The sequence below is a fragment of the Semicossyphus pulcher genome, unplaced genomic scaffold, assembly GCF_022749685.1.
Source record: "Semicossyphus pulcher isolate SPU_LCO1_2020_fin unplaced genomic scaffold, fSemPul1.0.p SCAF_7, whole genome shotgun sequence".
NCBI lineage: Eukaryota > Metazoa > Chordata > Actinopteri > Labriformes > Labridae > Semicossyphus > Semicossyphus pulcher.
This window is the reverse complement of record NW_027211748.1, coordinates 1,184,633-1,256,721: the sequence shown is the minus strand read 5'-3', so window position 1 is coordinate 1,256,721 and position 72,089 is coordinate 1,184,633. Positions and strand designations below refer to the sequence as shown.

Here is a 72,089-nt window from a genome sequence, read left to right as displayed (position 1 = left end):
ATTCAGCTCACCTGGTTTCCATCTCTCACCTGCAGCTCATTGCCTCATCAGTCCCTCAGCAGACCAGTCCTCTGAGCCTGTTTTGACCTGACTGATTCATGATTTTGGATAACTGCCTGCTCCTTTTTGCATTTGTTTCCCTGTTGGACTGATCTCCTGGTTTTTACTTGACTTTTAAGCAAACTCTTTTATAAGTGCTCCTCAAACTGTCTTATTGTCATGCTGTTGGGTTCAAATCTTCAGCAGTGAGCTTTACAGTAACCACGTTCTTGTCTACATTGAGTGAAGTGAAGAACTTCTTATGACTGCCACTGTTTTAATGACGATTAAATGGCACGAAATGCAAGGAACAGTGCCAATGCTGATCATTTAAAGTTATATTAAAATAGAAATTATTATCTTGAAGGTGAATAAACTGCACTGCACTGTATTTCCACTAGAACAATTTAAGGTACAGTGAAGTAACATTTTTGGAATCACTGGTCAAATCAGACGTCATAGTTTTAGGCTTAAAATTGTTTCTTGAATTTAAAATAATAATACTAAAAAACAATATAAAACCACTTTGATACCTCTGACCCACGTGACTGGCCTGTGTGGTTACTACATTTACGCCTGGTATAGACGACCTTTAGTTCTCAATGGTGGAACTGTAACGTGGATTTTTGTTCTAAAGTTGTCAATGTAATATTCCTATTATATTTTCATGAACATTAATTGTCTGTCTAAAGTTTAACAGCTAGTTTGATACCATAGACACAACATCTTAATTCAATGTTAAAAAGTATATTTTCAAATGGGAGTCTCAATGGTCACCGCTCATTTATACCCAAACACGCTTCAGAGCATCATTTACTCCAGGTATAATGTAAATTGGCCTATAAATGTGACATGGGTCAACAATGAATCATTAATCATTATAAAGCATTAACTATTATAAAACAATCACAGTTTCATGTGTATGTCAACTTACCTGTAATTAACTCCGACGCACACTGTTCATATTCCTCTGCCATTTGGCTCAGTGTGATCCCTGTATTTGTTTTTTTTAAAGATCGCCCCTAACTCCAACCCTAAATAAAGTCACAACTCTTTTACAGGCTCACGGTTGGGCTACAGTGGCATGTTCACAGCGATAAGACGATCCACGCGCGTAAGAAGTCTCCAAAGTCAGAAAAAACCCTGTAATGGGCCTCTTCACCATCAAATTCCTGCCGTCTCTGTTAGAATTGATTAGTTTCCCAGACATGATTCAGTCCCTCCATATCTAGATTAAAACGTTTCCCGGAATGTTCCAGCAAACACACAGCGGACGCGCACCAGGTCGAGCAGAGCGAAGGAGGGCGTTAATCCCTCTGCCCTGCACATGCTCGGTCAGCGGCCACGCACTACGCAAGTTGCTAAAGCCTGAAAGAGGCGGACCCATTGATGGATGACAATAAATCCTTGAATCAGTGATTTTCTGTCATATAAAAGTGCATAATATATTGTTATACTTAAGTAGAAGAATATAAGGCTACCTCCATATTTCCAGTGTGACTGTATGAGTCATTGTGATAATAAAAATGATAGTCTTAAAGAAGCTTACAATCTTTCTCTTTCTTTCTCAATGTAGATTAACTAAAAAAAAGAACAGTCCTACAGTGCAGCATAAGGTTACACCACAGCTACACCTTTAAGATGTCTTCCACATGGCTTTATCTGGCCTGAGGAATTTAGTGTGCTTGTGTCACCAACTAGCCAAAGCCTAGGTGCCAAATGTCTGAGCTCCCTAATTGCCAGGCTGAGCTGCGATTTTTCCCAGGATGCCGACTAAATCTGCATTAACATCACAAGGTTGTAAAGGTGTTTGGTCGCTTATTAAACCAAAGCCCTTCATTTGTAGTATCACTAATCCTGCTAAAATTTCCCTTTAGAGATGTGAAGTCAGTCTCTGGGATATTGCCAGTGTAGTGATTTTTACTGTGGCTGGATGTCTATAGTCAGCTGAAGTCTCCCAATACACACTGCTCACCAACAGTGCACTATAAGACAACTTTACTCTTCATTCCTTGGAAATTGACAATTTGCCCGGAAAAAGGAGACCAGGAATCATGGAAGACGCAGTGATTACAAATGACTTTAAAAAGATATCTATTAGCATACCAATGACCCACAGAGGCTTATGTTTCCAGCTCCTTCCACCAGTCAGTTTAGAACTGAAGAAGCCTTTCGGGTGAGAGGTGAAACGTCTTCAAGAACTTCAACCAAGTCCAGTTGACCTTGATGACTGAGAACCTTCACAGACAACATACATTTCATTCATTAGATGTGTTCTTAACTCATCATCATAAGGAGGCATGTAGGTGTGTCCCAGTGTGCCTCTGTGCATTCTCCTTCTTTTCTGTTCAGGTAAAATGTGCATGGAAAATCTTTTTATTACGTAAATATAGGAGGCCCTCCTGCTTCTGTTTCCTTCTGCCTGCCTGACTAGAGCAGGTACACAGTGCATGGCAGTAAATGTTCCGCTGATGCTTGGAGATTCTTTGTTCATTTAATTATTGCATACATATGTTTTGCTCTATGTATCTCTGGCATCAGGTTGTAACTGTACATTGCTCTCCACATAAAGGAGGCTTGAGTAGTTAGACAAGTTATTTCTAGCATTAACCCTGATAACTGGTCAGGTTAGTTGATGGTTTAGTGGTTCTAGGGAATGCACACTGTGCTGCAACATGTCTGGGACAAAATCACAACATTAATCAAATCATGAAGATTGGAATCTGATTTCTATTTGCTGTTTAATGTCATTTAGTCAGTGTCCTACTAGCAAGAGATGAACTGTCCAAGGCCAGAGTCAGGTAGGTTGCTTCTCACAGTCCCACCACAACTTTAAGTAGTCAGTTGAAGGCGGTCCTCCCTGAGCCATCAGCAAACACCAGCTGGATGTGTTTGACTAAAATACTTCCTTTCTTCAGTCAGTAGTTATAGTAAAGTGTCTACACATTTAGAGGTCTTGCAATAAAAAACAATAAACCACCTGAATACAGCTTCTATCCGTCTTTCATTAAATACAAGATGACAGTTAAATGGAATTTAATTTATTGACATTTTAACTGACACTGTTTAAAATTAAAAAGTCACTATTTGATCGCCGTCAGGCTGTTGTAACCTAACACACTGTCTTACTTCTAATGTGGACGCCCCACACACAGATCTGCGTATGAGACCTATTCCTGGCCTTTGCTTCATCTGTTCTAGTTAGCCAATTAGAGACCAGATTAACAGAAGGAAGGAAGTGTGTAGGGTCAAAGCTGAGTACACCTGAATCTGAACATGACCTAATACATACTGAAACAGAACACTTGATGACCCTTAAGTCTGTTTATCAGCTGCACTAAAGCTGTTCTACATAAAGAAACAATGTAAAGACAATGCCATGATTTGATTCAAATTGATTTATTGTGATGTTATGATGAACTAATTTCCTTGTGATATTTATTCATTATAGATTTAAGAAGCAGAAGTGAACTGTAACACTTTTGATGCTCAGACTACTTCAGAAGAGATGATACGAGGATATGAAGGCCGATGCTTCCCATTCTTCCAACAAGAGGCTGCCCTCTAATGTTCATACACGTTATAACATCTGGTGCAGCTGCTAGATGTTGTTTGCAAATAAGATATGAAGTCCAGCACTCTTTACATGTACGTTTTTGTAGTAATGAAATATTAATGCTTTAATATTGTTTATAAATAATCAAAATGTCCCAAATTGCAGTTAAGAAGAACTTTGTCAGGGCCGGACCCCTGAGTGTCCAGGTGTTACAGTTACAACCTCAAGGTCTCTGTTTTGCTCACCGATGGCAAGATCGGTGATTACATTTATGTTGCTGAGCCAAACTCTAACAGAGACCCAAACAGCATACCTGCTGACAGTTTGGAGTTTTTGTATTCATCTGAACACTGTTTTTGTTTTGGGGGGGTGGGACCAACAGCTGCTGATAGATGCAATTTTTTCCCCCACGGAATGAAGACTTGACACCCAGTTTGTAAGACCAAAGAATATCATAAATGCAAGGGGGCCAAAGTCAAATCAGTGGGCCAAAGTACCATTGTGTTACCTCATTCAGCAAAAGATGGTGACATAACAGACATTTATTCAACTGAAAGGATTATAACTCAGTAAGTACAGTACTCAAGTAAATGTCTGAGGTACAGCAGAGAGGATGCAGAAAGAGGAGAGGAAGAGCGTGATTACACAAGAGCAGAAAGATGAAAAGACAGGACATGTAGAAGGAAAGATGGACGCATGTGCTCTGAATGAAACTACTGGGGTGAATTGTAACACTAGCTGGGGAAAGATGTAAAAATGACAGGAAATTTGTTGAAATAAGATCCAGACTTCCAATTTCCAATTTATGTAAGAATTTTGTTGAAGGATATAGACTTTTGTTCAGTTAAAACTATTTAAACTGACAGAAAACATTTTAATTTTAAATTTAGCATGAAACAATTGCTGTGTGTGTGTGTGTGTGTGTGTGTGTATAATAAGGTGAATCATTGAATATAATGATCAATTTAAATTGACAAAAACACTAAGTCCTGCCTTTGGACGTATGCACCTGTGGACGTGTGGACGTGTGGACGTATGGACGTATGGACGTGTTGACGTATGGACCTGTGGACGTATGGACCTGTGGACGTGTGGACCTGTGGACGTGTGGACGTATGGATGTATGGACGTGTTGACGTATGGACCTGTGGACGTATGGACGTGTGGACGTGTGGACGTGTTGACGTGTGGACCTGTGGACGTATGGACCTGTGGACGTGTGGACCTGTGGACGTGTGGACGTGTTGACGTATGGACCTGTGGACATGTTGACGTATGGACCTGTGGACCTGTGGACGTGTGAACGTATGGACCTGTGGACGTGTGAACGTATGGACCTGTTGACGTATGGACCTGTGAACCTGTGGACATATGGACCTGTGGACGTGGGGACCTGTGGACGTGTGGACCTGTGGACCTGTGGAGGTATGGACCTGTGGACGTATGGACCTGTGGACGTGTGGACCTGTGGACGTGTGGACCTGTGGACCTGTGTACTGTATTCTTGGATGTGTATGTTTCATATGAGTTTAATGACTGTCACAGTTGTGACAAATGGACTGTTAAAACTATTCCCACCCAAGCAGCTAACTGTTTTAGCATGTGGGTTTGAAGTTAGCATGAATACTATGCATAAAATTATACTCGAGAAATTGCTACTTCAGTTTATGTAAGTCAACCCATTGTATCTACAACACAAGGAATGCTATGCAAAAAATAATCTTGATAAAACAATTTACTTACTTACCTGAAAATCAGTTTTTTGGTCGCAAAACCCACAATTTTGCTCCCAGACACATGCCACTATCCCTGTCAGTTAAAAATGGAAGTTGTACGATATTGAGGTCATCACTGCAGCTCTATTCTGGTTGGTCAAACTGGCAGTGTTACAACTGACCCAGTGTTACAACACTCCCCAGTCTCCCCTACATGGCAAATAAATGTCATAAGGAAACACAAACTTTTTTGTCATCAATCAATCAATAAACGATCCAAATCATCTTATTCAAATGTTCTTTGACTGTGATTCTTTAAACGTGACATGTGATCATGTAACGCTGCTATGTTTGGCTCGTGACTGAATAACTGCTGAATAATCAACAGCTCAAACAGAGCAAAATGACAGACCCAAATGGCAGCATCAGCTGTATAGGAAGCCTATCCCGGTCTCAAGGGCAAAGAGGGGGAGGGGTGGTAGTGGTGGTAAGGTGGGGGTGAGGGTGTGCATCTATCTGCATGGTGACGTCACCCCGCCCTAGCCGCTTGAAGCCTTCTCCTGTACGTTATCGACCGCCCGTCCGCACTGTCCGGGAGGATGAATCCAAACACTGTGATTTCATTTAACAAATCCGTCCTGAATATTAAACCAATCAACCAATTTCATTTGCACCTGCCACTGAGTGGGAAGAGGACACTGAAAAGAAACGGCGCCTCAACAAAAATATTTTTGTCTTTAGAAAAGTGTTTTTTTTAGTCCCGCGTGAAAGGATTGGGAGAGACGAGGAGAGGTGAGGAGAGGAGAGGAGGAGAAGTGGGATGTGAGGGCTTCAGGATGGATCCTGGAGGAGATCATGCGACAAGGAGGAGAGCGGCTCCGTATTTCAGTGCAGATATCGACGCTCTTCTGATTTAGGCAATTCATTCTTGTTACTATCAACGATATTTTATTATAAGATGCAGCCTTTGTGCGGAAAATAGGCTGATGCTAATGTAAGATGCACCAAATGTCTTATACTGAAAACTGTTAAATGTTAGCTCCTTTTTCTTTACATGCATGAATGTGTCGTTATTGTTTGGCAGAATGTGGTCGCTCAGGCTTTGCTAGAGCAGAAAGGCTAATGCTGCATGGTCCGGCCTACATACTGTAATCATCTGCTCCACTTCATGTCGGGAGGGGTGATATGATAGTCACTCTTATATAACATTCCTAAAGGGACGTCGTGCTTGTCAATATTGAGTGTATTGTAGTAATATTGTCGGTTTATGATATATATTTGATCATTACAATTATAGTCCTGCAGAGAATGTGTGTACTCTGAAGTACTATGTGTTTACAGTACTGCGGTACCTATATGATGCTTATGCTATCTGATATGTTTTTTGATCTACCAGTATGTCATTTTTATTCCTTCATGTAGAGCATATTCCCATTGTAATATCATTATGAATAGATCATGCATGATCATAAATATTTGTATTCTGTATGATTAAGATTGAAATGTACTATTTGGAACAAGAACAGAAGAGTGTGTTCCTATAAAAAAAACATCTTTCTCGCCATGTTAAACTGATTCAGACGCTTTTAGTTTTCCTCTGTTTACATTGTGATGAGGCTCCATCAAATCTGGTCTTAGCCTCATTTAGATCCTGGTCGCCTGGGCTCCTCTCTGTAATGGCTGCCTGCTTGATGTGTCCTTGACATGTCACGAAAAAGGGAATATGAGGGAAGGGAATATGAATGAAAATAGAATATGATGTGTGTTTATGCATGATTTGTACTTTTGTATAGTGTCTATCAGGGAAGGCAGTTGAGAAACAGTAGGCTAGATGGTTGCCAAAAATATCAGAGCAAAAGGAAGAGGAGCAGTAGGTATATATATGTGACCTTTGAACAATGTCAGCAGGAAATCTATCTTAAAATATTTCCGTAAAAAAGTCATTATTGGGAATTTCTTTAATGATGAAACAGATGCAGCTTTGAAAGTAGGCTACTTAAAAATTACAGAAATATATAGTTGCTGCTTGCTTGAAGAGGAAAACAGACAATAGACTGTACTCTCATTTTGCCACTGGGATTTGAAGTTGACAGTGTATTGTTCAGAGCAATATTCACATTTTGCAGGAAAACAAGAGATACATAGGTGTAACCTCAGCACTTGCTTTATCTCAAGGTTATGTTCCCTGCCCCTCTCTTGCTCTTTGGGCTGCCTCTCTCAGTGTTCACAGTGGACCTTGATTTAAAATCAGTCAATTAAGGCACGCGGTGAATGCCAAGAGAGGAGCCTCGCCGCTCCAGAATGGCTGCTCACATACTGTATGTACATACATATATATATATATATATATATATATACACATATATAAATCATCCTGTATTTCTTATTAAAACCCATTATATACTGTACTGAATTGCAAATTTTCTTTACCTCAATTCATGACAATTCATATCATATATGTCAAATGAGCTACACATAAGCACGTATACAAGAAGAAAAGAAATGTAATCAGAAATAACAGTTGTAATACAAGTACAACACAGAATAATATCCAGTAATAATAGACGCATTGAAACCAGTACTGGATATGTAAAAGAACTAATGCCATTGTTATATCAGTATTGTTTAATTGGATAACTGATGTGTTGAAATCTACGCAGGGATTTTATGATGTAGTTGTAGGTAGTAGAGGTAAGATACGGGCCTATACAGCTGAGAATACTGAACAGAGTGTTAATCAACCCCTGCATATAGATGGATCAAAGCTTCTTGGGCTTGTGCTGGCATGCTTTTGGGGATGTGGGCACCCTCTCACACACTGTGGCTCTGTCCAGCTGTTAGGGCCCTCTGGGATGTAAGTAGAGATACACATTCAAATATCTTGAGCATGGATGTAGCTCTAGATTCTGTCACGTTTGCTGGGCATCCCACCCAAGGGCGTCTCTTGTAAAACTGTTAGCTTGCCATACAACAAAACATAATTCAAATGACTTGGTAAGTAAACTGTTTTGAATAGTTTGTTCGGAACAATAAAGTCATTTTTTGAATCTCAATATCTTCACCTCTCCTTCATGCATACATTTAAGTACGTCTATGTACCTATACTGTATATAGACACATTATGTGTTAAATACTCACACATGCCCCCCAACCTACACCGGTTTGTCTTGCAATAACTATCCCTGTGTTTTCACACTGTCTTTCCCCCGTGTGTCTTTGTCATGGAATTATATATAAATGGGGGATGGGGGGACTATAGGTTCCTCAGAATATTAGTGCAATATTTCAGTAAATGCTATCAGTGGCACTCAGCAACTGAGTGTAAAGGACTACAATGTCCGCCTGATGTAACACAGTCTAACATGCTCTCGTGAGGTTTCTGTTGCTTAAGATCTGTTAAAAAAGATGTTATGTATACACATATTTATTTGCTATTACTAAAGCACCTACATGTCAATCAATACATTTTTATTTAAATTGTGCAAAAGACACTGTAAATATCAAGCAGGCCTTGCCCGTACTCTTTATTCTTTATAAAGACCAACACATTATTCCAATAGACTGATTTGTGAACAACCATCTGCCCCAACCGTCCAGTCCCAGCCACTACAATGCGTGTGGTGGTGTAGTGGCTGTAGTGCAGAGAGCTCACCCAGGCAGAGTCATTAGCTACTCAACACCTTAAGGGATCTATCTGCAGTCCTGCACTGACCAAGTTCTCAGTGCAAGGCTATTGAACTAATTTATCTAATCCACGAAGCCTCTTAAAGAGCCGTGGCATGCCAGCTTTACTCAGTATACTGTTTACTATAACTTGATAATTGTGATAGTATTTATATTTTGAAATATGTAACAGCTAACTCTCAGACTGAGGTTGTTCATCTTGCGCCTTTCCTTTTTACCACTTTGAGAACTCAGTTGTGTGCCTGTGTATGCCCTTTCTGCTCAGTGCCAAACAGCAAACAGATACAGTTTGAGACTAGCTGGTGAGCAAAGTGGAACAGTTAGGGGCCAGATATTGGTGGGTCAAGTTACTTTTGTCGCCCCTCAGTGGGAAAAAAACCCCCCATCTTGATCATTATTGTGGATACATGGAGTCAGGTAATTCCTAGCATCACTCAGGTAACAGTATTTTAATAAATAAAACTTCTGTGATAGCTGTAAAAGCATTTTTTCTTATAATTCAGTTCAATCTGTTGTTAACTTTGAACTGTTTTTGAGTTGGCGTTGTCTTTGAAAAAGTATTTAATAAAGTTATTAATTTTCACTGTACATAATGTGTCTGCAGTTTTTCTAAACATTTACTTCAGTAAATGAATGAAGTGAATTATATTCATATTGTAAGTTTGAGATTTATACAACCTCTTTTCTCGACTCCCGTTACATAACGTTAGTTTAGAACCAGTAGATGTTTTATCAATACAACACTGCCTACATACAGTATAAGAGCTAGAGCTAATTGTGCTGGACTCCGAGTAGCAGCTAAGTAATAAGCACAAGTAAACAAGCTGAAAAAAAAAAGATAATCTATAAATAAATCATAAAATTAGAGTACCTTATGTGAGCACTAGTTGGATCTTAATTTCCTCTTGTGGAGACATTGTGGTCTGACTTAGACTTTGGGTTTGAATTGGCTGTTTTACACGAGTGAAACTGAGATATTTGCACCTTGTGGCCGCTAATAGAGTTGGAAACACTTAAAGGTGATTAAAAAAGATCAGTGGCAATTGTCAGGAATGCAGCTAATGTGGCTGCCTTTGATAACTACAGCAGTTTGAAGGTAATGTCTCTGTGCTGTTCACAGTGCAGACACCAGCTTGTTTACATCTTAAAAGCCTTGTTATGAAAAGCCAGCCAGTCTAATCTGACCCTGCCTGCCTGGTAATCCTCAGTAATGATTGCTCTACATTTAGTCCTGCTGCCAGCCTGGATGTTTTAACAAGCAGTAGGTTATGTCAGCAGTACTCAATACTCCATAAAGATCCAGGTTCTTTGATTAATTCCTGGCAAGACTTTTATTTTATGCACATTGAAAGTATAATTTATACACACAACCAACACACACAGATTATGTAATCAGCATTTTTCCTATTGTAGTGTTTAAATAGCATGTCTATCATATTCATCTTTCAGAATCTGGCAGAATTTGAATTGGGTATTATATAACAAAACTGATCGACTGAAGCCAACACAGTATATTTATAAAGTGTGAAATGGGATTGCAGTTCTCTTCCCAGGGATCCTGACAGTGGGACAGACTGTTTACAGAGACCAAGTCTTCAACCACTGCTAATAGACATGGTCTACAATAACTACATTTCCAATAACTTCCATTACAGCAAAACACACACACACACACACACACACACACACACACACACACACACACACAAACACACACCTGTAACCTTTGCAACTACTGTTAAGATTATGGTTTTTGATACTAAATTCAGCAGTGATCATTAACAAATAACACCAGAAATAAAAAATATTTTCTAATAAATATGATGAAGAAGATAACAAAGACTAAATAAATTGCACATGGTTTTGGTTGCCTGGTAAAGGTGGTTGTCCCTGGGTGTGCTGGACCCGAGTACAGGTAGCAGACTGAGCAGGAGGAGCAACACTGAGAGAAGCTGCAGAGCTACACATTAATGTCTCCAACTAACGTAATGGATGGGGTTTTCCCCCTTAGAAAATTAATCTTGCCACAAAATGATTCTGTTTTCCCCTTTAGGCAGCTATGAGCGCACAATGCGTCCTTGGGCCATGACTTTTACCCTATGTATCATCAGTTTTCATTGTTATGCACAGTAGGCCTATAACAAAAACATCTTTGTCTTCAGTAGTTCACATAATTTCATTGTAGCTTGTAGTACTTCCAAAATCCCACTAGATGGACGCAGCACATACTTTATTGAAGTGAGGCACATTGTTTAGTATCTGCAAAATAGAACGAGTTGTTCGTTTTGATGGAATTATGGATCGGCTTGAATATAATCACTAAAGGGTAATTAAGCACTTTAAGTTGACTTTGATGCAAACGGTTATGGGGTTTGGTGGAATACTCAGACATGAACACAATATTTGTAGTTATGTTTTGCTATAAGGCTGATGTGTAAACTGTAATGCATGATTTTGACAGACATTCCCGGTGAGTTAGTGTTAATTCGACGATATTACATTACTTCATTCCTTGAAGGCTTTTCTATTCCACATAGCCTACTATTCAAGAACAGAACTCCGCAGGTGCCACAGCTGTCAATCATAGCAAAAATATGCGCTTAGACATAAATTTAGCGTGATAAGAACAACAAAAATCATCATTGGGGCTTTTTCTTCTCTTCGGGTGTTTTTTTATTCATGTATTTATTTTAGTTTGGCCCTATCTATGGTTTTGCCGATGTCCCTGATCTGCTCACATCAGGGGACGGGCTACACAGCCAGCCACCAGGAGGCGATCAAGATGTTTTGACTTCAGGTTTGGGGAACTGTCATGTGCTGACGCATGAGGCTGCCATCATTTCATTTGGTCAGGCTATGTTCTGCATCGTTTCCTCTTTGAATGATAAAAAGCGTCTGTACTGCAAAAACCGTATAACAGAAACTCACCAAATCCAGAAGTTGTCTTGCAAATCCCCCCTACTATTCAGGGACGCAAGTGACTTCAAGGTGGAACAGTAACAAACATGTTCATATTTTGCATTACTTTAAAAGTGGCTTGGCTTTAAGTCAAAATTCTTTCATAATTTTATTCTCCCAATTCCTTGCCATCTTTGGTTCAATGGTCTTCTGCTAAATGAAATTAAAACATTTGTAACATTTTCTAAACATTTCTATTTCTGACAACTTGTCAAAAACTGTATATTTGTCAGGATCGTCTTCAGACAAGTTATTAAATCAAACTTTTCAAACTTTTCAAAATGTAAATGTAAAAGAGACCATTTTTTAAAAACACATCCACTGAAAGTTTGCCTCACTGCTTTGGGCACTAGATATAAGACTTAGTCTACTATAATTTATGTAGTACAACATTTTTGTTTGCACTATTTATTGTATTTTAATCATCACTGCTTTAATAACATGCGCAACAAACACATCGCAAGACACAAAGAATGTGTTTCATCGGTAAAAGTAGTCTTCTTAAGCTGATTTAAATTGTTTCTATTTAGATAGACTTAAAACATATGGGAAACAAAAATATAGATCATTAAGTTAGAGCACGCCAGTAGACAATAGAAACTGGTTAAATTGTTGACTAGATTTTCAGGCTTCTTAGTTCCATCCAGCAATTCCATGGGTAGATATGAACAGTAACATCAATAGTTTTCATGGTTTTGAGGAATTATTGTAAATGCCTAGGTCCAGTATTAAAATAACAATACATTAAAATATCAATTTCTTTGAGCAAACAACTCCACGCCAGGAAAATGTAATACAAGACATTAAGGGTAGACATGCCAGCTTAAGGTATATACTGAAGCAGCTTGCATGGCTTTTTTGAGTTCAACATCTAGGACAAAATGACAAAATGATCTTTTTAAAGCACAAAAACACAAAGTAAAGCAGACTGAATCAGGAAAACATATCTTCTGATGAACAACAAGAACTTTAATGTTGGAGTAAAACATTATTGAAATGACAGCAGCTCCTATGCCAAACATAACCTATGAGTGCACCACTGTTTATCCCTCCCCTTTATATGAGAGACAGCTCTATGCCCTACCATGATTTAAAAAAAAGTGCAATCATCCTGGTTGGATGACGTTTCTTGAAGATGACCCACCCTGTTAGACACACTAACAACATGTTCGTGTGCGCTCAAGATTGGTTTGTTATAATATTTCCAACTTCACCTGAACGCAGCGGGAGACAGGAGGTGGAGAGAGGTAGAGGCTGAACAACGAGGGAGGAGGGTGGGGGAAGATAGCAAGACCAAGCTAGCGCCAGCACAGTGAGCCTGTTTACCAGAAACTTACCGCTTGTTGCGACATTGGCGCTACAAATACCACACATTTTTAACATTTCCCTTTTGCTGAAGATGCGACTCAACCAGCATATTATCCAGTGTGTCCAAAAAGATAGAAATGCGGGCCGGTGGTTAGCTAGGTTAACGTAAAGACAAAAGGGCATCTCTCTGTGTTTGACCGATCGTAATCTTCGGATGAGAGTTTAAACGTTTGTGAACTAGAAAAACCTTCTGCTGCTCAACGGGCTCGCCGGGTCCTGGTTACCGTAAAAGCAGGGGAAACAAACCCACCTACCTGCCAACATGAAATTCACAGAGCATCTCTCAGCTCACATCACACCGGAGTGGAGAAAGCAGTACATCCAGTATGAGGTAAGCTAGCTTCATAACTAAACATTCATTCTGTTAGCATCTAGCTAGCTGACTTACTGACTGACTAACTGGGAAGCCAGTGGCCGTGTGGCTCGGTGTCTGTCTAGTTTTATCTCGGTTATATGTTCAGAACCAGTTGGATATCAGAGATGGTGTCCTTTTCTTTTACTCTGTCGTTATACAACAGGAAGAGAGGAACAGCTTAATTTTCTAGGCCTGTAAATCAAACAACAGCAGCCTACTAGTGTCACAAGCTAGCAAACTAGACAAGCTAAGTTTGTTCAGTTGCCCTGCAGGTTACCAGCTTCCTTACATCAAACTGTATTGGACTACTATGTACACCGGCCAGCACATCAGAGTGTGCCAATACTCTAAGCTGCTTGGAATGTGTTTAGGAGATAAGGCATTTGTCTGAGTCATCATTTATTGAGCTAATTAATCTTTGCGCCTGTTAACCCTGTCTGTCCCCAAATGCTGACTCAGCTCAGCAGTCATGCTGCTGCTGTTTTCACATCAGGGTGGACGGGGTCACACAGTGACAGAGGTGCTGAAAATGAAATGTCTGTATGCATACTTGAAATTTAACTCTTACCTCTACGGGCCATGCATTCGTTCACATGACTGACAATGTAAACAAATTATTGAAAAGTTCTGAAACAGCTTTTGCATCAGTATATGTTACATTATTATTCCAAGCACATTTATCCAGGTGATATATTTGGCTTGTTGTACAGTGAATTTTTATTCAGCAGGGGCATGGTCCGATCCTGAGAGAAAAGCAGCTCTAATATAAGCCCTATTAAAGCTATAAAGTGTACAAGTGTCATCCCAAGCTGCAGCACAGATGCTGTGTATGCTGGACTAATATATATATTACCACTTACCTTAATCACTTTGTAATTGGGTCCATAGTAGTTTTGGCAGTTTAAAAGCAACTCTCTAAAACAGTAAGCTGCACCCAGTGGGTAATGTTGGTCATCTGGTTACCTGTCGCACAAAAGTCACCACCAGCTCTGAAGAACAGATAACTGTTAACTGTATATTGGTATGCACGAAATAAGTTGAACCCAGGGTTGGGTCTTATTATATTTGATCCTAATTGTTTCCAATCATCTCATTTTATTAAATGTGAAATGAGCTTTCAACAATTATTGTACAGCTTTCAACATTGCTTACTTAAGTATAAAAGTAAGTGAACTACAGCAGAAAACTGAAACACTGAAATATCAAATGCGAACATAATGTCTGCCTTTTGTAGTTACAACCTATTAATGAGAAAAGAACGAAAAACAGGTTTTTTACAACCTTCCTGCCCTAAAACCAGTTGCAAGAGAGGACAGCAGGTTGATAAACCTTAATTGTTTGTATATAAGTGGAGATCTACTATTTCATCCTTCCTGAAACCGATTCCGTTTACTAGACTCGAGTTTTGTCCGATATGAGTACCACTCCATTATAAGTCAGTTAAAAATATATAAATTAGGTGGAAAAACACTGTTGACATTTTTCAAGCTTTGAGTGAAATACACTCTCTGCCAGCACCACACTGTTTATGTCACGCACGTTATTGTCACATGATACTTTACCTGAAAGTTGTTGATTTTTATGGGGGCTTATTGTTTATGGTATCACATTGATGTAGAGGACTGCTTTGGGATTGGGACCTGCCGGATCCCGGAACCAAACGCAAATCTCACGGGAACGGGCGGTCAAAAAATTAACGGCGGGATTTTCAAAGTAATAACCCAATCTGGAATTCTGACACCCTTCGTTTGTACACAATGCTTTTATTTTGAAGCGTTTCCCAGGCCGTTGTTGTTGTTGTTATTTTTTCATGCATTTCCAGGAAGTATTTTAGCAGATAAAGTCACTCACAATGTTATTTATTGGGGATCCTGTTTGATTTTTAAAAACATTACCCTCATTACCCTCAGTCAGTCAGTCAGTCACATACAGACCCATATGTAGGGCTGACCCTGTCGAAGATATGAGGGTTGCGCCAGTAAAAAATGAACTGAAATAAACACAGCCTAGCCTCTCAAACACAATTAATTCAAAACCCAAAACATATGACTACAATATGTTAATCAAAAGATATCCTAAAAATAAAGTTTGATCGAATCCAGAGCTAATCTAATCTGTCATGTTAATATCACTCCGTGAGGCCTACTTCACAGTTAGGATATGCCCAACACGAGCACAGCCTGGCTATTGTCAGTCCAGCGGCAGAAAAAACCCGCTCTGAAGGGACTGAAGTTGCAGGGATGCAGAGGTAATGTTGCACCATCTTGGCCAGCCTAGGGAACCTCGCTCCATTCACCTTCTACCAGTCTGTGAGGTTGCAATCCAGCGGTGGGGGAATTTCCCTCAGAAAGTTCTGAACTGCCGGCCTCAGCTGCTCATCAGATCTTTCAAATTCCACGTGATTGACCAAACTCTTAACGACCATTAGTTGATCATCAATCAGGCATTACTCATCACTACCAGGTGCCTTTCATTGGCAGAGTGTAGTGGGCGGGGAGGAAATGTAGACCTGGGTAGACGGGAGCAGTTTTTGTTGCTGTTTCGTAAGCAAGCAACTAGGGCTGCAACAACTAATCGATTCAATCGATTAAAATTGATTATCAAAATAGGTAGCAACGAATTTCACCATCGATTAGTTGGGTCTATATTATGATGCACGACATGCGCTGTGAAAACGTCACGGGAGCAGCCAGCCAATGCCATGGCTTGTGTAGCTCACAAGTCTATTTTCTCTCCTCTCTGTTTAGTGATGGTCCTATGTAGCCGAGCCCCTGATAAAACAAAAGACTGTATACCGTAGTAGTTAAGCTGTTAGTGAGCTAACGCCACTGGTAAAGCTACTTTAATGCTAATGCTTGATAAAGCTAATCCCCTTTATTACACATCACAAAATAGAGAGAAAACTGTCCATCACGTTGCATGCAAATTAACTTGTAATCGTGCGTTTGTCCGTCAGAATCTGCCAGAGATGACAGAATAAGCTAACGCTAATTAGCTAAAATTCGGTGGGAGAGACTCTGAGTATAACATCATGTTATGGAGTTTTTGAATATTGTAATATCTGATTAAACATACTATATATTGGTTCGTTATATTTCCCTGTTATACTCCCTTCATCGCTGCATCCCTAGTGTCCTTTTTTGTTGTGGTGGCTTTGTCTGTGTTGTCCTTTCACAAAAGCAATTGTTGAGTAAATCAATATTATTTAGATATTAATTGAGTCACATTATTGATATATTAACATTGCATTGTACAAGAACATATCATTTTTGTGTTTTGAATACAATGCTTGAAATACTAAAATTGAGCAGTTTTTTGTTTTTATCCAATTGTTAATCGAGTAATTGAAATAATAATCGACAGATTCATCGCTTATCAAAATAGTTGTTAGTTACAGCCCTCCAAGCAACAGGGTTTTGAATTTGATGCGAGTGGTAACTGGGAGCCAGTGGAGGGATATGAACAGCGGAGTGACGTTGTTCTGGGTTGGTTGAAGACCAGTCGCACTATGTTCTGGATCATCTGCAGAAGTTTTACTGTGCTTGCATGGAGGCCTGCCAGTAGAGAGTTGGAGTAGTCAAGTCCTATGTATCCTTAGGTCATGCTATCACAGATGTGACTGAAAGTGGTTAACCAATAACTATATGAAGTTAAAAGCTGATAAGCTGAATTATTGCTGAGTAATTTTCCATGTCCTGATGAGTCCCCTTGCTATATCACTGCCATGACTGTCAAATCCCTGTGGCCACCTCACGTATTCGTCTTGTATAACTTTGCTTTGGAAACACGTTTTTGGTGTCAAACTTCATTATCAAATAAAATAATTTCTTTTGTCCCAGTACAAATCTGCTTTAATAAAACATTGTTTGCAGCTGTATTTGAGATTAATTCATTGATTAATGATGACGAGTTCTGCTCCAAATGCCCCAACATTCACTGCTGTTATATTTTATTTCTAATTTTTGGTGTCTCCCAAAGACTTTTTTTCTGCAATTAAGGAAAACCACCAGCACTAGAATGATAAGAATTGTCAATAAATTAGGGATCGACCGATTATCGGCCGGGCCGATTATAGGCGCCGATATTCGGCATTTTGACGCCTTTTTTTTTTTTTTTAATCCGACGGCCGATAAGAGTGCAGAGTGCTCACACACACGGCGGAGAGGAGAAAACGTTCATTTCTTTGCTAATTTTATTTAATTTTTTTTTATTTACTTAATAAAACTTCAGGAAGTTATTTATTTATTTAAATTTTCAGTTAACTTTATAAGAGATGCTGCTGACCCTGGGAACTCCCTGTGCTTTTTCTTTGTTTGTTTAATAAACATATGCTCAAAGGCATTTAAACAAAGTTAAGTGTTGGAGTTTGTATAATTCAAAATTTTGACGCCAATATTTTCACTTTTACTGCAAATGAATATCGGCTCCAAATATCGGTTATCGGCCTCCTTGACTACTAATAATCTGTATCGGTATCGGCCCTGAAAAAACCATATCGGTCTATCTCTACAATAAATAAAGCAATTCAAATTGTTCTTCAATATGTTTAATAGAATATAAAATAAAAAAATAAATACAAGACTTTGAGTCAAGCAGTGAAGTCGTCTGATCCAGATGCTGTATTTTAAACAAGCAGGTGGCGTGCTTGATAAACCAGCTGAGCTACGTTGTTTTGACAGGCCTGAAAGGTCTGCTCTGACGCACGAGCTAAAGGGGGGAGAACTTCCTGTGATTTCTTAAATAAAAGCCGGGACTTTAATGCCAAAAAAGCAACTACATAAATCCCTTGACTGTACTCATCTCTCTTTGTGCTCTGTCTGTGTCATGGATGTTGATGACTGTGAGGTTCAGGTCTTTGGGAACATAAAAAGGAACTGTCAATGTTAAAGCATTCATAATAATCTGTATGTAGACACAATCTGTCTGTATTTCCGTGCGTGTGAACGTGATTTATGCGGCTCTGCCCAAGTGAAATTTGTTTAGGAATCGATGAGCAGAATCGAAATTAAAATTTCTTAATAATTCCTTCAGAATCTGAATTTTGGAACCGGTTCAATTTTAGAACCACAGAAACAGACACACACTCACTCGGAACTGAGAGGTAAATTTAATATAAACCTCAAACATAACTACCTGTGTCACCGACAATTGTGCCCACAGATGATAATAATGTACGCACGCACACACACAGCCATGTCATCCAGCAGCAACCGTAAGTAAATAAACATTTACAGCCGACCTTTCTTTGATGGTCAGCACACAAAACTTCTGAGATTCTGTCCGTCTGGAGATTTAAATAATGACTCTGGTTTCTGCTGGACAGTGGGATTGCTGTAATGGTTTTAACATCAATAAATCGGGTGCATTAAAACGCAAGGAGCGAGAGAATCAGAGGACTTTTATTGAATCCTGTACAGTCATGTAGGCAAAGAGGACTTGTGAAAAATCTGTTTACCTGGTGTTTATTCTTAAGAAACAAGGTTATTTCAAGACGGTGTGATCATTTACAAACTTAAAGGGACGAATTTCTACAATTTTCATTGCGCTGTTAATTTTTTGACCGCCCGCTTCCACGAGATTTGCATTGGGTCTACCTGGTACTCCCATCACAACATGGCCCTAAGTCGCTAGCTAGACTCTTCTTCTCTGTAGTCCCCCGGTGGTGGAATGAGTTACCAAACTCCATTTGGTCAGCAGAGTCCCTCTCACCTTTTCATGAACACCTCCGCACTTAATGATATTGATGCTACTGATGATGTTGATGAGGATGATATTGAGGATGTTTTTGATGTTGTCGGTGATGATGATTGTGATGATAAAATAAAAATAAATCTGTTTCTATACACTCTGTGCATTGCCTCTGTACACTGCCTGTTGGCACCTGTGTCCGATTGAACTTGAAGCTGTTTGTTGGCACTTACTTTTTTCTCTCCTGTCGTGATCCTTGCTTGTGTTGTATTAACAGATCTACGCCACGGACAAAAGCGTCTGCTAAATTAAATGGTAACATTGTAACATAGTGTGATGTAATGGCAACAGGAACTTGATCATTGATTAACTTCTAATGTTTATTGTGTGGTCAACACATGATATACAACAACATAAGGTAGAGTATTTGTGTGTGTTCTCTAGTGGGACACTTTTTACACAGGAAATAATAACTAACTAACGGATTATGATGAAGATTCAGCCATATGTTCCAGCCTCTGCTAACAAGACCAGGTCCGCTGGTCCTTCTGACACGCTCTGGGATGCAAGGGCCCATTGAACACTGCAGTCAGCTTTAATTCTTCAAAATGTTTCTGTGGTTTATTTCCACAGCAGTTTCATGTGGACAGTTTTTTTCTGCTCTTGTGGTGTTTGGATGTGGACCAGATGAAGCTTGTTGTTTCACCCAGCTGTAAGTCTGACCTTAGGCCCAGTTAGTTTTAGTCCTGGGAAGTTCGGGGACCCAGACTTTGTGAGGTTTGCAAAGCAATGCTGACCAGGGTTGCAACATGCATGTCATGTTTTCACACAGCAGCTATGTTTGGTTCAGACAGCTGGTGGGATGGTAAGATAAACAGAGGTGTACATTGAGCTGTTATGAGTGTTTTAATGCCGGCCTTGGCTTTTTCAAGTGTGCCATTTTTTTGTTATTACTGCTCCTGTTTAAGCTCCTTTGAGTATTGACAATTGTGTGTGTGTGTGTGTGTGTGTGTGTGTGTGTGTGTGTGTGTGTGTGTGTGTGTGTGTGTGTGTGTGTGTGTGTGTGTGTGTGTGTGTGTGTGTGTGTGTGTGTGTGTGTGTGTGTGTGTGTGTGTGTGTAACTTTTTTGTCTTCAGTTTTTTTTATTTGCAAAACTGTGAGATATCATGATTCAGCTTGGACAAAAGAACTTGCTCAGACTGTTTGCTCCCTGACAGATTTTCTGCATTTCCTAATAATAATCTGTGAAGGAGACCGCTTTATTTAACCTGACAGATTCCTAGTGTGACTACTAGACAGCAACTATAAGAATATAAATGCCCAATAGTCTATATTAATCAAAATCTATATGACTCATGGCCAAGCTGAACAGAAATGTCTGTCTGTATTACTAAGTCAGGGGCTGGGATGTTTTAGTGAAGTTCAGCATGTTTGTGTGTTGTGAAAAAAACAACAACCAGTGGTTGGCAAATTGTCAAGTCTTGTCAAGAAACGATACGATTCACGATGCTGGGTTCACGAAGATTTTTTCACAATTTTTTTTAAGGCAATGAGACTTAGTCAAATTATGAATGAATATGATCCTTTAATTCAACTATCAGACAAAAAAAATGTTAGCCTAAATATATTTTTCTATTATGTTTTCTATAAAATGAAGTAATCCTTTTAGTTTGAGTTTTACTGAACAAGAATCACAGAATTGTTTGTATAATGATAAAACTGAAAATATCATACAAAAATAGCTTTTAAGAATATCATTTAAAATAATTGTTTTTAAATAAAATAAATGTATAGTACACATAAAAAAATATCTTTGAATAAACAAAGCTGCAGCCTGTGTTCCTGGCTTGGAATTTTGTTTTTATTTTTTAAAGAAAAATTTGCAGCACATCTACTTTTGAACTGCTTTCATTACACAGAATGACCTGTGATTCTGTCCATAACAGAATTATATCAGCACCAACAGCTGCACAATATAATTTAAACAGCAGCACACCTCAAACAATGCATTAACAGGTGCAAAAGGTGGACGTACCTGAGGAATTAACTGTTAAATAGTTTAAACTGCAGCTCAGTCAAATGGTAAAAGTAAGTAAAGTTTACCTGGAGACAAATTTGGTCTCCTCCTCTTTAAAACAACCAACCCAGCTAATTAACCCACAGAGACACTTAGTAAAGCAGTTTCATGTAGGGATGCACTGATCGATCGGATGGCGATCGAAATCGGCCGATATAGGCTCTAATTAGGGGATCCGTGATTTGCCGATACAGGATCCAATACTATAATTAATGAGTTGCCCCAAACATTGAATCAGAATCAGTTTTATTGTCAAGTAGGTTTTCACATACAAGGAATTTGACTTTAGTACCAGTAATTCAATCTTTTAAAATTTGAAGTGAAGACAATTAGACAAGTTTTTTTTTCTACTGTGAAATATACATGTATATTTTTTAAATTACACAATGGTTACACAATGGTCACTAAAGTCAAGGTACTGGAATCAGTATAAGGCAAGAAAATACATAATCTCTAATCTCCATTTGTGTAAATATATGGACAAAAGGATGAAAAGAATAAAATCTTTCTACAGTAGAAGCAGAAGTTGGAGGAGGAGAAAAGGACAGAAGTAGGGTAATCTGTGAGGATAAGCAGAGCTGCCTTCCTTCCTCTGTTGATCTGTGTGTGTTTTGGAAACTTGCACCTCGACACATGCTGAGCCAGCATACTGGCCACACAAACGTAGACACTTTCTCACACATGCACACACACTCTATGGGCCTCAGGAGTGTGGGAAAGCATGAGATTTTCTATGTGAGTATGGGCGTTCTCTGCTCATTATAGAAAGACAACAGGTTGGCAAACAAGCACTATGAATTATCGTCATACTAAAAGAGAGGTCTGTCTATCTTATATTTTTATTTTTAGTAGAGCAACAAAACAACCTTGCAGCTCATTGAGAGCCACACGCTTAGTCCAAAGAATTGATCCATATAGAAGATATAAAGTTTTTCTTTGTCCGGAAAAAAATTCAGATTCAACTGAAAAGGAGCTTAACTGAGGGATTCACTGTCAACAGTCTCCAACAGCATTAGAAAAGTGTAGGAAAAACCATAAGAAGATCTCGCTGGGCAGAGTTCTTGCAGTCATCATGATACCAGAGCGGAGAAGATTAGGCTGCTAATAACGAAAATGGTGACTGGAGATACGCTCCCAGTTTTGTAAAAGGAGAAGAATTCCGAGCTGATGGTGTTTGTTTAAGCCAGGGTACAAGCCACCATCACACCGGACAACAGATACGAGAAACATGTATGAGGAAAGCGTTAGTTTGCTCAGTAAGCCTATTTTTATTATTAGTCATTAAGTTGAGTGTATTATTCTTGGCTCATCATTGCGTGATGTTATTTTATTTTTCAAGGGAAAGCGCAGGCTAAAACTGCCGTAAGTTAAGTTCATTTCATATTTATTTTAACTTGCAATGTAAGACTAGCCTGTCGATTTAGAGTCACGTGTTGAGCAACACAGAACAGAAGTCCACACAGTCCACTACCTCCGTGATGTTTTACAACAGAAGGTTACAACAACGTTAATTGAAGGGCCTTAAAGTTGTTCAATAAATGCATTTAAAATTGCACTTGATTTACATTGTTGGCTTATCATTTATTGACATTAATGGAAAAGTGTTGGATAGTAATGTTGTCTTACGGGCATATAGCCTACTATTTCCGGCCTGGGAGGTCCGTGTCCGACATTTGTTCTTTTTAACAGTATCATTTGAAGGTACTTGATTACTTGTTCAGAAGGTAATTATGTTAAGGTAGGTATGTTGTTTTTTAAAAGACTATGTTATACCTAGGTTTGGTAGACGTAGACGGTAGAGATTTTCCTGAAGTAACCAGACGGTTCATCAGTTACATTTCAAAGACTATATTCTGTATTCTGTCCATTTCATAAGTGGTTTAGCTAACTTCTCTGACCTCCATCCATGGAGTAGAGAGTGTCAGAGCAACAGACAGACTGGAGTCAATCAAGCAATCAATCAATCAGTCAATAAAGACTAAAGTTATCTCAGGACACTTGCCATATAGAGCAGATTAAGACCGCACTCTATAAAATTCCAAATCGCGCTGCCGATCTTCACACTGTCATCACAATTACTTTTTGTTTGTGGAGAAATGCTGTATTAGAAAGAAATTGGAGGTCAGAATTAGGATTTAGTTTCTGCTCTGCACATGCATATGTTTGGAGGAGCTGATGGCAATGTATACTGACATGAAAGGGGCCTGCAGGGGTAAGAGTTAATTCCTCAAAATATTAAAAGAACTAAACCCTAAATCTCCTGTACCTGCCGTGTGATAAGCTCAGAGTATCGAGGCAGTTTGTACCCTGCACATGAATCATGTGTTGCTGCTGGTGTCGAAGTCTTGGTAAAAAATTTTCTTCTGTCTCTGTTTGTCACAAGATAAACAACTGTTGCGCTTCTTTGCTCATAGCTGATTTAGCAGATTTTCTGTGATCTAGGAATTCTAACAAACTCAACTAACTTTGGGGCGGCTGTGGCTAAGTGGTGCAGTCGGTCGCCTCTCAATCCGGGGGGTTGGGGGTTTGATCCCTGTCTGTTACAGTCACATGTCAAAGTGTCCTTGGGCAAGACACTGAACCCCTAATTGCTCCCGGTGGCATAGCCATCAGGTATGTATGCGTAATCTCCTGATTAGAGATGTGAATGTGATTGGGTGATTGGGTGAATGTGAGGTGAATGTAGTGTAAAAGACCTGAAAAGCGCTATATCAGTACAGTCCATTTAACTAGTGAGCCCATTGAAGCTCCAAATGTAAATCTAGAATGGCCCAAATGTTACTGCCTTCTTATTGATTGCCCTCGTTGAACATCTTTGCTGTGCTTGTACCCAGTGTTTAGCTGTGAGTAGTTTGTTTCGACAATGCAGCCACAACAACATAACACAGTCAGTATAGGCTGGCTGTTGGGGCTGTAACATGACCTTCACTTGCTCTGCTGTTTGACACAGAAGACAGCTCTGCTGCTCTTTGACTGGCAGGCTGGCACACAGTGAGGCCATTGTGGTCTTGTGCTCTTCTGGCATTTTGAAACACTGGCTGCTCTACTATCTAATCCTTGAGCATGAGCGGATAAAAGAGGGTGACTGTCCTGCTACTACTTACTGAGACTGAATGACTGTAGTCTGCTCGTCCTCTCCAAAGCAGGAACATGCTGCAGAATACTCTGCAGATTTACTAACACAGAGGGTGAGAGCCTGACTAGTTGCATTGTCAGCACTGCATAATTAAAGGATGTAGGGACAGCAAGAAAGGCAAAATAAAACAAATCAATCACTGCAAATTCACCACGTCACCGGATTCACAGGACTGTGGGTAGGGATGTCATGGTATGGGAAATTTCCCCACTGGTTAATAAACTCGTGACAACACCATTGTTAAATGTATGTTTTGGGTAGAGGTAGGGGAGGGATGTCAATACTGCTCCTTCACCAGCGGATCTCTACTGCACAGGCTCTGGCTCTAAACGATGTCAGTGCAAGATGTCAGTGGCCACCTCAAAATAATTTGGCTTCACTTTTGTACAACAAGAGGAGGTGAAGATGTGTTTATCTGTACATACAGTCAACGGTGCAGGATGGTAAAATTAGTTAAGGACGGCAGAGAATACCAGCAACTATAATAACAGATGGCATTGCTGTTCAAAGTTAAGGAGGAAATGGAAACATGAACCTAATCATTTTGCTGTTTGCCATTCTGTTGGACCGTTTGTTTTTTCCTAGGTTCCAGATGGTATTGTCCTTTTAATGTCTACAGTTCTACTGTAGTCAATAACCATTGTGCGTCATTCTGTGAACCCATCGGCTATTGTCTGAAAAAGATATAGCCTCTTGAAATGACTGCCAATTATTCATGGCTTCCAGTGAGGCCAGGGCTTATTGGAATACGTGATAAAGAATATGCGGGCCAAGACATCCTTTTCTGTGTTCTGGTCATTTCATCATTACATTCCGACTAGGCAGAGAATGGAGCTCTGCTTCCCGGCTCTGCTTCAGGACAAGCTCTCCCAGCTGAACGTGCCCGACTCCACCTGCAGGTGCATCACAGACTTCCTGTCCGACAGGAGGCAACACGTGAAGCTGGGGAAACACGTCTCTGACTCCAGGACCATCAGCACCGGCTCCCCTCAAGGCTGCATTCTTTCCCCTCTGCTCTTCTCCCTGTACACCAACAGCTGCCCCTCCAGTCATCAGTCCGTCAAGCTCCTGAAGTTCGCGGGTGACACCACCCTCATTGGACTCATCTCTGGTGGGGACGAGTCTGCCTACAGGTGGGAGATTGACCATCTGGTGACCTGGTGTGGACCCAGAGCTTAATGCTCTGAAGACAGTGGAGATGGTTGTGGACTTAAGAAAGAAAGCAGCCACAGCCGCCCCCATCACCATCAGCCACTCCACTGTTTCCACTGTGGAGTCTTTCTGCTTCCTGGGGACCATCATCAGCCAGGACCTCAAGTGGGAGCTGAACATCGGCTCCCTCATCAAAAAGGGACAGCAGAGGATGTACTTCCTGCGGCTCAAGTTGCAACCTGCCAAAGACAATGATGGTGCACTTCTACACCCCCATCGTTAAGTCCATCCTCACCTGCTCCATCACCGTGTGGTACACTGCTGCCACTGCCAGGGACAAGGGCAGGCTGCAGCGTATCATCCGCTCTGCAGAGAGGGTGATTGGCTGCAATCTGCCATCTCTCATCAGGTTAAGATCAAGGCCGACCGCTCTCACCCCGGTCACAGTCTCTTTGAGACCCTCCCCTCTGGCAAGAGGCTGCGCTCCATCAGGACCAAAACCTCCCGACACAGGAACAGTTTCTTCCCCTCTGCTGCCAGCCTCTTCAACAAGGCCCCGACCAACACCCCCCCCCCATGTGACATGGACTCTCATCCAGCCCCTCAGTCACTCAACATTCCACAAATGTTTAAGACTCTAATTCAGACTCTGTGTTACATTAACGCACACTTGACTCTTATATTGTCTGGACACTGCACTATTTTTATTTTAAGCTTAACTTTATACTGTAAGCTTTTGCGCTCACTAATATCCTGCACATCTGCACAGTTTTTAATCACACCTGTTGTACATATTTTGTATTATGTATTTTATCTTATTCTATTTAAGTCTTTTACTAATTTTTTTCTAGTTCTGCGTTAATTGTTCTGCACCAAAACCACCTAAACAAATTCCTTATATGTGTAAACCTACCTTGCAATAAACCTGATTGCTCAGAGGGGGTAGCTTAGGCTCAGAGATTGAGTGGGTTGGTTGTTTGATCCCCAGCTCCTCCAGTCTACATGTTTAAGTATCTTTGTGGCAAGATACCAAACCCCAAATTGCTCCCAGAGACACGGTCTCCGGTGTATGAATGTGTGTCAGTTGTTGGGGAATCAGTTGCCTTGCATGGCACTAAATTACGGTATGAATGTCTTTATGACAGGGTGAATGTGAATTGCTGTGGTCTGAATTTGAGTTTGAGTGGTCTGACTACACACAACAGAAGTGCAGTTCATTTATCATTTTCATTTATCTACGCAAATATTAAGATGTCTGTTTATAGAGATAATGAATTACTAATTCATCATTAGATTATAGCTGATGGTTTCTGGGATTATATTGCTACTGATGCGTTGAGCCAAAAGCCCACAAAAAAAAACCTGGACAATACTACTCGGACTTCAAACAGAAACAAACGGAAAAATCTCGGAATCTTATGGATTTATATGCATTCATTTTCTGGACATTGTCAGGAGTTCATATGTGAAACAATCCTAAATTGATTAAGATTGTAGTTCAATTTTAGCAGACATTACCCTTTACAAGCAATGTATTTTTTTATCATTTGAATTTCACACATTCAGACTTGGATTTTAACTAATGGCTGGAAGAAGCAGTATGACTAGTTAAACAGGTATAGGCTCTGCATCGACAGTTTTCCACTGTGTTTGACTGTCCATGAACAAGACACTGTTGTTGTTGTTTTCTATCTCTTTCTAAAGAAATACTTTCTTTCCCATAGCGATCCCTTAATTTGTAAATTGGTCATTACCGACTAAAGTACCAGTGTGATAGTTTATTGTGTTGTATCTATTTTGACTGTCAGTCAGTCATCATAACTGAAAAAGAAGATAAATAATCAAGAAATTCTGTTTGAAAAATACATTTTCTTGTGTCTGCCAAATTTGGTAGGAGATGCAGTGATTTTTGATGTGGAACATCTTTATTCAGAGTTGGGTGGTTTGAATTACAAGGTCCATTTGTTGTGAAGTGGAGGAGATTGTCAAGTTTGCTGACAACACACCTGTGGCAGGCCTGAACACATCACTGAACAAAAAATGGGCTGTACTTACCTAATGGATATTTACTGCAGGTGCTGAATAAAGCAACGAGAATCATTAAGGTCATTAGGGTTGGAAAAAAGGTTATGAAATGCATGAGGCCAGCAGTGATCCCCCGGATTATTATCTGCAATCATATGCAGATATCTTTTTGTAGAGATTAATATAAAACGTAACCATTAACAGATGATGGGAATTATTTTCAGGGTTGTATTTTAGCCCATGCCCTTTTTCTTTACACTCTAACAGATTTCCTAGATACAAACAAAGCCTGCAAAATGCAATTGGTCAAAACTTCTAGGACTACAAACAATCACTAAAATGGTTCATACCATAGTCATCTTGTTGCTCACCTACAGATTTGTGAAGATGAGAGGGCATTTGACATTATGTAAAAGGATGAACAATAATGGTAAAAAAGAGCCTTCAGATCCTCGACAAGAAGTTTTAGAAAAATATACATTATATTTAATAGATTGTCTAATATTTCAATATTTTAACCTCCCTCTTGTATCTGCAGGCTTTTAAAGAGATGCTGTACGCTGCTCAGGACCAGGCCCCATCTATTGAAGGTATTTCACACGCACACACACACACGTACACGCACGCACGCACGCACGCACGCACGCACGCACGCACGCACGCACGCACGCACACACACACACACACACACTATGGCTGGGTATTGGCAAGGACCTCACGATACGATATGTATTGTGATACTTTGCATTATTCTACATAATTTACTGAAAATGTAAAAGTGGAACTAAGAATACAACTTGCTGTGTACCACCTGGGTAGCACAAATTGAATTAAAACTATTTAATTCAAAATGTATTATAATTCCATTATAATTTATTAGAACAATATTTGAATTGCAGTTTCACTGAACATATGGACAGAATGATGCCATTACACATTATATGTAAAAAGTGTTCTTGCCACTGAACTTAAATAAATATGGTTGCTATATTATCACAGTGTTTCCCACACATAGATGACACCAGGGCAGGTCGACCCGGTACATTGTTGTACGGAGGTGTAGACGTGTAAGCTTGTTGTTTAGAGCGTAACTGCTTTGAAACTAGCAGACAATAAAGTTTAAAGCTCCTGTATCTTCATCACTGTCAAACTAAAAACTAACTGAGAGCCAGACTGTACACACGGGATCTCGTCTTCGCAGTTTAGATGCGCAGGGGGTAGAAACAGCGGTGCTCTGAAAGCAAGCTGTCTTTGGCTGATTACTGTGATTTTAACATGAGTTTGTTGTTCACAATGTTTCGTTCTGTATGGGAAAGATAATGCTTCCTAATGCTTCCCTTTGCTGTGTGTGCTGCTCTGCTCAGCTGTGACGCGCACTCTGGCAGCGATAGGGACGTCCTCACTTCCCATCATGCCTGCCGCCTAGTGCTGACTGAGTAGTTTAAGTTGTTAAGTTTGTTATTTATGTTCCAAAATGCAAAAAAAATTATGTTAGTGTTTTTAATGTGTCTGTGAACATATGTTCTGCTGATGTTGGTAATTGTCATTTTTGTGCAGGTTTTTAGTTGTAACCACGAGTGAGATGGCTGTTACATTTCTTGACTTCAGCTGTATTTTGTTTAATAGACTAAGAGCCTGGTTCTCATACTGTCAAAATTAAACCTGCACCCTCTACTTTTCAGGAGGTGCACTAGCTTTTACCCACAGCACTGCTAAAATTAAATGTATCCATATTGGATCATATTGGAGGACATACACATCCATACCGATATGTCTGCGAAGTGCGAATATCGGCCGATAAAATCAGTTGACTGATAAATTGGACAGGCAGTACTACATAATCAAACTGTTAACGTAGCAGATGTGCCGCGGAGTGTTTAGTTTTAGCAGCAACACCTGCAGCACACACACAGTGGGAGGCTATGTGTGCCGATGGAAAGTAGGAGTCGTGAGTTTTCGTTTCATAAAGTAACCGTCACTGAGCTGGTAATGCTGATTAAAGATACATTTGAACACCAATGGTTGTTCAAATGGTTGATAGCATATCGTATAAATCAGGGGTTTTCAAAGTATGGCAAAGTGAGCCTCCCCTGAAAGAACATAAAAGCAGCTGCGCCCCCCACCTCAGATTAATTATTTAATTATTAATCCTCCACAATTATTTAACTAAACTCACGACAAAATCATAAATTGTAAGACCTTTTTGAGCAATTTTATCATTTTGTGAACACATCAATGTCAGTCGGACACTGAACAGACTCATCAGTGCGCACTATCAATGCTGCACTTCATTTCACTGTCTCCACATCATGCATTTATCCTTTTCATATTTCAGCAATAAACTAATTGTCAATATTGCTTTCTTATTATTATCAACTTTAACAGTAGAAAAAGACAACTTTGCAATTTCTTAATTATGCATCAATTCTGTATTTATGTAGAATGTAGAAGTCAAATGAGAATGACTTAATAGGATAGTTACACCCATATCTTGAGGAAATGTACACATTCATTGCTCTTTCAAATTAATCTTGCCTGCTCATTGAGCCTATCAATAACTTCAATAAGAAACTGAAATCACAGTTGGGCAAAAGATCACATTGTTTAACATGGATTCCTTGGTTGTGGGCATGCATGTACATAGCAGTCGATAACTTTCTACGCTTCACTGACGCGCAGCAGCGGGAAAAAATAGACTCGATGCGTAAAAGGAACGGAGCAGCAGAAAATACTCAAGTATTACACCTGCCTCCCGCGCGGCATATGCGGCTGCTGGAGATTGCAGCAGTGAATAACACTGGAGCGGTTCTGTCCCGACACACGCACGTCAAATATAAGCTTCAAATACGCTGCCTGTGTAGATTAGACAAGCCGTCAGTCTCCACAGACTGCTTGTTCTCAATATGACTTATGAGTTAACATGGTCTCATACTGTCATTTTGCACGCTCCGTTTAAAGTTATTTATTCTGGTTTATTTTTTCTCACGCTGTGCCTCCTTCCAAAAGCTGGTTTGTTTCATACACAGTACCCTATCAAAATATGCGTGCAGATCCTTTAAACTAATCTTGAAAAATGTTTCATAATAAAACATGTCTAGACTGGTTTTTGGTTCAGTTTTTCATTCAAGTTTAAACAGTGTTAAAATTGTAGAGTACTCTGTGAAAATTTTCTGGTGGTGCTTTTAAGTGCTGTAGTGAAGGTCTGATGACAAAATTGTGCCATTCATAGCATTGCATTAATATGCTTTGATGTTTTGAGACGCTACAGGAATTGTTGTAAAACTCATCATAATACCAATTATCCAAGTCTTTTCAATCAGACATATTTGAAGGCAGGGCGTCTGTCTAGCTAAGCATTTCAACAGATCTACACCGAATGAATCTGTGTCTCCGATGTGGAAATGAGCCTGAAGATAAAACATGATTTTACCAAGTGAAATCGTAATCGCAATAATTTATGAATGGGGATTTTTTGTTTTTGCAAGTGAGGCAGTAAGGTTGGTTTACAACATGGACATTTCATTTTTATATTTAAACAATTATGCAAAATATTATGAAATTTAAAGAACAATTGCTTGCTGTGGGCTTACAGGCATTCTCAGTCATTTGTGCAACCCTTGACTTAAACTTTTCAAAAAGCAGTGATTAAAAAATGCGGGTACATGGCATATTTTTCTTAAAACCTTTGTATTCTAAGATCCAGTTAGGCAGCAAGATTTGCATGTGCTGTTCTTTACCTCAAGCTCCCCAATTACTTTTTATGTGTGTTTACCTCATCCTGCATTGTTTAATTATGTGTCTTTGTAAAAAAAAAAATTACTTACAACAGCCATAGTATGACCAAATCTAAGGTCTTAAAATGTCTTTAAACCACTTATGAGAGGCCTTATTTTCATCATGTAATAACAGGCCTCCATGTGCCCTTGCACTGCACACTCTTAAAGCAGTGTAAAAAAGTGTGACTGGCACTGGCACTGGCACAATCTTTTTCTGGTATTTTCCCTTCCAGCTTATTGTGAAAAAATAGTTTCAAGACACAAAGTGCAAATTTTCAGAGATATGATGCAACTGAACATAGACCTATACCAAATCACTGCCACAAAGCAATGTGATGATCTGGAGCGTCTCAAAAAGCTGGGGTTTCATATTGGCCAATTGGTGTGATTGCTTGGCCCATATATTCAGGGCTCCATCTGATAGGTCAAATGTTCAAATGATTTTGTGGGAATGCAATGGATTGATTGCATTAATCAATTTTTCTTATCTTGCTCTTTAATTGTTTTTTAAATTCTCTCATTCTGGCATAAACAAAGTCATGTTTATAATATACACTGTACCTAAAAAAGTAAAACTAATGTTTTTTATACTGTCATATTAAAAATGATTGCAGATACTAAGTTTGCATGTACATGGATGTACCGGCATGGCTGTCAGTGCATTAAAAAGTGTTAAAATGAAATCATCAGAGCTTTAGATGTAGCATGGTACTAGCAACTTATATTTGGCCAAAAAGTACAGGTAAAGGTTTTTGCTACCTTTATGACATATGGATGGTTGAAATTTACCCACACTCAAGTCAGCACATCTTCTGCTCCTCCTATTACACCTTCAGTTTGGTGCTTACTGATCCACAGTCTTATCCTCGAGGCTCAACTAAAGGTATCATCAAGGTTAAATTTGCTGTTGTTATATATTTTTTATTTATTTACCACCGTTAATTAACTGTTGAAAAAAAGAAAAAGCACTGTGGCAGACAGCCAGTCATGTCCTATGCCCAGTTGGAACAAGGTTTCCTGTACTGGTTTGTAAGGCACCTTTATGTTTTAAGCCATTGATCAAATGGGAAAGTGATACCAAAACCCAGGCTAATGCTGTCGGATTTAAGTGGTGCAGTGTTTCCCACACACAAAGAATGATTGGGGCAAAGTTGTTCTGTCACTAAGCCGGCATCTGAGGCAGTAGCAGAGGCGTAACAGAGGCCAAATGGTGTGAATGTAAATGGCTGAGCCGATAAGCTGAGGGTAGGGATGCCACGGTATGGAAAACAGCGCTGTGTGTGTGTGTGTCTATCTGAAGCTTGCACTAATTGTTTAAATGCAGCACTTGTGTTGCTCCCTCAACTGCATATGCCGATGTCATTCAGTACCGCGTTGGTTTTGATCGTTTGATACGCAACGTCTTTAACGACAAGCCTCCTTCAGACGCAACTCACCTTGTGTTGTGAAAAGGGCATTACAGGGGTTTGTTTCACAAAGAAGGTTCAACAAACTCTGAGTCTAACCCTGAACTCTGAGTTGATCTACTCTGAGATAGGAAACTCTGAGTTTTCGGTTCCAGCTGATCAGAGTTAGTTCAATCAACTCTGAGTAGGTTCAGCCAGAGTTAAGTGCGTGCACGCTGACTGTAAAAAAGCCAGCATTAATGGAGCCCCGACACCACGATTCACCATGGCAACGGTACACAAAAAGAGGTCCTCCTACGTCACACCAGTGGAGCTTGAAATCCTCACGCGGACGTTCAGCGAATACGAGCAGAAGTAACACGGCTGCATCTGCAAAAGAGAGAGAAGCGGTGTGGGAAGAAACTGCTGCTCGAGTTAATTTGCAAGTTTGAACTGGTCTATTTATTGAATACTTAATCACGACCGGAAGCTAAAATTTATATTAATTTAGGAGCAATCCAGCGGGAGAAAAAAACATACATGGAAGCACTTCAATCATATTTTAAGTATGAAAGAGATTCAATATCATTCAGTGGCTGTTTTAATGTGCATTAGCTTTATCCCTAACATGATGCTGACTTCACATACATTATAATTCATGTTGATTAAACTGAATGTGTTAGTTTAAAAAAAAAAAAATCCAATAACTTACGGCATCTTATTTGCTGCTCTCGGCAGTGGTGGTGGAAAATCTAAAAATGATGACTTTGACACAGATTTGTCTTTTGATTTTTTTTATCATAACTATAAAAGACTTTTGCAAAGGGGTCAGAGCACCACAGAGACGCAACGTTTCTTCTTTTAATTCGGTAACCGCTCAAACACACGCGTGAGACGGGCTGAATGAATGAGGAAGTCGAATGAGGGTTTATATTCTAGAGGGAGGAGACAGAGCGAAACTCTGAGTTTCCTGAAGAAAACCTGCTCGCGACCAGGTTAGGTTCACAGACTCAGTTACCATAGTAACCAACTCAGAGTTAAAGTTACCTCTCTTTCTGAAACGGCAAACCCGAGGTTTCCCTCATTTCAGGGTTTACAAACCCGGGGTTTTCACTAAACCCACTTTCTGAAACAGACCCCAGGTGAAAATTCACTTATATAGGAGTTGTGTTATTTGGGGAATTTGTAAAACGTACAGCACATGTGAATGTCAACAGAGCAGAGACATGTAGGGAGAAAATACAGGAGGGGGGGGGGCAAGCTGATGTGTGCAGCCAAGGTGCAGAGCAGAGATTTAGGTGTGTGGAGAAATAAGAAAAACAAGGTGAGCAGATTAAAGTTGTTGGGTGAACTAACACTGACATATGGTGGAGAATGAAGCTGAATTATAATGGTGAAATAACCTTATTTAAATAGGGTAATGCATTATTTGCAATGTATCAACCCTTCTATGAGGCAAAATTCAATTTTGTAACTTTATTGATTGATGATTGAGTAAAGTGGGAGGTCATGGGCTTTTTCTGTCATGGAAAGTTTCCTGACATGTCTAGATTATGTAACTAGTAAACTTTTCTACTCTTTCTTTCTGTCAATACTATATAGAGCAGTACTGGATTCCTGTCCTACAGGATAGCCACTGTGATTAGGCAGAGTTTAGTAGCTGGCCATTTTCCCTGAATGATGATCAGCTTGTTCATGTAAACAACACTCATATACACACATATTTACCGTATTGGTCTGATTATAAGGCAGTTTTTTCCTTGACATGCATCTAAAAAAGTGGACGTATAATGGAATTTTAAAGTCTAGACCCAGAATATAAAATGATCCCACAACAGTAGACGGCACTAATTATCTGTAAAGCGAGTGTACCCCTCATGACTGAGGCCAGCCGCCATTCACAAGAGAAACGGGGTGATCACCCCGAACAAATGGCTTAAAAGTCGGCCAAGTTAACCAACAACTGAGACAGAGTAATGTCAAAACATCAATCAATCAATCAAATTTTATTTGTATAGCGCCAAATCATAACCCGGGTTATCTCGAGACACTTTACAGAAAGAGCAGGTCTAGACCGACTCTTTGTTAAGTTATTTAAAGAGAGGCCCAACATGAATCACCATGAGTAGCACTTAGCAATATTCGGCACATTGGCAGAAAAACTTCCTTTTAACAGGCAGAAACCTCGAGCAGAACCAGACTCATGTTGAACAGCCATCTGCCTCGACTGGATGGGCCGAGAATGGGATAGAAGGAGATGCAGGATAGAGACAGGCAAAGAGAGCAACAACAACATATGTTCTTGTTACCACAACAACATATGTCCTTGTTACATGAACAACAACATACACATACTTATGGTTACAAAGCCAATTGTAAAACACGATTGTATTTAAAAGGTAAAATAAAATAGTTTTACTTATTAAATAAGATTTAGTCTTTAAAAAGTTTGTTTTGAAAAAATGACTCTTGAAAAGGGGGGGTGGTCTTATAATCAGGGTCGTATCATATTCAGACCAATACGGTATTTTGCTTATTCTTAGTATCCTGATGACATTTAATAGTATTATGTAATCTGCAGAGATTACGCTGCCATGAGATTATTTACATCACAAAGAGGACATTACAGTCAATAACAATTGTTGACTGCTGTGACCTGTGTTTTGTTAACAGAAAACATGTTGTCACTTGGCCCAGGTTGCTTACATCATGCTGAGGTAGGATCCAATAAATGCTGTAAACACTGAAAGGCAGGCTGTGTCACAACAATTAAAGGTGGAAGGAACTGCCACAAGAAATGCAGGGAAGAGTTATTAGTTTATAATCAACACCAACCATTCTTCTGGAGGAAGTACTGAGTTCACACCAGTCTGGTTTTCAAACTAAACTTAGTACTGTATCTGCCAGAACTTTGGTTGTAAATGATATTGTATCTGCTGTTGACAAAGGGAAATACTTTGCAGCCCTCTTAGAATGTACCTAAAGACTAATTACATGCTTTTTAATAGAACCAGTGACATTGCAGACAATAGTTTACATATTACCACTCTAACAGGACATACTGTAGTATCACTAAGCCAAGACCAAAAATGTGACTTTTGTACAGAGTTAATTTTCCCATGCTCAGTAGGAAGCGGCTAACTGAGACGTCTTCTTGTGTGTCCACCATTAAAGAGACGTTATCTATAGTTGTGCCTCTGCCTCCACTAGTAACCCACTAGATTCAGTTGATCTATTCACACGGAGATTCTTTATCGGTGACAAAGGTTGTACTCATCATTGCGTATGAAGTGGTTGATTTCTATTTATTCCTATAAAGTCCTTACTAGAAACTCACAATAACATTTAACTTCCTCATTAAACATCTTTTAGTTTTTGTGCTAACTTGGTTGGAACTTCCTCTAACACACATTAACACTCAACACAGTTGTTCTGGCAGGTCAATATAAACCAGGATTCTTGAATGTTAATGTTCTTAACCATGCCCCACTTTTCTCTGCTTGTCTTTTTTCTTGTTACTTAATATAATTTAATTTCCTGTGTATGTATTTATTTGGTTTTAAATGTACTCTCAACATAATTGAAAATGAGAGCATGGCCTTAATGATTCCTTGAGATTTAATGGTTAAACACATTTTCAAAGTTTCCAACAGATGTGACAGGTTGTGAGATGCGTCACCAAGACACAGATTCAGACAATCTGACATTCCTAACCGCTTTCTGCTGTTGTGTGTTTTGTGTCTAAAATTGGGAGAAGGGTCTCTCAGTATCATTCCACTTTCACGTTTAAATGCCTCTGTGCTGGCGACTGCCAACTTTTTTCTGTCCTTCCAGCCATCCCATTCTTATGAACCCGATACCTCAGTACAGCCTGTAGGGAATGTTTTCAAATGTGGCACAAATGTCCTCATGGATGATGATCTGAATAGATTTTTGTCAATGTGACATTGAAAAAATGTGTTGGGCCATAAGTTAGGAATTGATACGCTAATTATGACACAATTCCACACTGATTTTTAATCAGGCATGATGAAGTGATGATATGTTCTTGCCAATCTAGGATGAATTGATCTGATTTGCGTGGCCAAGGGTCAAGTTAACTATGACCTCACATCCCTGTCATTCTCATAAATGGTGATGTCTTAGAAAGCGCTGAGGTAATTTATTAAAGAGACATTTTTGTATTTTATTTGTCAGAAAAAGAAAACAATTGGCATGTCCGACACTATCCCTGTGTATGGTCCTATGCTATATACAGAAGCCTAGTCACATATTACTGTACCTACTGTGATGGTATGATTCCCCTTTTGTTCTATTACCATCTTCTGACTAATGAAAAAATCCAAGTGACTGTTTTTGCCCACATTGAGTGTCATTGTGTTAAATTTCCCATTAGGTTTTTTCAAGAACTTGACTTTGAGGAACAACCGACAGCAATAGTGTTTCGAAATGATTCATGATATACACAGATGTCTGGAATTGTTCCTAAACACATCAACTTCCCAGGAAGTTTTTCAAATTATAAAAAGATTCTAAAACTAGTTCTGTAGGGTCCTGCTTAAACAATCTAATAATAAAGCACACTTTCAGCAATCCAAATGATTTGCAAATGGCATACAAAATCTCAAACTTATCACCTCAACAATAATAAAACAGTATAAATGTACATGAACAAGCTGGCTGATTTAGGAGACAAATACGTTTTTGAGACCAGGGCAGGCTCAAGAAGTGTTGGGAATTATAGCTTCTCATGGAAGTGGAGGCTTGTTATATCAATCCCAATATATCCCAATATAACAATCAATCATTCCACTCATCCCTCCATCCTGCACCATGGACTCCCTAATTGTCTTCCTGTCCTTTTCTTTAGCTCAGTCTTTTCATCTTTGTCTATCCTTCTCCATTTGACTCACTGGATCAGCTCCTGTTTAACTACATTTTGTAACTTAGGTTTTATCTACACTATCAGTGAGTGCTAGGAAAACGATGGACAACAGACTGACCCCAAAAATCCATTGAAAATGCCTGAAGTTGTAGCAGGAAAACACTGCAAAAGCAGAAAAATAAAACCTGTAAACATAAACTCAACATTAAGGGATCATTTTTTGACTTCAGTTATTTAGTTGTTTCATTAAAAAACAGGCAATTGGAGTGTGAGGGCACGTTGGACACTGTTTGCAACTTAATCAATGTTTTATTATTACAAAGGACGTCATATACCCCACCTTTGAATTGTCAAAAGACTATAAGGATATGACAAAGAAGATACTGCAAGCCTAAGCCTTGCAGATAGGTGTGTGAATTAGGCTTGGGTGGTATTATGGTATACCAGGGTATTAAGAAATCCTGACCGTATGAGTTTTCAATACCATCAAAAAGGGTAAACACCTCACCCGATTTATAGAAAGTTATGTTGTAATACCTTTATAAATGTGCTTCATTCTTCTCCTCAGTATGTTATATTTGTTCAAAAAACTACTTACCAAATGTACTTACCTTGCTTCTCTTCAGTTATTTTTCCCCCACACACCTTCATCTGCTGGACCTGCACACAGCAGCTCTTTCTGTTTCTCTCTCTCTCTCTCTCTCTCTCACTCTCTCCATGTGTCGGATCTTTGACATTCATCATGAGCCGTATGTTTTACAAAGTTGGTAAAATAACACAACTGTTTTGAGTTTTTCACCCGGACTCTCGTTTTCACAGCAGCAGGTGAAGGAGGCTTGTTGTTAAAGACGTTGTATAATAGAGGTGTTGGTTGTAAAAACATGAAAATGAGGATTTTGTCAGACTGGACTTATTTACACAGACACGCTCTCTTTAAGAAGCCACTCATTTGTTTCTGTTTCTGATTAACTGTGAAACGATGTATATACAACAAACGATCCTCCAAACTTGTGTCAACAAATACCTAACTCTGGCACACTAAATATAAGGAATATAAATAATATCATCTGGCATTATTTACATGATAAGCATAAGTAAAAATAGAAAAAACACTGATAATGATCCTTTGATGTTTTGCAGTGGCCTGAATGCCGTCACTATACAAGACGTGTTTTGTGTCGAAATGATCAAAACAGACTAATGACACCGACGCTACACAGCTGCACTTAAAATGTTTTAAAACAGAATAAGAAGGTCCATATGCATTGGAAGGAGGGATGCACCTGCAGATGACTGTGTGTGAAGCATGTGTGGAGATAGTGCTCCAGGTATTGGGGAGAGAGTGCAGTGGGAGTTTGTCCAGTAAGTTAATCGATCATGGATGGCTATCTTTTTTACAGATAAAAAAGATACATGACAGAATTAGTCTCCAAATGCACTTTGTCTCCTACTGAAAGTTACAGTGGGAGCGCGCCCTGGAAACTTGAAACGGGCACGCGCAGTGACCCGGAGAGCAAAGAGAAGCGGAGAGATCAGCGACCAATAAGCTGTTCATTTTGTGTGTGTGTGCGTCCTTGAGATCTGCAAGTCGTATAATTTATGTTAACATTCATATAATCCTGTGTTGTGCAAGACATGGGGCAGCTGTGGCTCAGTGGTAGAGCTGTGGCTCAGAAGGTCGGAGGTTCAGTCCCCAGCTCCCCCAGGCTATATGTCGGTGTCCTTGGGCAAGACACTGAACCTCACATTCATACCCCAAAGGGTGTGAATAACTGATTGACAGTTAGGCACTTCACGTAGCATCCTCTCTGTGATCTCTGCCATCAGTGTGTGAATGTGATATGTCGTGTTAAAGCAGCTTTGAGTGGTCACCAAGACTAGAAAAGTGCTATGTAAGTACAGTCCATTTACCATTACATGTACATGTAATTGAAAAACATATCATACATGTGTGACAATGACTCCCCCCTCCAACCAGCCGCACCGCAGTTTTACAGTACTTACTTAAGCCGAAGTGTGGAGTGTGAATATCAATCTGTCTGTATTGTTCAAAGCATTGAAGAATTTGATTGGAAAAAAACAAAATCTAAAAGCCACTCAAAAATGTCCTTACTTTGAACAAAATTGTGAACATTATTTGGTGGAAGTACTATGGAACAGAATAGATAGTTCCTAAAATAACATTGATAGCTGTTGTGTATGTTATTAATGCACATAGACACTGGAAAGAGAGGATGACAGAGAGATTTTTATGTAATTGTCTAATGCTCTAAACACCGAAAATGTTCTCTAATTTTTGTAACTTGTGTGAACTTTTGAAGGATATGTACTGCTGTTGTCTGCCTTTAACTACTTTTGTAAATGTCTTTGAGCATGACAGAGACCCTTCTGGCCTAAAGCACACCTCTGCACTGGATGGTTTTAAACTGTGAATGTTTGAGGGTAAAGCATGATGTTGCTGAAAAATAGACCTAAAAACATCAATTGTCAAATGAAAAGTATAGCCTATTACAGGGAGACAGACATGTCATAATGGTTATAATGACAATAATCATGATGACATAAGCCAAGACACGATGAGAAAAGAGTAGAATAAGTCCAAAAAGGGATAAGGAGATTACTTTAGTCTGACTGTGGTGGCTGTTTGTGTGTTTGTGCACTGGTGTGAGAGATAGAGAGAGAGAGAGAGAGGGAGGTAGGGAGTGGTCGGGGAACTCCAATTTAGTTAATTTGGTGTCTTGTTTAAAAGCAGGCAGTCTGAAACACAGACTGTGCAGACTCAGTGATTCACTGACTCCAAACCACCTGCCCTGCCTGTTGTTTGGTTGTTATTGACGTGACAGTGGGTAGAAGTTAGTGGTTGGACACACAGATTCTCCATGTTCACTATTTAATTAAGTTTAACCAGAATTTGTCCCAGCCTTAGATCTTTAATTTTTGAGATCAAAGATGATTGAAATTACAGGACTCTATTCTTGTCAAACTAAAATAAAAACATTTGCCTCAATGGGAGGAATAGGATGTTGTACTGTGGTATTATACAACACTGATATCTACATCATTCTCCAACAACTAAAAGTTAAAAAAACAGATGCTGACACATCACTTGTTATGGGTACAATTAAAGCTCATTTTGTCATCAAAAAAGAGCCTCATCTAATTATGTTGTGGATTAATACAATTTAAACAATGTATGACGAAATATATGATTTAATTATATCAACAAATTTAGAGTTCTTTGTCTATTCAAAACATTTCAGAAAAACAGAATGATAAGGGTAGTAGCCTTGTCCTCACTGTAATTCCTCCTTTTATTTATTTATTACTACTTTTAACGGTTTCTTTTCCCCAATTCCCCATTTCTTTTCCCAGTAACATTACATATCTGCTCTGTTGACTATCTTTATTAACAGTAGGGTTTTGGAAGTTGCCCAAAAAAAAACAATAATTGGTGAGCCGCTGGAGGAGGAGGTTTGTTGTTAATGACGCAGCGTATTAAACCAATGTGTTACCGAGTGACGTTGGCACCAACCAGTTGCACTTAAAAGCTTTTATAAACAACTGCTTAAGTAGGCCTACATGAAACAGGAGACACCACAATAGATGCATTTACAGGTGGGATGTATCTCTCTACACAAAATGTTTGATTGTCAGTAGAGGGAGGGGAGATTGTCCACCATTTAATCACTGGCAGATAACGTCATTCTCTAGGACAGACCACCAACAACATAATAACTACATCTTTAACTTCAGTTCAGGGAAGCTATGACCATGACAGATGACATGCTATGTGTGGAAAGTTTTTAGAGTCAGGTCTGCCATATCTCTTGGCAAAGATGTATTGATTTATTATATTGAATCTGTTGGGTCCTCACTCAGTAAGTGAAAGACTGACAACCTTAACAGTTTTGTTAACATCCTAAAACTTTGTGATTTAAGATGATAACAAATTGATGAACTTGAGCTAACTCGCTGCCTTTAAACGGGGCATATCTTTTAAATGGATATTCTCATATTTTGCATGGGTTTCACATTTTTGGGTGTTTTTGTTCACAGTGAAAAAGAGAAAACTTCAGTGTTTTTCCAGAAGTACATTTTTAAAAAGTTCACCTCTGAAATGGGCTGTTGCTTTTACCTTGCTTTTGCTGAAATCGATCAATCGCCATTCACCGTCATTCATCTCAGGCTGCCCTCTTGCACTAACTTATAGTCAAGTCATTGTCAAGATTTCAACTTACTATTCCGATACCTCCTGGCAATTCTGGCTGGCACATATAAGGTCGAATAACCTATCCTAGAGCAGCCATGTTTCTACAACTTTGGAATGACACTGGAATGATACTGTCAGCCAATTGTGGCTAAGGTCTGACCTTTGAATGGCAAAATGGCTTGTTTGTTTCAGGAGGAAGGAAAAATACCAACTTTACCAAAGTGATTCAAAAACACATTCTAATAATAGAAAATTGATTGCATATCTAAAATATGTCCCTTTTTAAAAACAAAGATTTACTGAAAATATGACTCCACTGCACCCTGTAATTCTGTTGCTGTATATCAAAAATAAACAACTGCATTTAACATTAAACCCGTTACATAACTTGAAACCTCAACTGTCAATCATAAGAATGATCACGTGTCTCAGAAAGTAACATTGTACATACGTTTTTGAAAACTGTTGAAGCTAGGTGCCCTGCTGCTGTCTCACTGCTCCATCTGCTGGTCCAAGCAGGACTGTACAAGGCCTTTTTCCATAACCATGGCATATTACTTTTACGAACCCAATCCTCTTTTCCCACTTGTCCTTGTTGTGCCCTTGCTGTCCACTCTTCTCCTTACCTTTTACATTCATACACATACATGGTTTAATCAGTGCTGTGAGACAAGCAGTGTTGAATTTGTTCTTAATAATTCACAAATTTTACCAATGTATTTTCTTGCAGTCACAGATGACGACACAGTTAAGAGGTACTATGCCAAGTTTGAGGAGAAATTCTTCCAGACCTGTGAAAAAGAACTTGCCAAGATCAACACTTTCTACTCAGGTAAAGACTACAACTAATAGCACGACTCTTTTAGCAGTAGCTCTGATAATCGGTGGTGCTTTGTATCATGCATGGCACAGTTTTCATTTCTTTCCTTCTCATCCTTCCAGAAAAGTTGGCTGAAGCTCAGCGGCGATTTGCCACGCTGCAGAACGAGCTGCAGTCTTCACTTGACGCTCAAAGGGAGATCTGGGCTAATGGGCGTGGTCTTAGGAGGAGGAAAACGGTGTTCGCCCTGTCGCAGCAGGAGCGATGCAAACACAGAAACATAAAGGACCTGCAGTTGGCCTTTTCTGAGTTCTACTTGAGCCTCATACTGCTGCAGAACTATCAGGTTGTACATTCGCACACACAGCCCTACTGTAACAGTGAATGCCCTCAATTACAGACATATATTATCCATAAGAGTTATAAGTTAGCAATGCTCCATCATGAACATTGACCTGTTCCATAATTCCATCACAACTGCATCTTGTGCTCTTTTATACAGAGCAGGCACAACCGACAGACTGAAATGCATGTGAAGGCACATTGCAGTGAACCTCAACCACCATGTGCTTATATCCTGTATTTTCTGAGTTCAGAGTATGATCTCATATCCACACATTTTTATAATATTTCCAAAATAAATAGTTTGTTTCTGGTCTCCAAGTAGCCCAAACAAATCAATTAAAACAGCTTTGAGATATTATCAGAGGTTATGATTATATGTCTTTTTGTCCTATCTAACTAACTAGCCCTCTGTCAGCTGCTGCAACTGATTTACACGTTTGATTTTTTTTATTGAAATGCCTCCCCCTCTCTCTTCCTCTCTGTGTCTCTGTAGAACCTGAACTTCACAGGTTTCAGGAAGATCTTGAAGAAGCATGATAAGATTTTGGAGACATCGAGGGGGGCTGACTGGAGGGTCGCCCATGTTGAAGTGGCCCCGTTTTACACATGCAAGAAAATCACACAGCTCATCTCTGAGACCGAGGTACGCACACTTATAGATATTCATGTAAACATGATCCATTCCACGCTTGTGAGCTTTGCTGTAGTTGCTGTTAGAGGGGAATTTGTGTATATTTTTAGCTTGGCTCCATTTTTTTTACACATTTTGTGGTCTGAGAAATTGTATACAAATAGTCCTGAAATTGCTTCAGTAGATTATTACACTTGGCAGCCTTGAAATTGGCTGTAATGTTGCAATTGTGCCTGGTCAAAGTACGTCCACTAAAAGTGCTTGTATTTGCCACTGACTCAGATTGATATTCTAAGTGCTTTGAAGAATCCGCAGTCACATCGCTGTCTCCAAAAGCCATCATACATCATTACGCAGAACATGGCATTTGCTTGTCAACTGCTGCCATGAGTTTGGTTATATTGTTGTGTGATTTTAGTTTACTTGTGTTTTTGTGTCCTGCTGGATTTGAGCCATTTAAAAGACAACAGGCCTTGTTCACTAATATATGTGTAGAAATGTTCTTACTCTGCGCACCAAATAAGTGCATACGCAAAATCACCATCAGATTCATGACACGTGCTCACCAGCCAATTTTGTTCTCACCATCGTGCGCATGTTAGTGAATCAGAATCATTCTAAATTGACAACGCATGCCCGCAATCTGCATACTACCACGCCCCAATTTCTCTATACAAGGACATCCGCTCGGCATATCGGGAAGAGAGCGGTGAGGTGAAGACAAGTCAAAGGAGGGAAAAGTTGCTAGAGATGGCTCTAAAGGGGAAAAAACCCCAAAAGAATTTCAGCATGGCGGAAATTACGGTAATTATGTCGGAGGTGGAAGCAATAAAAAACAAACTTTTCCGAAGCGTGTCCTCAGGAGTCACGATGTTGACAAAAAATTCCGCTTGGGCTTCAATAACAGAGGCTGTAAATGCTGTGTGTCCTGAGGTGTGGACCATGGCTCAGGTAACAAAAAAAAATAAAGTCGTTCAACATCGAGGTGGACGCTTAAAAAAGAATCGCTGAGCAGAAAAAAAGAAAGGAAACAGGTGGAGGACAAGGATCACCTGATCTGACGGCGCAGGATGAGAGACTGCCTGCAGTAATTGAATCATTCATATCTGGAATTTGTCCACACACTGAGGGTGAAAGTGATGATATTAAACAAGAACTGTCTCATTCATTCAAGTGTTGTTTTGTAATTAACGAGTGCAAGTATATCCAGAATTTTTTTTTTATTCAAATGAAAATAGCAATGCTCATTGCAACAATTTACTAATTAGAATTAACAATTTAATTTGGTCAATGCATTAGTAAATTCACGGTTTTAATTGTTGTTGTCTATTGAAGGCTTTGGTCTGAGGAAGTTCTAAATTTGTTCGCAAAGTACAAACAAACTCAAGTAACAACATATTGATGAATCCCAGATTTCTGCGTCAAATGTTCGTATGAACGGTTTAAACACAGATTTGTGTGTACGCACTCTTTGTGAATGAGGCCCATTGAGTGTATGTGAATGAAGTCCATTGGCTTTGAAGAGAGCGATGTAACTGCTGTTTCTGCTTATAAAAGGGTCTTGGATCAAGAAAAAGGTATTTTAAGATGCAGCCATCACAGCCTGTCTCATTCTACAGCGATCTACTGCTCATTTTAACTCCAAAATATGCAATAACATGACCCAGGTTTAAGCATATTAGAATTTTCCTTTATGTACATTATAGCTTAAGCAGGTTGTACAAGGTCCTACAGGTTAATATTATAATCAATCAGCAACAGTAAGAAATGCTTATCATCCTTAGACCAACCCTTCAAAATGTCTCTCCCTGTCTTTCAGGCATTGGTCACAACAGAGTTGGAAGGTGGTGACAGGCAGAGGGCTATGAAGAGACTGAGAGTACCTCCCCTGGGAGCTGCACAGGTCATACACATACACACACTGTTACCACTCCCAAAAAGGCTCATCACAAAGCAGGTCCAACAAAATCAGACGAGTTAAGAAAGTTCAGAACAATAAACGTACTTATTTCTAAACCATAAGAAATTATACTACAACTAAGAACAAATACAAAATGACCGATGGGCCAGCCAAAATGAAAACCAAAGAAAGGAAAGCCATCCATAGCATCTGGCTGCTTTCATCTATCCTAAAGCAGAATTCAAAAACTAAACCTAACAGGAAAAAAAGCCATGAAAAGTTGACTACTTGATCCGTCAGACGAGACAAACAAAGAGGTAAAACTCAGAAAACTGTATCCAAACCAAAAAACTTCACCACACAGCAACTGATGCTGCTTCCAGGGCTGGATGGAGAAGAGAGAGAGCCAAAGCTCCTGCTCCCTCTTTTTGCTTTCCCCTTAATCAGTCTGAATCAGCTACACATGAAGGAGGTACACAACACATTACCAGTTATTTGCACATCATATTGAGCAGGGGTGAATGTGTAACACACACACACACACACACACACACACACACACAGAGTATTCACCATAGTGGGCGACCCCCCTTTTCAGGACTAATTTTTGGAGACCAAATCTTGTTTTTATAAAGAAAACAAATTTTGTTTTAAAATAATGAAAATGATAACAGCCTTCAAATACAATCATGTTTTCAATATATTTTAGATTGAATTGTCAAATTGAAATAAAATAAAATGTTATCACATATGTAGGTGAATCACTTGTTACATGAATACCATAAAAATAACCTGTAGTGTATTAGACATTAGGCCATCCAGCTCATAAATGTGTATGTTCTTCCGTTTCGTTATGTTTGTCAGTAACACAATCACAAACTCTCCTGTCAATCTCTTGGAAGTGGTTGCTTTAAGGACTTTAAGGATTTTTAAGACGGTCGTTTTGGGCTCACCATCTTCAAACATTACCGTCTGGGACACCATGTTTCTTGGCTGCTTGACAGTTGTATATGTATAACAATTATCTTAAAATTAGGATTATAACTCTGCCTCAGTTGTTGGTTAACTTGGCCTACTTTTGAGCCACTGTGTTCCGGACGATCACTGTGTCTCTCCATCTTTTATCCCCCTGGCTCTGTAGTTGTGAGTGGCGGCTGGCCTCAGTCATGAGGGGTACACTCGCTTTACGAATTTATTTTACCTTTATTTTACCAGGAAATAATCCCATTGAGATACAAAATCTCTTTTACAAGGGCCAAGACAGCAGCATAAAAAAAATCACATGAACTTACAACATATTAAAACAAGCAGAAAATTCATCTAACAATGAATTAATAGCATTCAGCAATAACCGGGTGCATTCACTAATTAATTTAGGGATACACTATATTGGATCTTTTGCCGATATGCTGATATATTTCAATACCGATATATTAGACACATGTTTTTTCCCACCTAATTGCAGAGAACATCAAGTCTTCCCTGTAGTGGAATTGATATCAAGCCTACTCTTATTGTAGTGGCCCACTGGCAGATGCAGGAATAACATAATACAGTGCTTCTTAAAATGTGCACATTCGATCATGTGCATCCCTAAATCAAATGATTTAGTTTTCCTACTCTTCCTCGCTAAAAGCCACACTTCTGTTTATTATTGCACAAAGTCAAACTCTCATACACAGAAAGTTGCTTTGTAACAACGTAAAATGTGCAATTTAATTAATTCCTCAGATGTGACATGCCAATGCTCAGTTGTGCAGAAGAGAATATTGAATGCATTCACCTCTAAAAGCCCAAAAGCAACAAATATTAGGATCACAGTGTAGGGAAATAACTTCATTTCAGATTTAATCCACATAAATAGATTTTTTTGATCACATTTCACATCTACATAAGAAATAAGAGCATTTTTGTTAGTTTGATAGTGTATTTATATTTTTTCTATACTTAATGACAAGCTCAGGGATTAGACTGAATAGCAAAAGGCAGCCCAGTTATTTTATACTGTATGTCTGTGTAAATATAACTTAGAACATTTATATTGATGCTATTTTAATCAAATAAGATGGTTTTGTTTTTCCACAAATTGATGTTAATTATTTTTACTTCATTGGAAATGTGTCTGACAATGTTTCAGCAGCTGGGCTGTCATTTTTTATTTGCCATGTCCTGCAAACTGCATTGTCCTGTTCTGTGGTGTTCACTGTTTCTGTGTCTGCCTGCAGCCTGCTCCTGCTTGGACAACCTTTAGAGTCGGGCTTTACTGTGGAGTGTTTCTCGTCCTAGTAGTCACTGTGGTTATTACAGGTAACATACACACACACAAACATACAAGCTAATATACAATTCTCAAACTAGAGATGCAACATAAATAGTGCATCTAAGAATATTGTTACATTAAAAGGTCTGAAACGTTTAATCATCAAGTGATTCAGTTTTTACTTCCTGGAATATGACAGGCCAGTGTTTTCAGGCTACAAATATAGACGAATCCGACGACCAATTTGTGTGTTCCGCCATCTTGTCATTGTCATTGTCGCCATTACTGCGGTGACAACCCAGTGTCTGCTGCTGACTGGGACAGCAGCATAGTTAGTAAGGATGTTAGACAGCTGCCTCCATTTACTGATGAAGGTACCTTAAATCAGGTGATCTTAGGTTTTACATATTAGACATCGATTACAACAACAGCCTGATTACATAATAGAGAAATAGAGAAAAAACTTTACCATCTGCCACATATTTGTGATAACGTGCTGTATCAACGTTATTCTACCTTATTATACTAACTCGCTAGTAGAGGATCCTTACATGAGATCATTTTAATAATCGCCTGGAGATGTACAACAAAATGCATCTCCAGGTCACTCAGAGAGGGCCAAAATTACCATCATAACAATAATAAGATTATAATTATTATAATATCCTTGATCCACTCCTGAAGAATATCTTAGTCCTCTGTGCGGCCAGTAGATCTATGTAAAGTGTCCACTCCCATACAGGGGGATTCCTCATGACGTAAAGACTTGTGTATTGAGTTAAAGTTGGTCACTACTCTTAGAGCAGCTGATTAACTCCACAGGTTCTTCCTGATGTCCTTTACATGATTGTCAAAAGTAAAGTTACATAGAAAGTAACGGTAAAAGTAGAAGTTGTTCACCTCCTATGACAGCTGGCATTCAAATGCGCAGATGTTGTAGGGAGACGCCACCACAGTACCACGGCTTGTCAACTTTGGGTAATTCCCCGGATTCGTGTAAACTGACTATTTTGGCCAGCATTGGTCACAGCCAAGCGACAGCATCCAGGGTTAAGCACAAAGCCAACACCAAAGTATCAAAAACTGCAGTTGCTTAAAGTTCACTTAAGGGCTGTTTTCAAGAGCAGGTCAGTCTCCATAGAGCCCCATTTAAAATGTGTCCCTAGCTTGTTAGCTCAATCAGTGTTTCACATACATAGAATATTTTAGTCAAAAAAATAAACAACCCTGCTCAGCTAGCACCACATATGGAATCCCAATTTGTCATTATCTGTCTTAGAGATAACGGTATGAAAATTTCATATCACAATTATAGTGACCAAAGTTATCACGGTTATCTGAATTATCGCGGTATTGTTAAAAATGTTCAAAACGCACTGATACACACACTGAAATAATTCAACCAAGTTCTATTTTGAAAACCACACAATAATAACAATCAATAACAGCACTATATATTGCATTTGCATAAATAAACACTTACATAATAACTTGACTCAGTGGTTCCCAACCTTTTTCTGCAGGGCCCCCCTTTGGTAGATGAAAATATTTTCAATTTTTCCCACTTAGCTTCACTGATGAGTTCTCTTCGCTTTGCACGTGTGGAAATGCTCTTACTTTCACTATTAAACTGTTAAACTCCGATCTCCGATCATGATCATTCAAGATTTATTTCTTCCTTGAAGATGATGGTTCACCACTACCCTTCCAGGTTTTAATAATGCACTGTACAGTTCTTATAGTCCAATAATTTCACCCTTCTGAAACAGAGAAATTTCTGTCCACGACGACAGGATCTGTCTTCCGACATGGTTATTTAAGTAAATGAGAAGCTACTCACTGCTTCAGTTAAGGTTAAATAACTTGTTGCCAGCTGAAACGTATTAATCACCACAGTAAATATCCAGTGGAAGGCTCTTATCTATTTGCTTAGTTAAATCCAGATGGTGACTTTTTTTTGGCCTGGCAGTGTACATGAAACAACTCTGTGAGCTACTTTATAAGAGGCGAGTTGAGCATTGGATGGCACAGATGCAACTTTAGTAAAGCCACTCTGCATGACAGTTGAATATAGGGCTGAACCAACCATTGCAATTGTAATGTGCGCATGTGCAATATAGTCACATTGCAAGACGTGTTATAGTGAAGCACATTAAGTGAAACATGTAAAGCTGCTACTTTATTGCTGCTTGGTGCAAAAGGAAAACTCGCCATTTTCACGTTTTTCACGACTTGCCTCCAGGAAATCTGCGGCACACACGGTTAGTGTGGGACGGTGAAGTGGAGAGAGAGAAACGATTCTTCATATTTCATTGTCTTTGTTTTAGTTGTTGTGACGTTTGGTATGGATTCATCAGTTTGGGAATCACTGCTGTAAACAAACCCACATTGCATGCTGCGCCTGCGCGCTTGTGCCTGGGAGACACTGGATAGTATTTACCTTTTTCAAAGCGCGGTAGTCAAACACGGTTATCATGATATTTAAAATTTAACACGATAATACTAACCTTTGGGAATTTTACCGTGGTTTACCGTAAAACCTGTAACCGTTTCATCCCTAATCTGTCTAAATAACCAGCTCCGGCTTAAACTGTGTAACTTTGATAACTTTCGACAAACCCTCGCCCCTCCAGCTTCACCCTCTTTCCAAATATGGTCACTTCTGGCTCCAAAAAACAAAGATGGCCATAATGCCAGGTATATTTGGCGACTTATTATATCATGTCTTTTTTTATCTGTCAAAAAGATCGCCATCCACGATCAATTAACTAACTCGACGCTTACCCCTCGTTTAAAAACATAGTGCCCAAGAAATGGTCTGTCTGTCTGATGTCAAGGTGAAGCGGTACACTCACTATTGATAAGTACCGGTAAGTGGTTTAAAATGCACTTACAGGCTTTCTTCATCAATAACATTAACTAATTGTACTATGTAAAATCCTGTCATGACTGTTTTCAGTACTCGATAAATGACAGTGTCTATGTTTGAACAGCCCAAAAACTGCACTAAACATGATTTTTATGCACCATGGAGCAATGGTATTTATTCTTTGAAACAGGGAAAACATGTAACATCATAACAAAAACATTTGTTTGGTAAATTACTTTAAACTGATGTGGTCTGCTGTTAATGTTCCCCTCCTCTGGTTCTGCACTTAAATCATGCACTCTTTTATTCATGTTCCTTTTTCTATCACTAGGAGCTGTGGTGATCCCTAGTGGTCATGTGTGGCCTATGGTCAGGATCTACAGAGGAGGCTTCCTGTTGATTGAGTTTCTCTTCCTTTTAGGTACACACACACACGCACACGCACACGCACACGCACGCACATGCAACAATGCTACATTTTGAGTCAAGTTTACATTAATTCTGTTTAGGACAAGGATTTTAAGAAAACACCAAAGTATTCAAATTATGTAAAACTTCCCTTGTTATATTATTTACACTTCAGTTACCCATTTTAGCCTAAGATCGGATGGTTTCCTGTTTCCTGCCAGTAATGGCACAAAAAAGTGAAGTCTATTAGTACCAGCGTGTTGTGTCAGCATTCATTGTTTTTACCTTGTAGGAGGGTAGTTATAAGTGAATCATAGGGCAAAGCCAACACACTTACTCCATGCCTCAAAGGCATAACAAAAATCTCATAATCCAAGGAGAAAGTTTTTGCTACTTCACTCTCCTGACTCTTGCACCCAGGGGTCTGAAGTCCAAACATTGAAGTCCAGTCGGATACTTTGTTACATAATTTTTTTTATTTTGATTGACAAGTTATGATTCATATTGCTTTTGCATTGTACAACCACTAGCCTCACTTACAATGTCAGCATGATGGTAGAGAAATGGCCTTTCAGTCTGTAATACTGTAAAAGTAACAGTGGCCTAATTATTTATTACAATCAGTCAGGAATATGTTGGTTTTAAATAGCAATAGGCTTAATGACCAATAATGTTTATTCATTTAATAATTAATAATAACCCTAATTCTGCCTTGCACTTATTCACTAAAATATTTCAATCATGAGGCACACTAATTAAAATATGCAATCATTAAGATTTGTGTATGTGGTAAAATAGCGGCATTAGAGTATACCTGGACAACCGAACTTGAGCTCTTACTAAGTTTATATTTTCTGAGCATTTGATGGTTTAAAGTTGGTTTAAGTCTTTTTTTTTATTAAAATGTTGTTGTACTGTTATTTGTCTATATATATTTTTTCAATAAATTCCAATAGAATTGTTAATTGTTTTTGTATGTTTATAACCCTGAACAGTTTGCATGGTTAACTACACTTGTTTGCAAAATGTATATGTTTTTATCATGTTTTTTCAAGCCATCCTCCCAGACATGATGCAAGTAGGATCAAAATGTTGTGATTATTTAAGCTTTTCTTTATCTCAAAGGCATCAACACCTACGGCTGGAGACAGGCCGGAGTTAACCATGTACTCATATTTGAACTCAACCCCAGAAACAACCTGTCCCACCAACATCTGTTTGAGGTCAGCGCACACACAATTGCAAACATGCTGCCTTACAAACACAACAAATGGCACAAGACTTCAGGTCAAAATGAAATGTGGAAATAATTTGACTTTTTAGCATAACCATAACAGAACGTGTGTGTGTGTGTGTGTGTGTGTGTGTGTGTGTATGTGTGTGTGTGTGTGTGCGTGTGTGCGTGCAGATTGCAGGTCTGTTGGGAGTCCTTTGGTGCGTCAGCCTGCTGTCTTGTCTTTTCAGTGATAGCATCCTGGTACCAATGCAGGCCAACCCTCTTGCTCTCTACGGCCTCTTCTTCATCTTCTTCATCAACCCCTTCAAGACCTGCTACTACAAGTCACGCTTCTGGCTGCTCAAACTCTTGGTATTATCACAAGTTATAAAATCAATAATTGCATCGCTTGAAACCATTTGAAATGTCCCCTAGTTAACATTTCTATCATGCTTCTTAATAATACGGGTTTTGGCTTAGCAATAGACAATTCAACTATAATAACTTTTTCTAAACTTTTTTGTCCAGAAAAATCAATGAGGTTAGGACCAGGTAGGAAAAGTTGCAGTTTACACGCCTCTCTTGTGTTTTCCTGTGTATAGAGGACCTTAAATGTAGGGATGTAATTACCCTATGTCTAAAGCTGACACCGGCTACCCTGCAAAGTAAACTTGTTGACTGCTTGTATCCACCATTTAATTCTTCAGTCATTACCCAAAGATCGTGACCATAGGTGAGGGTAAGATTATAGATTGACGGGTAAATCATGAGCTTTACCTTCAGGCAACGACCTGTACAGCCCCCATAGTACTGCTGACATCACACCAACCCCCCTGTCTATCTTGTGCTCCATTTGCACAACTCGGAACCACAACACAACAATTACACCTACCCACTAAACTCACGGTTCAGATTGTATAACTTTTTTTGAGTAATGGTTTGGATCATTTTTCGGATCAGCGAAAGAAAGGGATATTTCTAATAACTTTTCCACCTCTCTGCTAGCCGTGACTGTCACGCTGTATTTTCACTGAATACTGATTCTAGATGCATCTTTATGTAAATAATCAGACAACAACTTAATGGAAATGATCTTAATTTAAATAATCAGACAACAACAATCTCAATTATTAAAAGATGCATCTGTTCAATACCACTATCTATGTGGCTCACCTTTAGTGAGCATTTCAAACTCCTAAATCCCTCTGTTGGCTAGTGCATTACAAGTGTGCTATAATCCACAAAAACTGTTACTGCTAGTTTTAGTAGTAACTACTAACAACAAAAGCTATGGTGTGTGTGTGTGTGTGTGTGTGTGTGTGTGTGTGTGTGTGTGTGTGTGTGTGTGTGTGTGTGTGTGTGTGTGTGTGTGTGTGTGTGTGTGTGCGTGTGCGTGTGTGTGTGTGCGTGTTTTAGTGGCTACATCTGCACTTTAAACAAAACGTCAGCTTCCGTTTAGGGACTATATCTTTGGTTTAGGAACCAGCGCTATGAAAACTGGATTTGTCAAGACGGCAGAAAGAAATAGAGAAATTAGTAAAGGAGAGGAGACAATTAAGAAAGCAGTGGAGAAAGGCGACGGTAAATGAGAGAGATGTTTTGCAGGAAAAGCAAAGAAATCGGTTAGCAGTACTTGGAAGGGCATCTTAGGAAGAAGAGAAAGGAGAAGGAACGAGTCAGGACAGGATATTATAGGGATCCATTTACTCAGATACAGGAAAGAATAGAGAAATGGGCCTTCCTCCTGATATACCACCATTAGGAGAGGTAGAGTTTACTATGGATATTAGGCCACCCATGCAGAAGGAAGTGGAGACTGTAGTCAGGCGAGCAAAGGCATCTTCAGCCCCAGGGCAAAATGGAGTCCCCTACCAGGTTTATAAAAGTGCAATGGATGTACTCAGATTCTTGTGGAGATTATTAAGAGTAGTTTGGGATAAACAGGTTATACCAAGAGCTTGGTGTAGAGCAGGGGGAATTCTAATTCCCAAGGAGATAGAGTCCTCAAGTTTATGCCAGTTTTGGACGATATCCCTCCTGAACGTAGAAGATTTTCTTCAGTATAGTGGCACAGAGGCTTGCGAACTATTTAGAAATGAATAGTTTAATAGATACCACACTGCAGAAGGCAGGAATCCCAGGCTTTGCAGGGTGTATAGAACCCACTAGCATGATATGGCACCAGATTCAGGCAGCTAAAATAGATAGAGAAAAGAGATTTACATGTCTTTTTAGATCTGGCAAATGCATTTGGTTCAGTACCACACAACCTTTTTTGGAATGCTTTTGACTTCTTTGGAGTGCCAGGGGTGATTTTAAACTTGGTAAAAGCATACTTCCAAGATATTAGAAAGTACTAGAGGTTTTACAACAGATTGGCAGAGACTAGAAATAGGAAGTATGGCAGGGTGTACGATTTCCCCACTAGGATTCACAGTAGCGGTTGAAGTAATCATTAGAGCTTCAAAATGGGCAGTTGGGGAGAGACGACGGGCTACGCCTAGGAAATCAAGATGTATCTTAATGTCCAGAGGGAAGGTAACAGAGAGGAAGTTTTATGTGGATGAAGAAGAAATCCCATCCAGTAGGGAGAAGTCAGTGAAGATCTTGAGTAGGTGGTATAATGGGGACCTGAATGACAGTGAACAGATAGAGCAACTTAGGAAAGATGTTGCAGAGGGGATAGGAAGGGTAGAGAAGTCAGGCCTACCAGGCACGCTAAAGTTATGGTGTTTGCAGTTTGGGCTATTCCCTAGGCTGACTGTCAGTTTATGACATACTGATATCAAAGAGGCTAGAGAGGTTGGTTAATTCGTATATTAAAAGCTTGGAGTTCCTCGTTGTCTTAGTGGTGTTGGGTTGTATGGGAAAGGCATTCTCCAGCTACCAATAACTTACTTAGCAGAGGAGTTTAAGTGTGCGAAGGTTAGGCAGAGTTGCTATCAGGGAGAAAAGACATGGTTGTGAGTAAATTAGTCCCAAGTCCAACGAGACGGAGAAAATGGAACCCAAGACAAGCAGTACAGGAAGCAAAGGCAGCTCTTAGGCATACAGAGATTGTAGGCAACATGCAGCAAATGCAGGGGAGGCTTGGGGCTTAGCTTGGGTAAAGCAATGTGGAACCTAGCAAGCCTCAGAGAAAGAAGGAAGCTGGTAGTGGAGCAGGTATGTCGACAAGAGGAAGACGTAAGGTGTATTAAGGCTGTGGCTCAGGCTAAGCAGGGACAGGGGATGAACTGGGAAAGTGTTGAGAAGAGGAAGCTTAGCTGGAGGGACCTGTGGAGTATGGAGGATAGTCATATCAAATCCCTGATAGGGGCTACTTACGATGTGCTGCCATCACCCCAGAACCTAAAACGTTAGGTAGAGGGGGACCCATTGTGCCCGTTGTGTTCAGAGACAGCCACCTTGAGGCATATTCTGTCAGGTTGTAAGATTAGTCTGCTGAAAGATCGGTAAACATGGCGACTTAACCAGGTTTTGAAAAGTTTAGCAGCAGGAATTGAAAGTAGAAGACGACAGGTGAACTCAGGATGCAATCAGGAAAAACCCAGCTAAAAGGTGCTAATGATTGGGAGATGCAGGTAGACTTGGGAGGAAAACTTGCTGTTCCACAGGAAATAGTTAATTCTTACTTGAGGCCTTATGGTCATTTTCATTATTAGCAGGCTAATCTTCTCTGGTATCATCACAGTGACGTGCTAACAGGGCTAGCAAATAATGTGATGCAAGACTGCCTGTTGTCTGTGACTGCTGGCTTCTCCTTAGTATTTCTATGATATACAAGTTATACAAAAAAGACGACGATAACGTGCTGCGCAAGATATGTGGTGTTAAAGTACTTCCAGACATCACTTTTCCTGGTTACAGCTGACATGGTCCATGTAAGCTAACTGAGTTAAACTACTTCAGCCGAAAACAATGCATGCGCAGGTGTGCAAGTAGTGTAACAACACTCAAATAATGACGTCAACAACGAGTACTCCAGTGTTCGCACCGTTAGATATGCAGATTAGGCAGCAGAAGCTGAACAGCGAGGATGGAATGTTAGGGTTTGTCCTCTTGAAGTGGGATGTAGAGGGTTCATAGCATGATCAAGTATCTCATTACTGGGAGAACTGGGAGTGTTTGGACAGAGTCTGTGAAAGGCAGTAAAGGAGATCAGAGTCAGACGAAGCAGTTAAAACAATTCAGTGGATTTGGATGAGGAGAAATAATGCCAGTTGGGGGCCAAAAAAAAAGTATCCTTTTTCTAATGCTGTTCTTTTTTCATATATAACATTGGCACCAGGAATAGTTGCATTTTTTACATAAAGATTTGATAGCACAAGGTTCTGATGGCCAGTGAGAGTTAGCATGGAGGGGGGTGGCTCTGGGATGCCATAGTTAACTGTTGAGACTCTTGACGAAACACCGGTGAAGTGCCCACTTGATAACCCTGTTGATGTGATGCCTCTCGCTGCCCATCTAACTACAGCTTTGAGTTGTGGGGGGTGTTAAAAGCCATGTGGTAGGGTACAGTACGTAGTATCGGCTTTGGGGTAGGGTCACCTGCTACCCTATCCTTAATCCCCCTCTTCCTTGCTCACTCTTCTCTCCTCTCTTCCCTCATTTTCATGAGGGAGTAGGGGGCGGTAGAGCGTATGGCCCCATCCAGCGGGGGTGAGTGCTAACCCCCGACAGGGCAACTCACCCCGGCTCTGCCATCCCCGTCTTTCTTTCTGTCTACAAACTCTTCTCTCTATCTCTATTTTCCTCTACTGTGCTTAATACTTTATTGTAGTATCGGCGTTGTCAGTACCTGGAGCTCGCATGGCGGAGCCTGGGTCTGTTGAAGTTGGCAATGCTGCATAGGTTGTGGTGACCACTATGGGTCCTGTGGTAGGTTAAGTATAAGTATTGGGATGAGGGCACAAGGGGAGGGGTTTCTTCACTAATTCTGAAGACAAATTGCTACTAACGCTGTCACTGTCTGTGCCTTTCTCTCGTAGTTTCGAGTTGTGACAGCTCCGTTTCATCGTGTCGGCTTTGCAGACTTCTGGCTTGCTGACCAGTTGAACTCTCTGGTGGTGGTTCTTATGGATCTAGAGTACATGATCTGTTTCTACAGTTTTGAACTGGACTGGAAAAAACATGATGGACTCATCAGCAGTGCAGGTGAGACTGAATCTGATAACGACTTTGGGAATATTTGTAAATGATTAAGCCGTCCAGTGATGACACACTCGTACCTTAGCATGACCACAATGTGTATGTCATTCTCTGCAGGTAAAGATGTATGTAATTCATACTCCTACGGCGTTCGTGCAGTGATCCAGTGTCTTCCTGCTTGGTTCCGATTCGTCCAGTGTCTGCGGCGTTACCGTGACACCAAACGGGCCTTCCCTCACCTGGTTAATGCTGGGAAATACTCCACTTCCTTCTTTGTTGTCACCTTTGCTGCCCTGTACAGCACACACAAAGGTAGAATTAAGACTCAAATACTCGACACGTCTTTGCTGTATTCAGTGACAATGTGCCAAGCTTCCACATACACCTTTACTAAATGAATCTCAAAATGACCCATCAGTCAAGGTTTGACAGGGAGCTGTATTATCTACAGCGGGGTCCTAAAAAACTAAACTAAATGATTGGCTCTTCTTTTTTTTGGGGCACGATTTTTTCTGTGTTTGTTCCTGGAGCTGAATTATTCTTTACGTTCTCCTCTTTTCTTCTCCCTTCTCCTCCCCAAACGGTAAAACGCAGAGAAAAGCAGTTTTAGGTGAAGGCTCTGCTTCTCACCAATACTCCTTGACGAATTCTAAGTCGGGTACAGCTCAAATAGGAAACATATCTTTACTAAAATCTATTTTCCATGTGTTCACTGTTCACTGCCACCCCACACTGTCTACAGTCAACAATTCTGACAGCCTTCTAGAAGTGCTACAGACTCAGACACTGAGAAGAAAATATAGACTTTTAAAGATGTGTGTTGCTCACATAAAGAAATGGATCTTTTCTGGTCAGTCAATGGGTTAAGAAAAAGAAACTTTTCCTGTTGTGAATCAGAGGCTTAATAGAGTTTTTTAAGTGTAAGTATTTGATAAATCCATTGTTTTAATGAATTGAAGGTAGCTTTGAATTATTTTAGGGTCTTCTTCTCTTTTTTGGGTGTTCTTTTGTTTTTTAAGTGGAAAAAACATGCTAACATCTTTAATTCAATCTAAACTAAGCTAAATCTTGAAACTCTAACATTGTCTCTCTCACTCTCCTCCATAGCTGAAGGTCACGCTGACGCCCAGATCTTCTTCTACTTGTATATCAGCTGTTTAGCGGTCAGCTCATGTTATACACTGGTCTGGGATCTGAAGATGGACTGGGGCCTTTTTGACCGCAACGCAGGAGAAAATACTTTTCTGAGAGAGGAGATAGTGTACCCACATAAGGTATTTTTCTTTGTGTTTGAGGGTTTGAGGTTGATCCACTAGGTTTACCCTTTAATATGAGAATGTACTGATATCTGATAATGTGCTCTGCTTGGCTCTTCCTGTTCTGTCTCTTCCTCCAGGCCTACTACTACAGTGCCATAGTGGAAGATGTGCTTCTGCGTTTTTCATGGATTCTAACTGTATCACTCAGCACAGTCTCTCGTTTTCATGGCATCTCTGACATACTGGCAACTATACTAGCCCCAATGGAGGTCTTCCGGTAAACAAAATTCTGTTTTCTTTCGACCCTTCACAATCTTTTTTTTTAAATATGGAATAACCATGTCATGTCTACATGTACATATATAGACCTACACACACATACATACTTATATACATACTAATACAAATATGCAAAAGCTTACATGCACACATAGACTGGATGTTAGTATTAACCTGTAGTCGAGCCAGTTTTTAGGTTTACAGCATGTCCACAGTTGCTAGAGGTAATTTTTCCATGTAGTTAATAAATGGATGCCAGATCCTTATAAATGGATCATATCTGTTAGGGATGCACGATGTATATCTGTCAGATTCATTATCGGCCTATAATGGAAATATTTTATTATTGTTTATTATTCTGATAATACAATTTTATCCGATAACAACAACCATTAATAATTGCCATTAATAAATGTTACACAGCAGTCCTCGCAGAAGCTGATGTATGGCGTTTATTTTTTTGTCACCACTTCACATTAATGTCAGACAGCCCTTTCCCTCTGCACTGTCTTGCTCCTGTACAACGGACCTGTAAACCTACGTATGCAGCACACGGAATCGGATCAGCTGTTTGGATCAGCAGTTTGTAGAAGAGACAACAAATAAAAGGAAAGACAAAATAATGGAAATGACGGAGTGCTGTTCACGGTGGGGACTAAAGGACATTGCTCTCTAACACCATTATCACTCAACTGTATAATACACATCACAGCATGCGTAGGAAAACAGTTGCTAGCGCCGCTAAATGTAAACATCAACACTCCAGGCGCAACACTGAGACAGTTGTACGCCTGCACCGATCATTTTTCTGAAGAGGATAATGCAAAACCAACGCCGAATAATCCAAGTTTGATTTCAGTCTGTGCTTGCCCCGGCACTTTCTGACACAAACAGCTGACACACGGCGTAATACACTTCACAGCACGCATAGGAAAACAATGTCCTCTAGTCCCCACCGTGAACAGCACTCCGTTGTTTCCATTATTTTGTATTTCCTTTTATTTGTTGTCTCTTCTACAAACCACCGATCCGATACCGTGCCCTGCATGCGTAGGTTTACAGGGCCGTTGTGCAGAGTAAGACGTAGTAAAGAGAGAAGGCGTGAGCATACACCAGCAGAGGTCAGGCTACTGCTGGAGGAACGGGTCAATGGCAGAGCTGCGAAAGATGGTGACTACAAGCGCAACTGCCCCAAATAATTCAGGTTTACACATCACTTGTTATTGACAGCATCAGCGTATTATGCCGACAGTTGATGACCCTATTAAATTATTGGCTACTTTGCAATCGGAGGATGGCTCCGGAGAGTTAACGCGGGAGTGTGCCTTGGAAACTTAAAACGGACACGCGCAGTAACCCGGAGAGTGGAGAGAAAAGAAAAGAGATCAGTGGTCTAGGGAATAGTGTCTTGTGCACCATCTCAATATCGATTGTATCGGGAAGCCTGTCGGAGCCTGCACAGTAGAGGGAAGTCAGTCTTTGAACAATTTCACTGGGAATGAGCCTTCACATCCCTCCAGTAGATTTGTGGTCTGATGTTGTAGCGATATGATATTCACTCAGTAGTGAAGCAGTGAGTAGCAGTTAGTCATCTGCTCACAAAGTTGAAGCACTGTTTGTCCAGTCCCACTAGTGTGTCTTCCGTTGCACTGATGCAGTTCTCTGTCTCCTATCCATCCTTCCCATATCAAACTGGTGTGCTATTCTAGCTCTTTGTTTTTGTTGATGTTTCTCCTTCATCAAAACTAGAAACACAACTATTGCAAGTAATTCAATATCATTATTGTTATACACATTTTAACTGCTGGAAATATAGAATATTACAAGTTCAGAGAGGTTTGTTGCTATGGAAACTATCATTTCTTTCAACCGATTCTGCAGAATCTGTCGGCAAGTGCCTTGAATTTTGGTTTGGAAGTGTGCTGGTTTGTTGTAGCCACAGAGTAGTTTTGTCCACAAGCATTTCTTTCTTCTTACGCACTTACTGTTCCGCATGTACAGGAAGTGCAGCTTGCTTCTCAAGTCACTTGTCAGACTGTAAACAATGACCAGCGCACGGAAAACAAAGTCTTGGGAGGAATTCCCAGATCAACACATTGAAAGTTTCACCTGCAGCCTTGGCTGTATGCACATAGACCAAGGCTCCACCCAGTATTCAATGTCCAAATTACAGTCTAAAACAAAACAAAGTGTTTCATGGCAAGATAAATAAACACAAAATAAAAACCAGCTGTGAACCACAGCTACAGGGTTGCATGATTATCAGAATGATTAGAAAATGGTGAATTGTTCATTTAAATCAATACCAATAGATAACTGCTAATTGTTCAAGCACTACTGGGATTGGATTTAGCTACAGTAGGTGTATTTTTAGGCTCCATCAAGCTTTGAGCTAGCTCAATGTTTTCAGCTTCTTACGTTGTTGTACGTTTTTTGCTGCTGTTTCTCATCCAGAAAGCACCACAGTTCACATTGCTTCTGAATGTAGAATTTTTCATTGAAATCTATTATCTAATTTATTTTTCTATTGAATGTATTGTCTAATCTGTCTCCCGCACAGTTCCTCACCCACTTCTCCATTTCATTTGATAACAATGTATGTGATAACTATTGGCTGACATAAGGATGTGAACTAATGTTTTTCACCATAGTTAAAAGTATGAACCCAAACATAAGTGTTTTTCCTTCCCAGACGTTTTGTGTGGAACTTCTTTCGATTGGAGAATGAACACTTGAATAACTGTGGTGAGTTCAGGGCTGTCAGAGACATAAGCGTGGCTCCGCTTAACGCTGACGACCAGACCCTGCTGGAGCAGATGATGGACCAGGAGGACGGAGTCAGGAACCGGCAGGGCAAGAAGAGCTGGAAGCGGAGCTACAGCATGAGTCTACGTAGGCCACGACTGGCCTCACAGTGAGTCTTAACAGATTTAAGAAATAGAGTTTATTTTAGAAGAGGACGTATTCATTTGGCTTCAAGAGTAAAGCAAATCAAATAGTGCCTTAAACCTGCATTCTTTCTAACAGCCAGCCAGGGGCAACAGACTGGAAAACATAATCTGACTGTATGAAAGTCTACCTGAAAATGACCCTGCTTCTGACTTGATTTATTACCCCAGTGAACATTTTCCTCATAAGTTCATGGTCTCAGTCTCTAGTTTTAAGTCTTTTTCAGTACGGCATGATGGTCAGTGGGTAAATGATCATCCCATTAAGAGTCAAATAGATGAAGCAGGGAATACGGTGATTGACAAGTTGCAACAACGGTGATCTGTCACCAGAATAGAGACATAGCAATACATTTCAACCTTCTCATCAAAATAGATTAACTTCTAGCTTCAATAAACAAGGTGATGGTTGTGGAAATGCCAAACAAGAGGCTTCAGAAACAAACCTGTCCATATACTCTTTATTCTCAGGTCTCCTCTCCCAAACAAACCCATCTGATTTAAACGGGTGAAAACACTTAAATAAAGCAGCAAAAATCGGTCACTGCGACAGTCTTTGCCAGAGCTTCAGGGTCTGCGAGCTGAGCTGCCACTTACCTTAGCTTACTAGCTGACGAAAATCCTCTATCTAATTAAATCATAGAGTCAAACACTGGGGTGAGGTTATGTGAAAAACTAAGAAACTTGTTGGCTGAAAATGTTTTGATGTGAAGCTGACAAATGTGATGAATATGACTCTCATTGGTAACAGAAAAGAATAATGTAGCTTAATACAGAAGTTTGATGTACAAGTGAACTGGAAACGAGAGGAATGAATAGTCTAAGCTTGAACAAACTTATCTAATTTGACTGACAAAGTTCAGCTTCTAGTACAGCCATACCAGCGAGTCCTCTTACGGAAAGTTTAGGATCCAAATTGTGGGCTTGACTCATAGAAGGGACTGAAAGTCTAGATATATCGGCCTGTGGTGCTTTCTATTTCCAATCCATTTCCATTATATCTCTTTACTTGACAGGCAATATAGTTTTAGATAAATGTAAATGTTGACCTCCTCACCTAGTGGGAACAGTTCTTTTTAAACCATATTGTTGAGCTGCATGATTTGAGTGTTTTTTTCGATTGACTGATTTATATATTTGTATTTTCTGTAAGGCCTGGTTGACTTGAATCCCAATGAAGAATGTATACATCCCTTATATTGAGCAATACGAATTTTATACTTTTTTTTAATTTTATTTTATTGTGCATAATATCCCAAAATGATATATTGTTCAGAAAGGTAACATTGAGGTGAGACAGTGCTGTAAACACTTTCCTTTGTTTCCCTCCTTCAGGTCCAAGACCCGTGACACCAAGGTTTTGATAGAGGACACCGACGATGACTCCTGACATCAGGCCACGCCCCTCGCCTGGGTCCAGAATTTATTCAAAGGAGGAAACTCCACCTCCTAACCGAGAAATTACCCAGCGAGTTGGGCGTTGAAATCTAATTTAAGGACGAGTTTTAAACTCTTATGCCTATGTAATCCTTCCTCCAATGCATGAGCCTCTGCTTGGGTTCAGAACTATTTTTAAGGAAGAGCGTTGACCTCTTGAACAAACAACCCAGTTACATGGCCACCAAACTCCTACTCCTAACCTCAGTAATAACTACGGGTGGGCTCATCACTTGAACTCTACGTTACCCAAGCTATGGGTGAAAAACTTCCTTCCTTGTCATCTGTGGCCAGCCACAGACAGCCTCCCTTACCACATCCACACCTCAACCATTTCCATGGCTCTCCTCAAAGACTCAGCCTAGCATGAAAAACCCAGTTAAAATGGAACGCATGCAGATCAGGAAGTATTCCTGCTCGCTCTCGGTGCCACACATTTCCTGCAAAGGAAGAGGCCAACAACTTCAAACCTACTGTGTTTAAGGACCAAAACCTTTCTCCCCACCTATAGCAATTTGTCTCTAACTACACTCCCATCTTTCAGATAACACTTAGGGAAGATCTTGAATACATTCACCTCAAGACATTGCAAAAGCATCCTGTATTTTGGACCTCAGAATGAACCTAGAGCCCCCATTTTCCAATAAGAGAACGAAAAAGGTTGAAAAGTGTCTTCCTCATGCTTTTCAGTGACTTAACAAGCCTTGTGACCATCCCTCTGACCATTGGCGTTTACACCAGCGAACAAACTATGCTGCAAATATACGGTAACGCCAGTCATACACTGACCTTGCCCCCTCTGCTCTGAAGCTCCCCTTCAAATCATCACAAAGCTGCCTACCTGCACCTAGCACGCTTTAGAAACACACTCACAAGCAGAAACATGCACTTTGTAGGCAGGTTCAAACAGTAGAATGCCTATTGTGTGTTCAGTTGCACACAAACAGTGATTTATATGTTTAATTGTTTATTGATGTGCAACATGTGACTATTAATCTTGAGAGACTGGAAGGAGAACACATACATAAGTTCATATACTAGCCATTATTTGTAATTGTGGATGTAAATAAGAGATGGACCAAAGTAGGACGTGGTGTGAAAATATTCTGAAATAACAAATACTCTATAAAAAAAGTTAAGAGTGTATGGAACAGCAGCTGGAATGCCTGTTCAGCCATGGAGCTGAGAAGGATTTTAAGAGAAGGACATTTTACTTTTTTTCCGGAACAAGATGAGTCACTCCCAGTCACACCATGTGGTAAAAAATATCCTCCATCTGTACATGATTTTGCTGAATGTATGCCAATTTATCTATGTATGTATGGCTGGTAGAAAATGCCTAAATAGCACCTTCAACCCATTCAAGAAGATACATTTTGGGAAATTTAAATAGTTAAAATGTGTCCCAAGGAATTTTTATTTTGTTCCTTGACATCATGATTGAAGAAGAACTCTGACTGATTAAAATCCCTTGGTTTATCAAAGTGTAATTTTTGTCTGGTTAAGTGCTTCTTTGAAACGTGATGAAGAAAAGGAAGTGGTCACCTGTCTATCACAAATAGTGGAAAGAAACTGTCACAAACTGAAGAATCTGAATGAAGGGAAATAATGTCTCATTTTTTATAATTTAATGTGTCTGATTTGTCATTGTAATGTACTAACCAACACATTTTTGTCAGTCTTCTGTTATTTTTAAACAAGCGGCTCCAGACATTATTTTCCAGTGGAAGAGAGAACTAGGCCTTTATTTGGCACAGACTCATAGAAAGGTCTGTTGTTCCTAATTTCCCCTCCCACTCAGTTACTGTACTCTCAGTACTAATTCTGCATCAACCTTTTGTCCTTATTAATGTTAAAAAATGTGCATTTCCATACCTCAAATTCCATTATGGCTGCAACAGAGTAATCAGTGTCATCACTCTGTTGGTTGTTTTCTGTTATTTTCCCTCACCAATCAGTTTCAGTCCTTTCAGCTTTCTGTTTTAATTCATCTCTTTTTGATTTGCTAGAAATGAACCTAAACAGTTACACGTCACTTTGAAAGTATTTCAGACTTCCTGTTATTGTGGAAAAATCTCCTGTAAGTGCTGTTTTTCAATAATGGTAGTTTGACATTTGTCAGGAAAAAAAACAGAAGAGTGAAAAAACTGGAACTTGATGGAACTTGATCCTTTGTGTTTATGCTCCACTCACGCACGAGTCATTAATGATTTAATATGAAAATGTATGGTAGCTCCCTTAATGGCCTGTACTAGGGGCTTGGCTGTGGTTTGCTGTGGTTGGTCTCCATAGTTTGACAAAGTATTAATCTGGGTTATACACAATTATCATCACATCATCTGCGTATTGGTAAATTTTTAGGTAAAGGCAGGTAGTTCCGATTACACTGGAGAACATGTTTTTCTAAATGTTTCTGTAAGAAGTAAGATATTTGCTGCTTTTTTTCACATTCCCAAGTGTATGCAATTTGTTGCTAGTTTTTCCAACATCAGCTAATGTCGTGATCAAACTAACTGTTGTGTAACTTAGTTGAGTTGGTTAAGTTAAGGTTTCTTTCTTATGACTGCTTTATTTATCAGCCAATTAAAACTTCACCATTTTGCTTTCAATCGTAATGACATTTACTGTAAATAACTGGTTGGAATTTGGGTTGAATTTGTGTGAATGACTTCTAAAATCCTTCAGGATGCCCTAATTGAAGCCAGATGTCAGTGAGCAATAAGTCTCTCTAGGATCATGTGCACTTTAACTTCATTTTCTTTTCTTCCTTTTTCTGTCACTGCAATGGCAGACTATGTGGCCTAGACCTGAGGAAAGCAAAGAGCATTTCAGTTTGTGTAGATTTTTGTTTTTTGTAAGCTTGTATTTAGTGTTTGTTTTGCTTTGTTTTTGGAGCTTGCTGAAATATATTTTAGAACGACTATTTGAGTACTGCAATGTGAACCTTTTTTTTTGTTTTGAAACTGGAGCCTGTGTTATTTGGGTCTTTGACATGAGATAATCTATGAGTCTTGATACTTTATCTTGTCTCATAAAACAGACGCAGTTCTTGACAGGTCTGAAGAAGTTCCTACAATACTAAGTAGAAGTTAAACAAGACTAGGTCAAAACCCAGTATGTGGCTGGCTGCATCAGGTCAATGTGTGCTTTTGTGGGCAAAGTGTTACAAGGACTCCTTATGAGGCCGATGACAACGTGTTTGAAAGCAGGTGCGCGCTGTGGACGTAGGTGAAGACAGCAGAGGAGCAGCCCCGCCTACTCCCCAGAAAAGTATCCAGAGCCGTACAGACAGAGAGTCGCGTCAGTGGAGGTTCAATATGCTCCATGATCCGCCATTGAGATGTCGCAGCTCTCTCTCTCTCTACGGCTTTGAAAGTGCCATCACTCACTCAGTCAGTCACATACAGACCCATGTGTAGGGCTGACCCCGGTGGTCAGCCAACAATGGTGATGGATTTTGCTCAGTGCTTAAACACGTGTCCAGTTAACTGTTAGCACAGAGAGTTTCTGATGAAGAGGATCCTGGAGGTTGAAGTGTCGTGTTCAGCTTGGAATAATAACTTTTCCTGTTTAATAGTCTCAGTGTTAACTTAACACACAAGTTCCACTGGTGTGCATTTAACCCTTTTGTAAACAATGTTTAAAGATCTCTGCCAGATCCTCTGTGCTGACACCAGATGTCCACAAAGATTCACGTGCAATAGTCAATAAGTTGGTAGAATACAAAGAAACTAACAAACACATTCACTTATCACTACCATGATCTGCTCTTGCATCCCGTAAGCCTTTTGTATATACTATAGTTGCATACAGCTGAGCCCCTTTGTAGTTTTCCTTCCCATCCTGAACATCAGGCATGTCCGAGTCCAAACCAGAGAATGTAGGGTTAAAAAAGGTATGCATTGTTTTATTTGATTCTACATTTTAAAGTGTTTCCCTTAAAAAGAGAAGCAAGAGAGATGGATTTATCTGGGATATTGGCTGGCGTCTACATTTGCAATAACCCAAATGTGAGAACATCGAGACAAGTGGCAGCTAGCCACAGGTGGCATGCGTGATGAGGACAGACAGAAGAATTCCAGAAAGCATTTCAGTGGAAGCAAAATTGATAATCTGTAAAATACAACTATAAAGACTACAAAACGACTTACTTTGTCATTGCTGGGCCATATACTTCATTTAGGTGATAATAAGCACAAGACATGATAAAAAGACTTTAACATCCATTTTGTTTCGTTGTAACTTTAAGACCTGCTCACAACAGTGTAAAAAAAGAAAGAAATCTGTGTAGTTTTAATAACTTAGAATTGAATTAACTTGATTAGTGAATTCATTTGAGTGATTGAAGTAAATCCCAGCATATTCTTCTCATCTGGTTTAACAGGGCTCACCTTTGAGAAGGCAGAAAGTCAGAGAGGGGAAGCTGTGAAACTTCTTTGTGTCTTGTGCCTTTCTATCTTTTTTGACCCTCCTGTCAGAGTTTGAACTGATGCACAAAAGAGCAATGGTTTGCTGACAGTAATGAGATAGGAGTAGATGAAGATTAGCTTGCCATCTAAAGCAATTTACAAACTCTTCCTGTGAGTAAAGTCACTACATCAAGACTTACAACCAAATATTTAGCGAAGATGTGAGTCTTAATTTCACTGTGTTGCTCTCTGTTGTGAGCAGGCCTTTAACATGCCAGAAATGATCACTCTCTGGGTTGACCGATAAGTAGCAACTTTTTTTGTTTGAAGAACTTTTTGAGTTATTCCTTAAGATAACAGCAGAGATCTTACTTACAACAAACATTGTTCTCCAACGATGGTATGATCCGTTTCTCTTCGTTGGGGCAGTAAAAGAAGCACCTGCAAAGTTTTCTTTCCTGCCTTTTGTTTTGAGCCCAACGTTTGTCTGTCTTTCACATTCACACACACACACACACACACACACACACACACACACACACACACACAGATTGCTACCAACAGGCTTGCCTGCTTGTGTATGTTGTTAATCTGTGCACATTGAAATTAGGATGGTTTCTTCACATTGCAAAGTGTTGTGCATTTGTTCAGGACCTAAATTTCATAATTCTTCCGTTCTTTATTTTGAGAGGCCTTACTTGGAAGGAAATGTCATTATTGTTAAGCCATTCCAGCATATTCCACAATGACAGGCAGGAGATGTGATAAATGTTGAACTCAGGGCATTTTGTGCACATTTGCACCTTAGCCTCCTAGCACACAACCTGCACGGAACGGACTTCCTGTGACCTCTTCTTTTTTTGTGTACTTTGTGATGTAACTATTTGAAACCTCACTTAGTGAATACATTTGTTTCTTACATGAATGGAGCAGAGATCTGCTTTAGTTTAGCAAAGAAACCTCTAGAAATGGATTTGTTTTTATTTTGTTGAATCAGTACAATGCCACACAGAATGATCTCCCACAGAACGTTTCTTCAGTACCACAGCCAGGTCTAATGTTGCTGCATGTTTAATTTGTAATGACTCTATGATGATGGAGGGCCCACATGGTTGGCCTGATTGATTCAGACTGTGTTGTTTAGAGTTTGTAATACTAAATCTCAGCTATTTGATTTTCTTTTCAAATGCACATCACCATATTCACATGGCAACTTTTTCCTCCGACGTCAGGCTCGGGGTCAGAAGCTAAATCTGGTGTCCTAGTCAGAATGGCGAGGTTGAGCTGTGTTAGTGTGTCAGTCATAAATGCACGGGTTTTATCCCTTCACTGCTTCCTGTTTGATCAGCAACTGAAAAAGATAATAGAGACAATGGATAATAAAATCTGAAGGATCACATGGCCATATGTCAAGGTAGAAAAACATACTTGTAAACCCATCAGCTACTGTTAGACAACAGCTGACATTAGCACTCAGCAAGTGGAGAGCCAAAGTTACCGTTTAATTGTGTTACAAGATGTGATTGGAAAGGTGTACTAAATGAACAGCTAGGAAGTGGTTGAATGCTAATGTCTGTTGTGCAATGCTACTTAATGGGTTATCAAATTTGTTTCTTCGTCTTACAATATGGCCTCATGTCCCAATTTTCATTTTCCATAGTCTTTTCAGTTGCTGATCAATGACCTTTGTTACACGACTTGCATGTTGAAACACACAAATACCACTTTATAAAAGTATTTGAGCTTTGAACCCTGAGTGTGATGTCAGAGGAAATAGCAACCATCTCAATATGGTTAATGACTCACAGTCCCATTGTTCAAGCACCACACTGCAGTTCTTTTTTGTGAAGATGTTTGAGACTGTGACAGACAGGTGACCCCCCCTTTTTTCCAAAAGTCAATCAAATGAAATCCATCTTTCGATGCTTGTGCTGGGTATTTATCCTGCTTTTGTGCCGCTGGAAATGTAACCTTCGCAAAAGATATCAAAAGTGAGCAGAAAATAGATATGTGATCTGTTTGTCCCGTTATTTTAGATAGTTCCTGATTTTGACCAAAGTTTAGCTAATTTTAGATTTCTTGTTTTATTTAGACATAGTCATGGAATGGATGTACCAAACATGGAATACTTAACACTTGAAAATGTTGTCTTTTGTCAAATTAAAAAAAAAGGTTGTGGACTATTTCTCAGAGTAAGGTACCCAAACTGTGGTATTGTGTCAGCACTCTTTTGGAAAAATTTCAAATATTACCCGGTCCATGTTGAGTGGGGAAATGCTGGACCAAACCGAAGTTCTTTCCGAATGTCCTGGGAATGTTCAGACATACCTCCTGTTATCATTTTATTTGACATTGAAACAGTTGGTTTTGACCAATATCTCCACACTACTCAATGGGCCTCATGCAATGTTCTCTACTCTGGTATTCTTGTCAGTAACTTCCTGACTTTCTCCTGTGAAGTTTCCAAAAAAGTTAAGACTGTTTGAAATGTAAAAACAGAATGTGATGATTTAGAAAACATTGAAACCCAACATGTAACTGAAAATAAAACAAAGACAACAAATCAAATGTTGAAACATAAATATTATTTTATTTGGAAAAACCTATGCCCGTTTTAAATTTGATGACAGCAACACATTGTTTGGACAGGGTTATGTTTCCCACTCTGTTGCATCTCCTCTTTGTTTAACTACACTCTGTAAGCGTTTGGGAACTGAGGAGACCAGTTGCTGTAATTTCGAAAGTGGAATGGTTTCCCATTCTTGCTTGATGTCTTCTGTCGTATTTTACGTTCACAATGTGGCAAACATTTTTAATGGGTGACAAGTCTGGACTGCATACAGGCTCGTTTTGCACCCAGACTCTTTTTCTACTGAGCCATGCTGTTGTAATACGTGCAGAATGTGGTTTGGCAGTGTCGTGCTAAAATAATAATAATGATAATAAAATTCCCTGAAAAAGACGTTGTCTACTCGGCAGCAAATGAGTATATCGTTCAGCAGTAACGGTGCCTTCATAAATGTGCAGGTTACCCATGCCATGCATCCTTATACCATCACAGATGCTGGCTTTTGAACTGTGCGCTGATAAGGCTTTAAGAAATCGATGAAACTTAAATTTACCTTTTCTTTCTAATTCGTGGAATGTGAACAACTCTTTTGCTCTTTATCTTTAATTATAACTCATCAGTTATCATTTTCCTTAGTTTTTAGAATTCCCAGAATTCTCTTGGGTCCCAGACTCCTACCGTTGCAATATTTGACCTTCGCATTTGTTTTAAAATTGTCAAAGTAATTAGATATTGATATTGATTAAGCTAAAAGAATTAAAGGTATAATAAGTAGGATTTTTCTTGCATTTTGTCAACAACACATTCAAACTGGGCCCCTCCTCCTGGGCTCTTCGTTACCAGAAGCCCCCACCCCCCCCCCCCCCCCCCAAGTGCGAGAGAACACCCAGCCCGTCAAGCTGACACCAACAGCATCACGGTTATCTTTGCGCTAGCATGCTAACCGCCAGTTAGTTTGTCCTACCCGGTTTGAGGCACCTACCTGTCCAACAGAAAGAAGGCCAACTCTGCATCGCTCTCTCGCCATGTTCGCCGCTCTGAATGGGGCCCAGCTGCTAATTTGAACCACTCCCACACTCACCTGTACGCTGTGATTGGCTCAGTAACCACGACAGCTCCCCTCCTGAAAACGTCCCGTGCAAAGCAAAACAACAGAATAGATGCAGAGGGAAGGGTCTCACAAGGGTCTGCACACACACTCACCAACACACATGTATCGAGGCCCAGGAGTGATGATTTATATTATATTTGTAAAAGTCTATATTTTATTTTCCTAGGAAAATCCTTCTTATTATACTTTTAAGTAATAGATCAAGATATAAGATCAATTTAAAATAAATAATTACCAGTTAAATTAAAACAATAAAATAAAAGTAGATAAGAAGTGATTGAACAGTAGGCAGCAGTAAATAAAAGTGTTTAAAGACCTGTTTTAAAAGAGCTAACTGTCTTTGTGTGGCTGTAAAAAGATTTCTGCTTTCATTTGACTACTTTAGTGTCATAGAGTCGAGGTAAGCACTGACCTTTAACCTTTGTTCTTTAGGGCCGAAGAGAATGATTTCACTTTATTTAGCTGTAA

General features: G+C 39.6%; 2 protein-coding genes across 4 annotated transcripts in view; one reads left to right on the top strand and one right to left on the bottom strand.

The window, feature by feature from the left end:
* The window catches only part of LOC138611797 (dual specificity protein phosphatase CDC14AB-like), a 21,381-nt gene extending 20,360 nt beyond the window's left edge, over positions 1-1,021 (bottom strand). Inside the window, exon 1 of the mRNA XM_069685039.1 lies at positions 974-1,021. Coding sequence (XP_069541140.1) covers positions 974-1,016 — 43 coding nt within the window. The 5' untranslated portion in view covers positions 1,017-1,021. The remainder of the gene's footprint in view (positions 1-973) is intronic.
* A 12,166-nt stretch (positions 1,022-13,187) lies between these two features.
* Positions 13,188-70,872, top strand: LOC138611285 (xenotropic and polytropic retrovirus receptor 1 homolog). Of its 3 annotated transcripts, XM_069684285.1 has the most exons (16): positions 13,188-13,651; positions 28,292-28,343; positions 42,740-42,841; positions 42,952-43,175; positions 43,668-43,817; positions 45,625-45,708; positions 47,931-48,012; positions 51,166-51,255; positions 52,368-52,465; positions 52,651-52,830; positions 57,450-57,615; positions 57,727-57,921; positions 58,717-58,883; positions 59,006-59,145; positions 61,840-62,061; positions 63,431-70,872. In XM_069684285.1, exons 1-16 carry the CDS (start codon positions 13,583-13,585, stop codon positions 63,483-63,485), a joined length of 2,076 nt encoding a protein of 691 aa, XP_069540386.1. In that variant the 5' UTR covers positions 13,188-13,582; the 3' UTR covers positions 63,486-70,872. The 3 variants fall into 3 exon arrangements, with proteins under 3 accessions (XP_069540386.1, XP_069540387.1, XP_069540388.1); XM_069684286.1 differs by lacking the exon at positions 57,727-57,921; XM_069684287.1 differs by lacking the exons at positions 59,006-59,145; positions 63,431-70,872 and having other exon boundaries at positions 61,840-61,952.
* Positions 70,873-72,089: the final 1,217 nt, after the last annotated feature.

Excerpts from the sequence above, each read along its gene's own strand:
- LOC138611285 (XM_069684285.1), top strand. The coding sequence starts at position 13,583 with ATGAAATTCACAGAGCATCTCTCAGCTCACATCACACCGGAGTGGAGA. Across the intron at positions 13,652-28,291 it reads AGCAGTACATCCAGTATGAG|GCTTTTAAAGAGATGCTGTA; the intron begins GTAAGCTAGCTT and ends TTGTATCTGCAG. Across the intron at positions 43,818-45,624 it reads AGCTCATCTCTGAGACCGAG|GCATTGGTCACAACAGAGTT; the intron begins GTACGCACACTT and ends CCTGTCTTTCAG.